The sequence below is a fragment of the Vicia villosa genome, linkage group LG1 (genome assembly GCF_029867415.1).
Source record: "Vicia villosa cultivar HV-30 ecotype Madison, WI linkage group LG1, Vvil1.0, whole genome shotgun sequence".
Taxonomy (NCBI): domain Eukaryota; kingdom Viridiplantae; phylum Streptophyta; class Magnoliopsida; order Fabales; family Fabaceae; genus Vicia; species Vicia villosa.
The window spans coordinates 113,234,415-113,306,503 of record NC_081180.1 but is presented as its reverse complement, the minus strand read 5'-3'; the positions used below and the strand labels follow the sequence as shown (position 1 = coordinate 113,306,503).

Sequence of the window (72,089 nt, the reverse complement as noted above, 5' to 3'; positions counted from 1 at the left end):
GCCCATACACCCTCTTCTTTTCCTTTTCTGTTTGCTATAATAACCTCTTGGGCCTTCTGTTAACTACACCCTCATACGGCCCACAACATCACTTGTTAGATTGATTGCTGAAACAACAAAAAAACTTCCATGGGCCTGCGCCCCAATTACTTTTCACACCTTAAATTCAATTGACACCCCCCTGTTAATAGTTTCTTCTCAAATAATAAAAATTGATTTTCTCTAATTCTTTTTGGCACATTAATTCGCATTTTCTTAAATAAATAAAAAATGACAAAAAACATTTTTCTACTCAATTAACTTTTAAGAATTTTATTAGAATTTTAATTGGTAGTTTTTCTTGATTTCTAATTGGTTGATAACTCATAAAAAATGATATTAAAAAAGGGCTCATATAATAAGTAGATTTTGACATTAATCTTTTGAACTCATTTCTTTCATAAAAACTATAAAAATAATAGTACTTTTAATTCACTTTTGTTCTATATTTTGAATTGTTCTTTTTCATGCTATTTTCAATATTCTACTTAGCGCTTAATTTTTCATTTATCTTTTAAATCCTAACCATAGGTAGAAACCATGATAACATTAGGTAGAAATTCCCTTCATGCTTAGGCTAGTTTCTTTTCTTTTTCAACTTTAATCCATCTAAAAATACTTGAATAAGCTCCCATAAAAAATACCAAGAAAACTCATAAAAAATGACTAATAAATACTTTGACCAACAAAAAGGGAATGGAAGCTTGTAACTTCTCTTGCTTAAGGGATGTTCGAGTGCTTGTGGCTCCCTTGCTTAAGGGTTCCATTCAGGCGTAAGTTCCCAACCTTTAAAAAACACAAACCAAAGAGTAACTCGAGTTTCCCTTGCTTAAGGGATTTCCTCGAAACACTCAAACTCTCTCTTTCTTCTCTCGCTTTCTTAAGGGCACCGTTATTTCCGCTCCATTGCATCCTAGGCTGTCCCCTTGTGCAAGAGCGCGAACGTTAACGCCGCCCAACTAAAAAACACAAAAACAAACAGAAAATATGGAGCCGAACTACGGCGCTCTGATTCCTGAAAAGGATACGTAGGCATCAAGTCGCGGGGCTTGAACGAGCACACTTGTAAATATTCCTTCTTTTCCTCGTATTTCTTTTGCATTCATTCGCATGTAGACATAGACATAGTACACACCCTTTAGATAGAAACAAACATAGGTGGATACCATCGAGTACGATGGGCGCGAGGGGTGCTAATACCTTCCCCTCGCGTAACCGACTTCCGTACCATGATTCTCTGGTCGCAAGACCCTGTTCCTTCCTTTGTTAGGTTTTCTGATATTCCTTTCCCTTATGGGATAAATATATTGGTGGCGACTCTGTTCATTTTTCGCGAGCGTGCGACAGCTGGCGACTCTGCTGGGGATGTTGCTAGACCTGTTGCTGGTCCATCCTTAGTGAGTCGATCCTAGCCTGCGTTTGTTTGTTTATTTACTGGGTGTTTACTTGTTTTTATGTCTATACCTTGTATATATGTTTGCATGCTTATTCTTTGCTTGCATATCATGTTTATTTCTGTTTGCACATCATGCATATGGATTATATTCTGTGTTCCTTGGGGTCTTCTGTTCTGTTTTGCAGGTGGGGGGTTGTGTGAGGTAAAAGGCCCACTACCCAGGCCAAGTGACACATAGGATTAGCGTGGATGCTCATGTTGACTACCGTAGCGCTTGCTATGGATGAGTTCAATATGGGGTACCACAACTGGGCGAGGTTCTTTCATGGAACACTGTGTCTGGCACGCTTGTTGCCTTAAACACTTTGTACCCCATGGGAACTGTAGACCCTGGTGACCATTAGGGACCACCTGTCCGTGTCTAGACTACATACCCGTGAGATTGGGATGGGACAGGAAACCTTGACTCCTACATACCATCGCTTCTTCATATTTGAGGTCAGACCTTTATTTGGTCTATTCTCATGGTGCTTGATATTCTGGTATCCCAAAAAGGCGTCGCACCTTTGATCCTGTGACATTTGGCCTATACAGAAGCTTCACATCAGTTATTCAGAGGATTGTGTGGTGGTTACTTAGATTATATGGACCTTGATCCCATGCTTTTGCATTGCATAACATCATTGCTTTATCCACTTCGTTCGTGGGGGGTCCTAAAGTCTATGTCAAAAAAAAAGGAAAAAGAGAAATAGAAAAGCAGAAAAAAAAGAAAAAAGAAAAGATATTCTATACAAAAAAAAAACGGGGGGGCTTTGATTCCAAAAGAGAACTAAAAAGCGTGCGAAAAGACTTTAGGATCTCTCATAAACGAAACATGCATTCACACTATCATGCATTTCATGGTTCTCTCAGATACTTATGGGACCCTTTCTCTTCAGATTTCAAGATCAATAACGGATTTGACTTCTCACCGCCACAAAGATCAACTATGGAACAACTCCGTGAGGAAATGGATGAGATGAGGGAACAAATGGGTCATCTTATGTTGGAGATGCAAGACTTGATCCATAATCAGGGTGCACTAAAAGAGGAAAACAATCAGTTGAAGACTCAATTGAGCTTGGTCATGGAAGTTCTGAAGACAGTATTAAGGAAGGAAGGAGATGTTGTTCCTGTTGCTGCAACAGAAGTTGTTGATTCCTTCTCCCCAATAGGATCTCTTTTCACTCATGGGATGCCTCAGGGAGATCTCCCTCAATTTCAAGTGCCATTGCCTCCACGTCAAAATGTTCATGCCCCTAGAATGAATCAAGGAGGCCAAATGTGTGGGAAAAAGCCTAAAAAACCTCAGAGAATTCTCAATCCTATCCCGATGCCTTACGCTCAGTTACTTCCCCGTTTGCTGGAGCTTCAGTTGGTTGAGCTACGAGAATTGGATATGCCTGAAAAGCTTCCCCCCACCTTTGATGCCAATGCTCGATGTGAGTTCCATTCTGGGGCACCTGGTCATGATATTGAGAATTGTAGGGCGCTGAAGCAGCAAATTCAAGATCTCATTGATTCAAAAGTGATTTTGTTCACCCCCGAGGGTATGTTTGTTCAAGGAAATGGGGTTCCAACTGCGGCGGAAGAAAAGGTTGATTCATACTTCTATGTCAGATCCACTTCAAATCAGAAGCATAATGCACCATCTTGGGTTCCAGGTTTCCCACCTCATCAATCTCCATTTTTTTCACAGCCAGATCAAAAGAGGAAGACACCTGAACAGAATGGGTATTGGAATCATTGCCATCAGCAGGGTCCACAAATGCCAAGGAGACCACCAAGAAGGATTGACCTAATTCCTATGACCTATAATCAGCTGCTTTCTCATTTGCTCAAGGATTCTTTGGTCCAACTAAAGGAGTTTAAGCCCCCTCCAACATCGATTCCTCAAGGATATGACTTAAATGCAAGGTGTGAGTACCATTCTGGGACATCTGGACATTCAACTGAGAATTGTAATATTTTGAAACACAAAGTCCAAGATCTCATTGACTCCAAAATAATATCATTCACTCCAAACGGCCTGCGCATAAAACGAAGAGTTCATGCATAAGTGAATGCCCGTATTCCAGAAAGTAACAAAAAAAAAAGAATAAGCCCAAATGGAGTCAAGGCTCCTCAACGTTGGCAATCATCATTTCATTTCCGTATTTTGTTGAAGGCTACTTCCTTGGCTGAGTTGGTTGGTAAGATAATAATGAAAGCACCACAAATTCTCGAGCAACTTTGTCAGAATCTTCTTTCCAAGGGGTAATCAAGAGTGTTTTGTAGAAGCACCTCTCATTCTCAAGGTTCTTGTACTCAGTTGTATCTGTGGAGGTTGGTGTTTCAGTTGGTGTTTTGGTCTTTCCTTACAACATATAGCATCTCTAAGTTTGATGACCACGCAAGGTTCCTCCATGTTTGATGGCAAATACTTCTTCAATGAATATGCTTGGGGCTCCCGCACGAGGGATAAGCAAGACGTACTCTTATCTTGAGCATTGCGCCATTCGCATTGCTCGAATCCCTAAAAGCATTACAAATTCCTATGTGACTTCGTCAGAATCTTCTTCCGTGTGGTAATCAAGGGTGTTCTTCATAATGCTTCTCATTCTCAAGGTTCTACTTCATATATCAGTTGCCTTTTCTCAGGATCTCCTCCTCAGTGGCCTTGCTAGTTAACAGAGACAAGAAGAACATGAGAAACAAATTGATGTGATTCTATTGCCTTGTACTCATTCGTTTCCTCGTTTGTCAGAATTTCAATTGGTTAAGATTCGTGTTTTGGGTCTTCTTCACCACAAGTAGCTCTCTTGAGTTTGATGACCATACCAGATTCTTTCCATTTATGAAGGCGAATACTTCTTCAACATCTATGCTTGGGGCTCCCGCACGAGGGATAAGCAAGACGTACTCTTATCTTGAGCATTGCGTCATTCGCATTACTCGAATCCCTAAAGCAAGGCAAAAGTTTACAACTCTTGGGTGACTTTGTTGGAGTTCTCTTTTGAAGTAATCTGAAGTGTTTGGAAGGAACTGCAGAAAGTATTCAAGCTCAACAAGTCCAGACGGAGTCAAGTCTCCTCAACAACGACACCCATTTAGTTTCTTACTGCATTCTCATTATAATTTTTCATTTGTGTGTTTAAGCATCAATACATGTAAAAACTTGTTAATTTCTGAATGAAAATCATAATACATTGTTTATGTTTGTCTTGAAGCAATCCATTCGTTATCACTCATAAAATGTTTTTGGCATTACGATACCAGCTTTGCCAATTGCTTGCTTATGCAAAAAGCTGAGGGAGAATGATGAAAAATAAAAATGCAAAATCTCTAATCATGTGTTTTGAATAAAAAACCCTACTGAGGATGTACAGGCATTGTTTCAAATCCCCAAACACCGGAGATATAAGGGAGATAGACCCTCGTCAACCCCTTTGAGCCTTGAAGTAGAAGTTTCTTTTCTAATCATTAAAAAACCCTTATTTTAACCTTGGGGAGGGTAGTATTCATTTAACTTGAGTGAGTGTTCAAAACTCACCAAAAGGGTATGAATCTAAGGATACAACAATGGTTATCCTTCAAAAGGTTGAGGAATTTCAAAACCGCAATGATTATCCTTATTCCATCAAGAGGTCAAAAGAGGACGATGCCACAATGGTTATCCCGCATCAATCAGAGAATGAGGCAGTCACAATATTTCAAACAAATCGAGAGCAACGCGATATCACACGACTTGTTCAAAAATAATAAGAGCAAAAAAAAAATGGCAAAAAATAATGAAAATAAAAAAAAGATGAAAAGAAAATGGCAAAAGGAAAAGATGACGAAATTGCCAAGCAGGAACAAAGTCGTATGATCATGAATCAGAAGAATAAAAGGTGAGCGACCGCCATGTCCAAAGAACCTCATTGATTCCTCAACCATTCCAAAATTCCTTGTGAGGGATGAACACTCATGTCGAGTTAATTGAACCTAGGAATGGAGAACATCACGAAGGGGGTGGGTACCAAATAATTTTGAGCCTAAAATCCTTTGTTTTTTGAAAACCGTGAACCCGGCCAAGTTACAACCCTTAAAAGTCCTAATTGAAGTAGGGTTTATTTCGAAATCACACCCCGATGAGATAGTGTTTAACTGACTCCCAATGAAGCGAGACTCATATCCATGTTGGTATCGTACGTTTGCTTTATCTTCCATATGCAAAAATCGAGGTTGTGTCAACTAGTGATTCGGTCACAAGAGGTCGCAACCTCATTTCACAAAAAGTTTTTACAACTTCAAGACTAACATAGGCTTTGCATTAGAATTATCATTCTTAGAATTAACATTCTTTTGCATACAAAATACGTGCTTAACATCAAGGAAATTTTCAAGGATGAGAATCAATGAGCAACTGGATCATGTCAAATACAAGAGACTTGAGAACTCCGAGGAGTAAAAGCTAATCACTTCAAATGTTGACCATCAATGGGCAGGTTCTCTAAAGAAATCCGTCGGGCATGAACAGTTGATGCGTTCTTTGATTACCTCAAGGGGAAGAGTTTGAAGACTCCGTTGAGCGTGGTAAAGTTGATTTCATGTTTGTTTGATTTCAAAACAAAGAAAGCTCGAGGATTCTAAGTAAGATGTACCTAATCAGGGGCAATTGAATCGAGGTTGGACCTCTCAAATTCAGTACATCTGGGGCAATCATGTCGATAAATCTCTTCAAGCTTTGATCAATCCGGGCCAATCAAGTCGAGGAATTTCCCTCAAGTTCAACCAATCTGGGGCAGTTACATCGAGATTCGACAAATCTCTCCAAGGATCCTTTGGGGCAAATTCCTCCATAAGTCACGGAGCTTGGGGCACAATTCTGAGTTTTTTGTCGCTCCATGACCATAGGAGTTTATTTCTCCTAGAATCTTGGTCTCTCCCCAAGCATGGAGGTTATTTCTCCCGAGAGTTTGTTCCATTCCTCAAGCATAGGAGTTTATTTCTCCTAGGAGTTGTCCTACCTCCCTAGCCAAGGCTCCTTATTTGGATCTCTCATCCCCAACATGGTGAATCGAGGGAATCTCATCAAGTTGAAAATCCTCCAAGCAGTGGCACATGGTGAGAAGTCAGAAATTATTCTTCAAGTCAAAAAAAAAGTGCATCTTACAAATCAGAGTCCAATATCTATTGGCACCTCCACATGGTCCTTAACACTAAGGGGATTCTCCCTGGTGTTTACCTCACCAATGCCTTTATTTGGCATCATGCATATAGTTTCCATTGCATATAACATTGCATCCTCAAAAGCGTAGCATACCCGTCAAAATGGAGCATTACGCCATAGAAAAATTCAAACATGCATACAAAGCATAAGCCAGATAATACAAATCCGCACCCAATCAAGACGACGACACATCCTCACACAAAAGGTTGTCCTTACAAATTCTGATTGATATCTGCTATTACATTTCAAATCTCTTCCAACCATGGTGCCGATACGAGGTATCCTCAGTTTCTGACGAACGTCTGATACAATGCCTTCTTTTGTCCCTTGATGTTGAGTCGATGTTGAGTCATAGATCGCCACGAGATCTTATTCCTCCTAAAGTGTAGAAGATCGCACGAGATCTTCCTTCGATGTTGAGTCACAGATCGTAAGAGATCTTATTCTTTCAAGTCCTAAAGATCGTACGAGATCCTCTCCTGATGTCGAGTCGATGTTGAGTCATAGATCGTAAGAGATCTTATTCTTTCAGTCCTGAAGATCATGCTTAGGTCTTCTCCTGGTGTCGAGTCGATGTTGAGTCATAGATCGTAAGAGATCTTATTCTTTCAGTCCTGAAGATCATGCTTAGGTCTTCTCCTGATGTTGAGTCGATGTTGAGTCATAGATCGTAAAAGATCTTATTCTTTCAGTCCTGAAGATCATGTTTAGGTCTTCTCCTGGTGTCGAGTCGATGTTGAGTCATAGATCATAATAGATCTTATTCTTTCAGTCCTGAAGATCGTGCTTAGGTCTTCTCCTGGTGTCGAGTCGATGTTGAGTCATAGATCGTAAGAGATCTTATTCTTTCAGTCCTAAAGATCGTACGAGATCCTCTCCTGGTGTCGAGTCGCTGTTGAGTCATAGATCGTAAGAGATCTTATTCTTTCAGTCCTGAAGACCATGCTTATGTCTTCTCCTGGTGTCGAGTCGGTGTTGAGTTATAGATCGTAAGAGATCTTATTCTATCAGTCCTGAAGATCATGCTTAGGTCTTCTCCTGGTGTCGAGTCGATGTTGAGTCATAGATCGTACGAGATCTTTTTCCTTTCGGTCATTGTTTCATACAACCATTCTCTTTGAAAACCCCGTGTCGGCACCGCTACCACGTTATAAGCTATCTCCATCCAAATCCATTGTTCACTGTAAATATTGCCACCAAAAAAATAAATAAATTTCTCTTTCCCCAGCAGATATCAAGACAAAAACCAAAAATAAGGATAGTATCCATACCATCTTTTCAGGACAAATTTCTGGTACTCGGATATTTAATCTTCTTCTACCTTGAATGTTCGAAAGACTAGCGTCAATCTCACCTTCAGGTTTAAGACGATTAAATAGGGGCAGCTGTCATACCCCAAATTTGTCCTACCCTTGATTTTTAACTGGCTTATGCTTCGCATTTCATCTGCATATTTCCATTAGGACATTAACATGACTTTGCATTCATTCATCGAATAAAGCACCCCAAAGCATGAGATCAGGGATCATGAAGCAGATTAGGATTCCACATTGGGTTGAGGTGTGCATATCAAATAAGCCTGATCCATCAGTTTCTTTTGAGTATTGATCTATGAACTAAGGATTTTTGAAGCATAGGCGATGTGGGTTTTTCTTTATCATGCTCCAAGGCTATTCTAATTAAAGTTCATAAAAGGCAAGGAATTAGGGTTTATTTCCCTACTTGTGGTGATCAGACGAGTCCTTTTGGTTTAAAGCTTCGGACTTCATGTCATTGTGCGCGCGCTCATTTTAAGATGGAGGGCATGTTGACGGAGCTTTTACTTTTGGTCAAAGTCAACCATGAAGGGTTGACTTTTTGACCAAAGTACATGATAATTTTCATGGTTTTCATGTTACTTTGAGGAATACTCATTCAAGCATGTCAAGAGTGCATAAAGATGGAAGAAATAGTTGAAAACTCAAAAAGTGACAAATACAATTTGGAGAGAAGCTTTGACTCATTTCATCCCTTCACAAAATTCCTAAAGCTACTCATTACAAGGGAAGCATGAATATATGTCGAAGAAAAACAGTAGCTTGCACTTGAGATGCACTTGAAATATACCACAAATCCCATACAAATATACAAATATCCACCACAAAAATCCAAATTCAAATCACATTACAACCTCTCAAAAATTCACATTTCCATTCAAAATCCCATGTCTCTATTCAATACAAGAGAATATTCATTACAAATATTACAAAAAAGTCCATTCAAAGAAAAAGCCCAAGTTTCCACACTTCTAACTCTTGCGCTCCATCTTGATCTCATTGTTCTTCTTCATGACCAAACAATGCAACATTGCTGCTACACATCCATACCTGTATCATTGAACATATACATCAGTTGAAACTAAACTTACTGACTATAACAAAAACTCAGACGTGTATCCACAAGCATTCGGCCGCAAAATCCTACACATCCAACATGGACATAACAAGAAAAACCAGAATATACAGTCAGCATACATAAACATCATATCCAAAACCACTTCCCTAAACCTCCTAACTGAACCTATAACAAACTCCGCCTGCAACAAACAAAAACGGAAACCGCAACATGTTCAAGCAGTTTCGCAACAGGTTCACAGGCTATCAATTTCAAATCCAGAAAGGAAAAAGACTATCATTCACCTCGCAACAATTTCGGTCTCGGCCTTTAATCTACAGTCCCACTTCTAACTCCGAGCACCCGTCATCACCAAGGAAGCTACAGCCCCGCACATGTGTTAATGGATTAGATTCGGTTCACATTGAAACCATCAGTCATACATTTAGTTCAAACCGACATCCACAAACCGTGTCAAAAGCTTGAAGTACTTGCAGCAATTCTGCCCTATGCTCCTTGTCCACCAAAGTCATAACCTGCAAGCATACAAGAGCCCAAAAACTAGTCAAAACCAAATACACACATTCAGCCCTGCATCACAAACCCTATACCAGCTCTGCATAACCGATTTTGCAAACAAGAAAATTATCACCAAAGGAAAACAGCCCTGCACATATACACTTCAACAAATTCAATGCCATAACCTTCATATTCCAAACAGATACTCTAAATCCACATCATTCAGTTCAGCATTCAAAAATCACTTACAAGCTATCGTATTCACACTGTACAACCCTCCATCAATACCAAAAAGCCCATACATTCCAGCCGGCTGAATGTAACACCCTCCAAAATCCTTAACAGAACCTCAATCAAATGGCTAACAATCCCTTAACTACCCTCAACTAATTTCCTAACCTGTAACCACCATTTTGTAACAGAATAACCAACTTTCTAACAGAAAAATCAGTTACAAAATTCCTAACAGAAGCCTATCACCATTCGCCAACTGAAACAACCACCCCTGCAGAATTTAAATCAACATAATTAACTCTCAACACCTAACTAACTTCCTAACTGCCACACAACCACCGAAACAGAAATAACTAACTTCCCCTAACACTTCAACTAACAGTTTTCACTACAACAGTTCTGAGTTAACCAACCTAACTTCTCCTGATAGAATTAACCCAATCCAACTCAATAGCAAACTTGCTGCATCATTTAATAGGCTCAGTTCCCTAACAGAATTCGACTCACCATAACTAACTGAGTCTGTCAGTTAACTCAGTGAGTCTATCCTAACTGAATCCGAACCTAAGTAACCACCTCCCAAACCTCACTCCAAACCTAACTCACCCGAGCCTAATCCCTATATAATCTCCCTTCCCTCCATAATTCAAAGGCCTGAACCATTTTTTCACTCCTCACCAACACACACGCTTCATTCTTCACCTTCATCCACCATCATCTTCATCATTCTCTCACACACGCCATTGCTACCATCCTCCTTCATCTTGCACCTCCTTCAATCTCCACAATCTTCATCATCTTCAACTCTGCTTCACTCTCATTCTGACTCTCTACAACTTCTTCTCTTCCGAGTCACTCACCCTCACTCAAAAGCTCGTGAATCCATCATTGATAGAGCTTCAACATTTGAAGCTTTTATCAATGGAGCTCAAACTCTGAACCTTTCTCTACGCATCATCTTTAACCTTCTCTCGGCAATTCAGAATTTCGCAAATCAAGCAAGAAAATAAAAAGGAGAAGAAGAGTTGAACAAGAAAGAAAGAGAGAATTTAAGAAGTTACCTGAAGAACTTCGCCGAACTCCGCGTTTATCTCCTTACATTGCTTATCGGGACCTCCTCTCTGGTGTTATTGATTGTCAATCTCCGTTCGCAAACTCCGGTGAGTCCTATTGCCGCCATGTTCTGATTATGCGTTTGCTATGATTGATTATTGAAACCGGGAAGATGAGATCGAGTGAGGAGAGTCGAATCTAATCAGAAAAAGACTAAAGGTTGAGGCGATAGGGGTGGTCATTATGGTGGTCCGATAGGGTTCACGGTGGTGCTTGATTTTGGTTGATCGGAGAAGAAGGGAGAGAGCAGAAGGAGAGACGAGGTCGCGAGTGAGAGGAAGACGGTGCGGAACTCGAAAGGTCACAATTCTAACCCTAAACGCCTCTTTTGTTCTATTATTATTATGTAGATTAATTAGGATATAATGATGTAGTTAATTGGATTAACTTTGTTAGTGAGGGCTAATTGCTGATTAATTGAATTGATAATAAAGTCTGTTGGATCCTTGGGCCCGAATCACTGCTAGGCGCACACCCTCACTAGACCCATCACACCACGTTTTTGCTTTGGCTGGCTGAACAAACAAACAATACTCCATTGGGCTTCATCCACGAAATTGCTATTTCACACCCCCGCGAGGCCCATACACCCTCTTCTTTTCCTTTTCTGTTTGCTATAATAACCTCTTGGGCCTTCTGTTAACTACACCCTCATACGGCCCACAACATCACTTGTTAGATTGATTGCTGAAACAACAAAAAAACTTCCATGGGCCTGCGCCCCAATTACTTTTCACACCTTAAATTCAATTGACACCCCCCTGTTAATAGTTTCTTCTCAAATAATAAAAATTGATTTTCTCTAATTCTTTTTGGCACATTAATTCGCATTTTCTTAAATAAATAAAAAATGACAAAAAACATTTTTCTACTCAATTAACTTTTAAGAATTTTATTAGAATTTTAATTGGTAGTTTTTCTTGATTTCTAATTGGTTGATAACTCATAAAAAATGATATTAAAAAAGGGCTCATATAATAAGTAGATTTTGACATTAATCTTTTGAACTCATTTCTTTCATAAAAACTATAAAAATAATAGTACTTTTAATTCACTTTTGTTCTATATTTTGAATTGTTCTTTTTCATGCTATTTTCAATATTCTACTTAGCGCTTAACTTTTCATTTATCTTTTAAATCCTAACCATAGGTAGAAACCATGATAACATTAGGTAGAAATTCCCTTCATGCTTAGGCTAGTTTCTTTTCTTTTTCAACTTTAATCCATCTAAAAATACTTGAATAAGCTCCCATAAAAAATACCAAGAAAACTCATAAAAAATGACTAATAAATACTTTGACCAACAAAAAGGGAATGGAAGCTTGTAACTTCTCTTGCTTAAGGGATGTTCGAGTGCTTGTGGCTCCCTTGCTTAAGGGTTCCATTCAGGCGTAAGTTCCCAACCTTTAAAAAACACAAACCAAAGAGTAACTCGAGTTTCCCTTGCTTAAGGGATTTCCTCGAAACACTCAAACTCTCTCTTTCTTCTCTCGCTTTCTTAAGGGCACCGTTATTTCCGCTCCATTGCATCCTAGGCTGTCCCCTTGTGCAAGAGCGCGAACGTTAACGCCGCCCAACTAAAAAACACAAAAACAAACAGAAAATATGGAGCCGAACTACGGCGCTCTGATTCCTGAAAAGGATACGTAGGCATCAAGTCGCGGGGCTTGAACGAGCACACTTGTAAATATTCCTTCTTTTCCCCGTATTTCTTTTGCATTCATTCGCATGTAGACATAGACATAGTACACACCCTTTAGATAGAAACAAACATAGGTGGATACCATCGAGTACGATGGGCGCGAGGGGTGCTAATACCTTCCCCTCGCGTAACCGACTTCCGTACCTTGATTCTCTGGTCGCAAGACCCTGTTCCTTCCTTTGTTAGGTTTTCTGATATTCCTTTCCCTTATGGGATAAATATATTGGTGGCGACTCTGTTCATTTTTCGCGAGCGTGCGACATATACAACATATAGACTACCCTTAACCACTCAAGGCCTTAATACACACACTCTCCAAAGAAAATATTTAAATACCCGTCACAACACGCTAACTCAAGAGTATAAGAGAAAATATAAAAAGTGAAATACAAGCTTAAAGTGCTTTTGACTAGTGTATTTTATAATGAAGAACTTGAACCTTTATATAACATTGGAATCCTCTTCTTTTACAAAACTAAGAAGAGTGAAACTTCTTCAACATGTATATTTTCAATCAATCCTAAGAATCTCCACCTTGATTGAAAATAATACATCAACTTTCATTATATTAACCAATAATCATATTACACGATAAAAAGGATAGTCACTTGAAGCTACACCACTCAAAGAATTTTCACACAGTCTTCACCGAAAATTATAGTTTAAAAACTATCATACTCCACCTAAATAAGAGTATACTTCACTTGAGACTAAACCATTTTAATAATTCTCATGTGTCAAAAACCAGATTGAAAACTAATGGTGCAACTTCCATGTTGGTAGGAAGCTTTTCAACCATCGACATTATCTCACAACAAACTTTGAATCAATGTCCATGTGTTAATCCACTAGTATTAACTCGTCCTTTTCCATAACAACAAAAAACTCATGAGGACATACTTCTCAATTTTCACAGAAGATCACCATCTCCCACAGCGAGGGAACACATTTCTAGTATTTAACTCATAGCCCTTCTCTGACGCTGCCCCATTAAAACATTTAAACTTTACAAATCCAATTTTTCCATATTTCCAACATCCCACACTTGTTTCATTATTTTTCTTTGCATAAGGACTTCCTTTAGCAACCAACACTGAGTTTGATGAAGTATTATCCTCACCCTTCAATATTCTTTCTTAAAAAATAATTTTACAATCAACTTCTTCAAAACTCAAAATTTCCTTCCCATATATCAAAACAAGTTCAATATGCTCATAGGAAGATGAAAGAGACCATATGAGTCTCAAAGCTTTATCTTCATCATCAATATTGACTCCAATAGTTTCTAATTTAGAAACAATACGATTAAAAACACTTAGATGATTAGATACTTTTGTATGTTCATCTATACGTAAGCTATGAAATTGTTTCTTCAACAACAACCAATTTGATATACCATTTCCTTGATATAGCCTTTCAAGTTTCTCCCAAATATTTTTGGATGATGATGTACCAAGAACATTCGCAAGAATATTCTATTCCAAAGACATGCAGATTGTACTCGAAGCTCTCAAATCTAGTTTCTCCCACTTCTCGTTGTCCATGTTGAAAATGTTTTCTTTAAACGCCTTGTATAATCCTAATTGTAACAAAACATCTTTGAATTTAATTTTTCACAAGGCAAAATTGATTCTTCCATCAAATTTCTCTAATTCAATCTTCACTGCACTTGAAAAACTTGACATTGCGGGCAAAACCTCTGCTGCAGCAAAATAAAATTTTCCAACTAACACAGTGTATTAAAATTTCTTTTCTGATGTGGAAGATCAGACAAAACTACAACCACATAGCATACTTAAAATTTTATACCCCACCAAACCAAGACTCTTAATACCTATTGTTAGAAAAAACAAATGCACAAAGAAAAAGAAGAACAAAATAAAAACACAAGAATTTAATGTGGAAACTCCAAAATCTGAGAAAATATCACTGTTGTTGTCAAATGACAACCACAAAATAATATCATGTGAAGATTATTGCAACACATAGACTATCCCCAACCACCACAAGATTACAATAAACCCACACTCTCAAAAAAAATTTTAAAAACCCTTCACAACATTGTAATACAAGAGTATGAGAGGAAATATAAAAAGTCAAGTACAAACTTAAGGTGGTTTTGATTGGTGCATTTTATAATAAAGAACATGAATCTATCACATAGTCTTGGACTCCCTCTTCATACAAAACTAAGAAATGTGAGACTTTTTAAACATGTATATTTTCAACCAACCCCAACAAACAAATCATCTTCCTTTAGACATATGACCCATTCCCCGTTAAAAATTGACCTTAGCTCTAGAACTTACGAAATAAACTTGTACATCGATTTCTTCTGTTCAATATCTATGATACAGACCTTTACATGAGCCTCTTCATATAAAGGAATAATTAAAATGTTACACATCATATGAATACACATCGAAGTAACGGATAATCTACGTCAATGTAATTAACCTCTGACCTTGGACTCGATTTACTACATTGCATTGTCCCTTGAAAAGGTGGAAGAAGAATTACATTTATGTACCATACTAAATAAATATGTTGTCTCGTAAATATTCATAATATGTAAGAGATCTAGTACCATATAAAACACAAAAAATGTGTAATATAAATACTATATATAAATTTATACTAGAGACGGTCTTTAAAGTAAAAACTTAGAAATGGATTGAGTGATATTTATGAGAAAAATTCGGTACAATTTTATAATATTTTAAGGTGTTTCATGAAATAAATAAATAAAATTGAATAATTTAATGTATTTAAGAGGTGTTTTATAAAATAAATTGAAAAATAGTTTTGTGATAGTCAAGATGAGAAATAATAGTGTGCGTTGTAACACCCCATAATTATTTCTTATTATTTAATTTAAATGAGGATAAATTATTTAATTTGAATAAGTGATATTGTGAGGATTATTGAGAAATATTGGAAAATATAGTATTGGGCTTGCGTTATGGTTAGTAAATAGGAGGTGTTAACTTACTAAGCCCACTAAACCACAATTATTCTATTTTTTATAAAATAGAAGGAATATTGTGAAAAGAGGGATTGCAGCATTTGGGAGAAGAGAAGGAACGTGAAAACCTGAAGAGCTTTGGAAAGAGGAAGATCGAAGATTAAACCTAAGGTAAGGGGGGATTCGTTTTCGGTTAATGATTATTATGTAATCGATAGTGATAGAATTGTTTAGGATTATTAGTTGGGTCAATTAGATGTATGATGAATGAGTAGGAATGTTAGGTTTTGATGAATTGATGAATGGTTTTGATGTTAGATGACCTCTAAAATGTGTTATAATTGTAGTATATTATGTCACTTGATGATGTTTTGATGTGGGTATGATTATGGTGTGATTGGACTGAAATTGAGAGGGGAAGGATGTCAGAATCGCAGCAAAATTCTGCATAAAACGCAGCATGCGTCGACCTGAGTGTCAGTTGCGTCGACTCATTCAGGAATTTGAGTCGACCTATAATGTCGGCGTGCGCTTACCCGAGAGTGGTAGAAGTTCTATGCGTCGACCTGAAGGAGGCTATGCGTCGACGCACAGCATGCAATTTTTGAAAAATATTATGAAGGTCATAACTTTTGATCCGTTTGTCCGATTTATGTGCCGTTTTGGGAGTTGCGAAGCTAATTAGATGTTTTACATGATAAAGTGATAGAATGGGCAGTGGACGACTTTATTTAAAAAACTCTATTAAATTTCTTTGGTGGATTGAAACATTGTATATGTATAAATGTGTTTATATATATATATATATGATCATGTGTTTGTGTGATGGTTCGATGATTTGTGATTGTATTAATACGTGATTAATATTAATATGACGATTGTAGTGAATATGTGTGAATGATTGAATGATGCTTAGACATGTACATGTGTAACACGGTGGACTTACTTTAAATGTCGCAGTTAAGCATGAGTCGCCACCGACTTTTATTTTGTCCAAATTTAGGAAAGGTAAAAAGTACAGAAAAAGACCCTTTAAAAAGAAAACGGGCTCGAGGGGTAGGTTATGAAAAGGGAAGGTGTAAGCACCCTTTTCATCCGTTGTTATCTACGGGCTCTTAGTTTGCTTATCTCATGTTTGTTTTTGTTTGTTTGAAAAGAGTTTTTTGAATAAAAGGACTTTAGCTTAAAAGCGTAGCCTTTGTTTTTGAAAGGAGTGTGAAAATAGTTTTTGTATTTGAGCAAGCAATCTAAGAGTACTACCCTAATAGTTGGTCTTTTCTATGCTTTTTAAAGTTCCTAGGACTATCCATACTATATAGAAGTAGGTAATCCTTGTTTATATTGGACGTATTCGGGACAATCGAAGGGTCATCGGAGGTCGTTGAAGGCAACAGGGTCACTTTTTCGTAGGCAACAATCGAGGGTCATCGAGGGACTTAGTGACGATTTTGTATTGAGGGACCTTTGCTAATGGGTACCTCTACATTTCGAGGGACACGACCTTATAATCGAAGGCAACCAAGAGAGGCGTACCCTAGGGGTGAGTGAGTGCAAGTGTGTTGTATTCAGTTATTTATTTATCTTGAGTTAGGTTAGCTAGCGTTTGATTATTAATCTTGCCATACAATCCTAAGCATACATCTAAATAGATATAGGAGTGCGGAAAGTAAATGTGCGAGAAAGTAAAAACCTAATTAACTATTACATCAAAAAAACCTTGCAACCTATACATAGCTTCTAATATTTAAATAAATAATTTAAATAATTAATTAAATAAAAGCGAAAACAAACATGCGACATTCATTGGAATCGAGATGAGAAGAGAAGAATCGGGAGGAAATTAGTAAACGTTTGAGTTTGAAATTGACGAAGAAAATACGACTTTGAAATTAAAAAATCTAATTCTAATGATCGTTAATTAAATCTAATTACCTAATTAAAATATATTATGAATAAATCCTAATTAGTTAATTTAGCCTAATTAAGTTAATTAATCAAATAAATAAAAAACTAGTCTTAAAATTAAAATTAATATCCTAAATCTATTTTTGTTGTTTTTTTAAGTAAAGTTAGACAAAGGTTAGTTAGTTAAAAAATAAAAGGTTGGTTAAAAAAAGAAGAAGAAAAAAAAAGCACTCATAAAAAAGCAAGCAAAAGAAAATTAGAAAGAAAACCGGATCTAATCCAGTGTGATGCGGCCTGAGGGCGTATGGTGAGGGGCAACTTCAGTCTCATTGGATTTAGCCTTATGAAGATCCAGCGGCAGGGAAAGGACGACGCATCGTAGGCCTTCGTTGCTCGTGCGCACTAGATCTGCAATCTCATAAGATGAAGAAAAATAAAACAAAGCTTTTGCAAGAGGCGGGGATCGAACCCCTGCCCTTGCATATGAATCACCTTCAGTCACTATGTGCTGCCAGTCATGCCATGATTGTTTGCTGACATTGAAGTAATCAAAAAGAAATAAATACATGAACAAGTAATAATGTGGAAAAAACAAAAACTCAGTCACCCATGGGGCCAAGCTGTCCGCGCGCTAACCAATAAAAATGGGAGAGAGGAGCAAAATTGTTTGACCGACCAATGGTTAAGTGCCACACACGGTCAACCAGTCGCTGCAACTATTCATCATCTCCTTCATGCATTTGCTACGAATTCTACTTCAGAATTGCTACCATTTTACTACCATGAATTTGTAGCAAACTCCTGAAAATAAAAGTCTAAAAAAAACACGTTAATCAAGAACAAATGACGCCCTGATCCACGAAAGGGGACGCCGAAGGATAGAAAAACACTTAGAAAGGGGGGGGGTTGAATAAGTGTAGTCTAAAAACTTGAACGATAAAAACAATTTGCACAGTTATTTTTATCCTGGTTCGTTGTTAACTAAACTACTCCAGTCCACCCCCACGGAGTGATTTACCTCACCTGAGGATTTAATCCACTAATCGCAACAGATTACAATGGTTTTCCACTTAGCCCACGACTAAGTCTTCTAGAGTATCCTGATCACAACCTGATCACTCTAGGAACAAATGCTTAGACCCAAGCTAAGACATTCTTAGAGTATCCTGACCACCACGTGATCACTCTAATTACAACTGCTTAGACACAAGCTAAGACTTCCTAGAGTATCCTGATCAACACTTGATCACTCTAGTTACTTACAAATTAATGTAATCAATTCTAAGAGTATTACAAATGCTTCTGAAAAGCTATAATCACAACAGTGATATTTCTCTTAACGTTTAAGCTTAATCTCACTAATATATTACAACAGCAATGTAGTGAGCTTTGATGAAGATGAAGTTTCTGAGCTTTGAGTTGAACAGCGTTTCAGCAAGTTTATTGTTAGCAAATCGTCAACCTTGCTTCTCATCAGAACTTCATATTTATAGGCACTTGAGAAGATGACCGTTGGGAGCATTTAATGCTTTGCGTGTTCCGCACAATATTGCATTTAATGTTTCACGCTTTTGTCAACTACCTCGAGCCTTGTTCACGCTGTGTCTACTGACGTTGCCTTTAATAGCTTCCAACGTTCCTTTTGTCGGTCAGCGTAGCCTGCCACCTGTACTTTCTTCTGATCTGATGTTTGTGTATACAACGTTTGAATATCATCAGAGTCAAACAGCTTGGTGCATAGCATCTTCTTGTCTTCTGACCTTGAAGTGCTTCTGAGCGTGATACCATGAGAACTTCAGTGCTTCTGCTTCTGATCTCAAGTTCTTCTGATGCTTCCATAGACCCATGTTCTGATTCTGCCTTGACCATCTTCTGATGTCTTGCCAGACCATGTTCTGATGTTGCATGCTGAACCTTCTGAGACAAAGCTTTTGAGCGCTGATTTGTGCATACTCTTTAAATATTTCCTGAAAGGGAAATTGCAATGTATTAGAGTACCACATTATCTCACACAAAATTCATATCCTTGTTATCATCAAAACTAAGAATATTGATCAGAACAAATCTTGTTTTAACAGACGCTACGAGTTCAGTGGCGTGGTCGTTTTGGTCAAAAAAACAACGGCAAGCATGAAAACGAAGGGGTGCTTTCGTTTTGCCCTAAGCATGGTGGAATTTGATTCGTGCTTCTAAGCTCCAGTTCAACGGTTCTAAGCTTCTCTAAACATCATCATAAACTCATAGAAAGCATTAGATTTAATTGATACGCATGAAAACATGATGAACTAAAATAAAAGGTGCATGATATAACATGAATATGAGACCACTGTTCCACACGTTATGGGACTGTGTTAATGGTCCATTAACAACCTATATTACCTGATGAAGAGATTTTGATGATTATTTGCTCTTGAAGAAGGCTGTAACTGTGAGTACGAAATTTTCAAGTTTCTTGAGATTTTTTGCAAGCTTGGAACACTTGTCGCTGCTAGGGTTTTTTTTGTCTCTTGAGAGGCTGGATACTTGTGATTATATATGGAACGAAATTAGGGTTGAAAGGTTTGGAGAGAAAGTTTAGAGATTGATTGAAAAAGATTTGATTTTCAAACTTGCACCAAATCTTTCAATTTTGAATCCTCCCTCTATTTTGTGCATCTTTCTTCTTTAATATGGACCAATGGATCGATTTTGCTCTGAATATTTGAAATGAGAAATAATCCATAGAATATTCTTTCATTAAATTATAATTTTATTTGATTTAATTTCCTTGAGAATGAGCTTTGGTTGGGAAATTTCTGATGAACCATGTGGGAGATATGATCAGTCAAAGTTCAGTTGACTTTCTCCTTAAAACCCTAACTTAGTAACTTGGACTTTTGTTGATTTTTGAGCTTTCCTTGATGAATCATGATCAACCCTTGATCAAATGATGAATATGACTTCAAGATACTAATGTTAACCAAAAATCAGGAGTTTTGACAGTGATTTGACCATAGTTGACTTTTGACCTAGCATAGTCGACTGTTGACTTTTTGAGCTATTGAATGAGCAATCTTGTGATTCAAAGCTTGAATTTTGGTATGAGGATACCCTAGGTCCTATAGGATGCCATGAAGTCCATTAGAGGCCTTAGAAGTTCATTTTCCTTGAAAATAATCACAACCCTAATTTTAGGCCATGTCACTTAGGAGACGCTTTTATCGGATGAAAACCTTGAATACTCTTGGGCAATTGAGGATACTTGAGTATGAGGAGACAAATTGTCTTGAACTATAGTGGGCAAATTTTGGGGTATGACAGTTGCCCCTGTTCAATTTTCTTAAACCTGAGGATGTAGATTGGCTCGGGTGCCAGTCGGAATCTAAAGGTTGAAGGAGATTGAACACTAGAATACCGAGAAATTTGCCCTTATAGGGACTTTTCAGAGATGGGATTAAAGATTCCATCCAGCTATTAATAATATGAAATTCAGAATGAGTCGTACATTAGACTATATCCGATCTTGAAGCATTGATAAGTGTTTGTTGGAATTTGAAGGAGGTGTCGGAAAGTGTCGTACATTAGACTACATTCGAAAGAGTGGGTCGTACATTCGACTTCATTTGAAGAGTGAGCCATATAATATACTTCATTTGAGAGAGTGATTCATACATTAGACTCCATCTAAAGAAGAATATCAGAATAAGCCATTCATTAGACTATATCCGGTAGAGAGCGCTAGAACGAGTCATTCATTAGACCATATCTGAAGAGGAACACCAGAACGAGTCGTACATTAAACCATATCTGGAAGTAGGACATCAGAACGAGTTATTCATTAAACCATATCTGAAGAGGAATACCAGAACGAGTCATACATTAGACTATATCCGGTAGAGAGTGCCAGAACGAGTCATTCATTAGACCATATCTGAAGAGGAACACCAGAACGAGTCGTACATTAAACCATATCTGGAAGTAGGACATCAGAACGAGTTATTCATTAAACCATATCTGAAAAGGAATACCAGAACGAGTCATACATTAGACTATATCCGGTAGAGAGTGCTAGAACGAGTCATTCATTAGACCATATCTGAAGAGGAACACCAGAACGAGTCGTACATTAAACCATATCTGGAAGTAGGACATCAGAACGAGTTATTCATTAAACCATATCTGAAAAGGAATACCAGAACGAGTCATACATTAGACTATATCCGGTAGAGAGTGCCAGAACGAGTCATTCATTAGACCATATCTGAAGAGGAACACCAGAACGAGTCGTACATTAAACCATATCTCGAAGTAGGACATCAGAACGAGTTATTCATTAAACCATATTTGAAAAGGAATACCAGAACGATTCATACATTAGACTATATCCGGTAGAGAGTGCCAGAAAGAGTCATTCATTAGACCATATCTGAAGAGGAATACCAGAACGAGTCGTACATTAGACCATATCTGGAAGAGGACATCAGAACGAGTTATTCATTAAACCATATCTGAAGGAAAATACCAGAACGAGTCGTACGTTAGACCATATCTGATGAAGGATGTCAGAACGAGTCATTCATTAGACCATATCTGAAGGAGTCATACTTTAGGCTGCATTTAATTTTGTCGACGATAGTTGCCTGACCGATTGGTCGACCTGAAAGGTGAGATTAGTTTTTATGCAATGTCATGATGCATGTGTGATGAGGTTATCGAAATAAACGAGGATGATGCACGGTATGTATGTATTATGAATTATGCAGAGATGGACTATATAGTCGAAGCATATTGGTATCTCCGTGTAGTAACTGCGAGTTTGAGAAAGTAAATCTCTGTATACTACTATTGATAAGGTGATTATGAATTCCTGTCTTCCGTTTGAGGATATCCAGCTGGGGATTTTAATCTTCGCTTGGGGATGCGAGTAGCTTGAATGATCTGATCCTGATATATCCTAGGGACAAGAGAGAAGAATAATCTTCTGATGTAGAATCTGATCGAGCTTGACTGTGAGTGTCAACTTCTAATAGGAATGGTGAGTTTGAACCCACCCTATTGGAGAAGAACATTGTGTCGGAGAATCGGAGGTATTGGAGGCATAAGCTCTATCGGGGAACCGAGCCTCTGTTGGGAAGAAATTATTTGATGATGACTTTTCGAGGATTACTTTGTGGGGATATATTGTGAAAATAACTTTGTGGGGAAGATTCCCAGAGATGTTTTTGTTTCCCCTTGTCTTTAGGTAGTTGTTGTTGGAAAACATTTTTTAACGTGGGAGTCTACCCGCCCCTGGATTCAGTAACCTGGTATGCTTGATGCTTGAGATTGGAATTAGAACTTCGAAGGTGAGATAGATGCTGACACCGTCTGATGCTGGTAGCTGAATAGCTTTTGCTGAGTTTTGTGACTAAAGTAACATGCCTCCAGTGATGGCATAGCCTTTCCGATAGTTTGGCGTCTTTGAAACATTCTATGAATTGTGACCAGATTGCCCTTGGTATATGGGGTAATAATATGTCATGCCTCTTGTATATACAAGTTGTTTAGATGACTGAATCAGGCGTATGAGACATCTCTGCAATTTAATCTTATTGGGAGAACTTCTAGTCATTAGTCATACCCCATGCAAATTCTTTATGATGTTAAAGATTTGAAATTATGTAGCAGAATTATTTTATAATGACACTCATAAAAAATGCAATGTATACATCTGTCTTGAAGTTTTAAAACATTTTTAGTAAAACAAAAGATATAAGAAAGCGATATTTGTAAAAACATGATATCAACTCTGGATCTTATGGTAAACCTTAAGAAGTCAGGATACCTTTTGGTAACAGTATGCTTTCGAGCTAACCATGCTTCAGTTAGGACTTTCAAAGGTTGTAACGTGGCTTGGTTCACGGTTTTAAGAAACAAGGGGAAATGGCTCAAATTTATTTGTACCCATCCCAATCTTCGTGATGTTCTTCAATCCTATACTCAGCTGACTATGCATTGAAGCTCCAAAAGAGTTTGAAATTGTAACACTGACAGTGGTGATGGTTCAAAAACCCGGAAGTTTATTTGCAAAGGCAGTCATCATTATTTTCTTGTAATATTTCTTGTTGAGGATTTATGGTGACCTTTTTTTACTTTGGCTATCCCTAACTTTTGCCTGACTATTTATTTTGGAGTTTCGGTCAACGGGATGTTTCTCTTTTCGCTAAGCCTCCTTCATAGGTTTTGACTTAGCGGTATTTCTTTTTTTTTTATGGACATTGACTGCCTGACTTAATGATTTCGGGGAACCATCACTGATTATGTTAAATAACGACTGGCATAATTGAGTCAACTGAGAATCTACCCTGCCCCAGGTTATGATTAAGGGTTTTAATCTGTACGAGAGAGAAAACTCCTACGCCTTAGGCTCAAAGGGGTTGACGAGGGATTAACATCCTTATATCTCCACTGTTTAGGAATTGAAACAATGCCTGTACATCGTCAGCATAGTCTGTTCAAAAGCATACTGTGTGAGGTTGCGGTATCGTTTTCGTCATCCTCCCTCAAAAGGCTCACAGTTTTAACGAGAGTTGAATATCATAAAGGACAACAAGGTAAAACGAAGTTTTATTGTAGTAATAAGAGAAGAAATAATTCAAGACAAACATAAGCAATGCGTTGATGATGACTTAAAATAAATAATGTCTAGCATAATTCAAATGTTTAAACAAACAGAATAGAAATTGCGAATGCGAGTAAAAACTGATGATCTAAAAGTCCTCCTTATAGAGGTTAAGCAGTCTTGTCATGATTGGGCACATGAGTCTTAAGAGGATCAAACTCAATTTCACCAGCATCGATCATGTCTTGGATTTTGTTCTTCAATGGCCAACAATCATTTGTGTCATGTCCAATACTGTCGGAGTGATAAGCACATCTTGCATTAGGATTATATTGATGAGATGAAGTATTAGGCTTCAGAGGAGGATCCTTCAATGCAATCAGCCCTTCCTTCAGCAACCGTGGTAACACTTCGGCCAAAGTCATGTTGATCTTAGTGAATTGTCTTTTAGGTGCGCTCTACTTGCGCTGATTATTACGTTGTTGTTGCGTTGACGCTTGACCCAAGACCAGGGCTGCTCCAACGGTGTTGGATTCATTCTTCCCATTATATGGCTTCTTGGAAGTTGTAGCTACTTGAATCTTTCCGCTTCGGATACCACTTTCAACACGTTCCCCAGTCAGTATGAGATCGGTGAAACCAGATGAGGAGCTTCCAAGTAAATGGCTGTAGAAAGGACCAGTCAGTGTACTCATAAACATGTCAACCAACTCTCTGTCAGCTAAAGGAGGTTGAACTCTTCCTGCCATATCTCTCCATTTTTGAGCATATCCTTTGAAGCTTTCATTAGGCCCCATGGACATGCTTTGCAACTGTGTACGAGTGGGCGTGAGATCAGCGTTGTATTGGTACTGCTTGTAGAAAGCAGTGCCCAAGTCTTCCCATGTATGAATGTTGGTACCCTCTAGTTGATAGTACCATTCGAGTTGAGTTCCAGACAAACTCTCTTGGAAGAAGTGGATCCACAACTTCTTATCAGCAGTATGAGGCTGAATCTTCCTCACATAGGATCTTAAGTGCAGCTTGGGACAGGAGACTCCATCGTACTTAGCAAAGGTCGGGGTCTTGAATTTCGGAGGAATGACAACCCTTGAGATGAGGCCTAGTTCTTCAAAATCCAGTCCAGGTACCTTCTGAATTTTCATGGCTTTCATACGTTCTTCCAACAGCTTGTATTTTTCATCAGGATGTCCGTCCTCATATTAATAGTCCTCTTCTTCCTCAGAGGGCTTGGCAGAATCGTGGTTGCTTTTCGTATTAGTTTTGACACTAGCACCATCGTCTTGTTCATTGTCGTCCTCTTTAGAAACCTTGACTTCTTCAGCCCTCTTAAGTGGACCTCGGAATCTTCTTCCCATGTTAAGGACACCCACAGATCTTCTAGACCTTTTCTCTTTCTTGGTCAGGAGCGCTTTCAGTTCATCTTGCCCCTTGGACAAGTTCAGGATCAGATCTTGGAACTGGGCATTCTGAGCTTGAAGGTCTTTGAATGATTGCTCGAGATTCATGATGCTGAAATAAACGGCGAGGAAGTGAGAAACCCGTCGTAAGAAACCTGCTATGTGATGTACTGATATGCAAATGCAATGCTTTCAAGGATCTTTATGAAATTTAGTTTGCGACATTAAATTGTAGCTTTGCTGAAGAACTTTCGTTTTCGGTCTTTGAACATCATTTTTTGAGACTTAAGCTCACCATATCCGGTGGGTCATAGCCTCTGATTTGGGATACCTCTGAATCTGAAGGTACATGGCTAGAGGAACATAAATACTCTTTCCCCTTGATAGGTATCGTGTCTCCGAACTGGAAGGCATACGGCAAGAGGAAAATAAATCCTCTTGCCCCTTGCAGGGAACCTAGTCTTTGATAATGGCACCTGGAATTGTGCGTCCTAAATTCCTTAGATCCTTGAAAGGGTTAGTTAATCATGCTATGTTATGATGTCATGATGTTATGCGAATGCAATGCATCAGGTAAAGCGTGAGATAGCAAGGACGAATGAGTCCTACAAACAATTCCTGCAAGGAAATAGAAGGGTTAGTAGCACACACAAGCAAGTCACACAAGTGTCCTTAAGTTTAAAGGCTTGCGTGAAGTTCATAGGTAAGTACCCTCCCCACTGAAGTTTAGTTGGTTCAACCTGTCCTAAAATAGTAACCGGGTTCTATGGTGCTCATATCCTTGATCTTTCTCAACATGGCACTCGAACGGCCAGCCAAAAACATCCCTAGAGTCCAATCTCAATGTGTGTAGCATCGAGTATCAACCGGCTTCAGTCAGGAATCCAAAGCCAGCCATCTCGCTACTTCCTATAGGCCAAAGTCAAGTTCACTAAGGTTCTAAGGGCGAATTAGTGCTTAATGACACCACGTGGTAGCCAAATGTCTCCTCGATCACTTTCAAGGGCCATCAGGACAAACCAAAGCGTCACACTAATGGTGGCCACCAGATCAACCATAACGATACATGTCGTACAGTCTCATTGGTCTATTGCCACATACCTAGGGTATCTCAAGATTCGGGTTAAAATCTTTCACTCAGAAACAATCCCAAACAAACCCCTTAAAAATAAAGCACCCAAACAAACAATTAAAAACATTAATAATGAGCTAAGCCCTAAGGTAAACCCCTCTTAAAGACTCCCCAGTAAAGTCTCCAGTTCTGTAACACGGTGAACTGACTTTAAATGTCGCGGTTAAGCATGAGTCGCCACCGACTTTTATTTTGTCCAATTTTAGGAAAGGTAAAAATTACAGAAAAAGACTCTTTAAAAAGAAAACGGGCTCGGGGGGTAGGTTATGAAAAGGGAAGGTGTAAGCACCCTTTTCATCCGTAGTTATCTACGGGCTCTTAGTTTGCTTAGCTCATGTTTGTTTTTGTTTGTTTGAAAAGAGTTTTTTGAATAAAAGGACTTTAGCTTAAAAGCGTAGCCTTTGTTTTTGAAAGGAGTGTGAAAATAGTTTTTGTATTTGAGCAAGCAATCTAAGAGTACTACCCTAATAGTTGGTCTTTTTCTATGCTTTTTAAAGTTCCTAGGACTATCCATACTATATAGAAGTAGGTAATCCTTGTTTATATTGGACGTATTCGGGACAATCGAAGGGTCATCGGAGGTCGTTGAAGGCAACAGGTAGAGGTACCTTTAGCAAGTTCGAAGGGACGGTCGTCACTTTTTCGTAGGCAACAATCGAGGGTCATCGAGCGACTTAGTGACGATTTTGTATCGAGGGACCTTTGCTAATGGGTACCTCTACATTTCGAGGCACACGACCTTATAATCGAAGGCAACCAAGAGTGGCGTACCCTAGGGGTGAGTGAGTGCAAGTGTGTTGTATTCAGTTATTTATTTATCTTGAGTTAGGTTAGCTAGCGTTTGATTATTAGTCTTGCCATAAAATCCTAAGCATACATCTAAATAGATATAGGAGTGCGGAAAGTAAATGTGCGAGAAAGTAAAAACCTAATTAACTATTACATCAAAAAAACCTTGCAACCTATACATAGCTTCTAATATTTAAATAAACAATTTAAATAAATAATTAAATAAAAGCGAAAACAAACATGCGACATTCATTGGAATCGAGATGAGAAGAGAAGAATCGGGAGGAAATTAGTAAACGTTTGAGTTTGAAATTGACGAAGAAAATACGACTTTGAAATTAAAAAATCTAACTCTAATGATCGTTAATTAAATCTAATTACCTAATTAAAATATATTATGAATAAATCCTAATTAGTTAATTAATCAAATAAATAAATAACTAGTCTTAAAATTAAAATTAATATCCTAAATCTATTTTTGTTGTTTTTTTAAATAAAGTTAGACAAAGGTTAGTTAGTTAAAAAATAAAAGGTTGATTAAAAAAAGAAGAAGAAAAAAAAAGCACTCATAAAAAAGCAAGCAAAAGATAATTAGAAAGAAAACCGGATCTAATCCAGTGTGATGCGGCCTGAGGGCGTATGGTGAGGGGCAACTTCAGTCTCATTGGATTTAGCCTTATGAAGATCCAGCGGCAGGGAAAGGACGACGCATCGTAGGCCTTCGTTGCTCGTGCGCATTAGATCTGCAATCTCATAAGATGAAGAAAAATAAAACAAAGCTTTTGCAAGAGGCAGGGATCGAACCCCTGCCCTTGCATATGAATCACCTTCAGTCACTATGTGCTGCCAGTCATGCCATGATTGTTTGCCGACATTGAAGTAATAAAAAAGAAATAAATACATGAACAAGTAATAATGTGGAAAAAACAAAAACTCAGTCACCCATGGGGCCTAGCTGTCCGCGCGCTAACCAATAGAAATGGGAGAGAGGAGCAAAATTGTTTGACCGACCAATGGTTAAGTGCCACACACGGTCAACCAGTCGCTGCAACTATTCATCATCTCCTTCATGCATTTGCTACGAATTCTACTTCATAATTGCTACCATTTTACGACCATGAATTTGTAGCAAATTCCTAAAAATAATAGTCTAAAAAAACACGTTAATCAAGAACAAAGGACGCCCAGATCCACAAAACGGGACGCTACGAGTTCAATGGCATGGTCGTTTTGGTCAAAAAACAACGGCAAGCATGAAAACGAAGGGGTGCTTTCGTTTTGCCCTAAGCATGGTGGAATTTGATTCGTGCGTCTAAGCTCCAGTTCAACGGTTCTAAGCTTCTCTAAACATCATCATAAACTCATAGAAAGCATTAGATTTAATTGATACGCATGCAAACATGATGAACTAAAATAAAAGGTACATGGTATAACATGAATATGAGACCACCGTTCCACACGTTATGGGACTGTGTTAATGGTCCATTAACAACCTATATTACCCGATGAAGAGATTTTGATGATTATTTGCTCTTGAAGAAGGCTGTAATTGTGAGTACGAAATTTTCAAGTTTCTTGAGATTTTTTGCAAGCTTGGAACACTTGTGGCTGCTAGGTTTTTTTTGTCTCTTGAGAGGCTGGATACTTGTGATTATATATGGAACGAAATTAGGGTTGAAAGGTTTGGAGAGAAAGTTTGGAGATTGATTGAAAAAGATTTGATTTTCAAACTTGCACCAAATCTTTCTATTTTGAATCCTCCCTCTATTTTGTGCATCTTTCTTCTTTAATATGGACCAATGGATCGATTTTGCTCTGAATATTTGAAATGAGAAATAATCCATAGAATATTCTTTCATTAAATTATAATTTTATTTGATTTAAATTGACTTTAAGGGAATAAAATCAAGAATAATTGAAATAAAATCATAAAATAATTTAAGATTGGATTATGGGCCACTTTTAAGCTTAGTATTTCGTGGGTAATAAAAAAGTTATGGCCCATTACTCAAAAATATGAAATTAGTCAATTAAGGCCTTATGCATTTCTCAAATTTCACCCAACTTGGACTTTTGTTGATTTTTGAGCTTTCCTTGATGAATCATGATCAACCCTTGATCAAATGATGAATATGACTTCAAGATATTAATGTTGACGAAAAATCAGGAGTTTTGACAGTGATTTGACCATAGTTGACTTTTGACCTAGCATAGTCGACTGTTGACTTTTTGAGCTATTGAATGAGCAATCTTGTGATTCAAAGCTTGAATTTTGGTATGAGGATACCCTAGGTCCTATAGGATACCATGAAGTCCATTTGAGGCCTTAGAAGTTCATTTTCCTTGAAAATAATCACAACCCTAATTTTAGGCCATGTCACTTAGGAGACGCTTTTATCTGATGAAAACCTTGAATACTCTTGGGCAATTGAGGATACTTGAGTATGAGGAGACAAATTGTCTTGAACTATAGTGGGCAAATTTTGGGATATGACAACATGCTTACGATGTTGATGAGATGAGATGAAAATAGACGATGTTAAACATCATATTGATGATGATATAAGTATGTGATATGTGTGCATTCATTCATGAATCATTTGCATTTGATGATATATCCCGATGATGAGTGGATTCTTTGTAGGACATAATTCCCATTGTGCGGAATTTGTGCCGGTGGACTGTATCTCGATGATGAGTAGATCAGTTGGATGGGTTCAGCCCATGATTTGGTACCACATGCATTAGTGTTAGTTCATTCATATGCATTATAAGATGTTCTGACTTGAATGAATTGTGTTGTGATTGATGATGTATCTTGGTATGCTTGACAAATGTGAAGTATTGGAATGACTGTATACATGTAGGTTGAGTGATTAATAATTTCTTGACGTTTTATTGCTTACAACTATATAATACTCGTTAATTGTGAATGAGACTCACCCTTACATGTTGTTTTTCAGATTGAGGAGTAGCGGCTTAGCTGATTTGGTGAGGATAGCTCTTAGAGTTCATCCATGAGTCGTGTTGGTCATGCTCTGATTGTAACACTGGGGAACGCTGGTTTAGAGACGAATTAATCTATTTTGATTTTGTTGTTTTAGACTTGGTTTGGATTAATTGCATGGATGATGAATATGCAACGCTATGAATTATGATCCGCTGTGTTGAACATGAATGGTGTTTCATGTTGAATTGTTCCTCGTGTGGCATGACAATTGACATTGGTGTTTATTTTGGATTAATTGTGATACCCTTGTATTTCATGTTTACTCTGAATTATTCTAATTATTCCCGCGTGGTTTAGAAGGGTGTTACATGCGTGTATGAGGCCTAATGGCGAAGGCTGGGATCTTGACAGTATACTCCTCTCAGAATCTCAGATTTAAATTCTACTAAATGTAAATTATTTATTAAAAAAAGAGAAATAATAATATAAAAGAGATAAAGAGCACTGGAGAAAGCTATTACCTTAAACATTGATTAAACAAGAATAAATTAAATCAAATATAAAATATAATACTGAAAAAAATGTACTAATACATTATTCCTCTCATTAACATAGGAGAATATGTACCGCAAGAAATAAATTAAATCATTAAATTATTTTTTCAGTTTAATAATTATGAAAAATTATTCAGTTTTCATATAAAAAAAATCTCCCTCTTCCAAAAAAGTGGCTGTCATTCAGATCCAAATTCAACAAGCTAGATAAGATTTGCTGGAGGCCTAGGAGAACCTTAATAAAAGTTTGTTTCATAGCCAGACTATTTACCAAGTTAAGCTTTGCAATGACCACCTTATCCAACTGAATCAAGTTCAGGAATATGTCCTTATGCAAAAGGCTAAAATCACTTGGCTGAAGCTTGGAGATAACAACAATTTGATTTTTCATGCCTCAGTGAAAGAAAAGAATAAGCATATACGACTATATACTCTTACTTCACTGGAAGGAAATCTCCTCAAAAATCAGGAGGACATTGAAGAGGAAAATGTGAATTTCTACACCAACCTAGTGGGGATAAAAGCTATTGAGTTAAAAGGCATAGATATACTTGTTATTAGAAGGGGTACCAAACTCTCTTGAAAAAGTGCTCATAAATTGATCAGACCAGTTGATGACCAAGAAATTTGGAAAGCTCTTGTTACCATTGGAAATACCAAGGCCCCATGTATTGATGGTTTTAACTCTTTCTTTTTCAAATCTGCTTGAACTATTGTGAAACAGGATGTGAAAGAGGCTATTTTGGAATTCTTTCAAACCAATGAAATGTATCTGGTTGTCAATTGTTCACTTGTCACATTAATTCCAAAAACCTCTGAGGCTGCTACCATCAAAGATATGAGACATATTTCCTGTTGTAGCACTATCTACAAAATTATCTCAAAAATAATTACAAACAGGCTAGGTGATGTTATCCATGAAGTAATTGATGAGAGCCAATTAACATTTGTGCATGGGAGAGTAATTCATGATAACATAATTTTGGCTCATGAATTGGTTATAGGATAGAATAGGAAGAATATATATCATATATGTATGATCCAAATGGACATACAAAAGGCTTGTGATACTGTTGAGTGGTTTTCTCTAATTCACATTATGACTAAATTTGGTTTCCCTTAAACATTCATTGATTGAATTACAACATGTGTAACAACTATATCTTAAAGACCGTGAAAGCAAGAGGTTTGAGACAGGGTGATCCTATCTCACCTCTTCTTTTTTCATGATAATGGAATACCTTCATAGAACCATGCAAGGTCTTGATCTTATCCCCAATTTCAACTACCACCCAAAGTGTGACAACTTGAAAATCACAAATCTATGTTTTGTTGATGATTTACTTCTGTTTGTTAGAGGAGATGTGGGATATGTAAAGTTGATGATGAACAAATTCAAGGATTTCTCAGCTGTAACTGGCCTCAAAGCAAGTATTCCTAAGTGTAAAATCTACTATGGTGGTGGTGGATGAGATAACTAAGATGCTTATCCAGGAGGAGACTGGTTTTGATACTGGGAGCATGCCTTTTAAATACCCTGGAGTTCCTTTCGACAGTAGGAAACTCTCTATCACTATATCTAACCTCTTATTGACAAAATGTTGGCAAGGATAAACCATTGGAGCACCAGACTTCTCTCTTATACTGGCAGACTGCAATTGGTGAAAAGTGTCTTATTTGCAATTGTCAATTATTGGATGCAACTTTTTCCTCTTCCCCAAAAAAGTGATCAATCATAATGAGAGTATATATAGAAAGTTCCTTTGGACAGGTAAAGATATCCCTTCAAGGAAAATTCCTATTTCTTAGGAGCACACATGTGACCCGATATTTGTTGGTGGTAGGAATAGCATTGCTCTCTCCAATTAAAACAAAGCTACGATTGGTAAATTGTTGTGGAATGTAAGTGCCAAAGGTGACAAGCTTTGGATCTGATGGAAACACTTGTACTACACCAAAAACAGAGATGTGACAATCTTCCAACCAGCCATGCATAACTCTTGGATCCTCAAAGTCATGTTCAAGCATAAAGAAGTTTTGATGCAATCGGCCACTTGGGGGGAGTTTCAAGCTTCAGGAAAGTATGTGACTCGTGAAATGTATAAGATGTTGCAGGGTGTTAAACCCAAAGTGATTTGGAGAAAAATGTTCTTTGGAAACATTGTTAGACCAAGAGCGGTGTTTACACTATGGATGATATGTCAAATGAGATTACAAACCAAAGATAGATTGAGTAAATTCGGGATTGTAACTAATGGTATATGCAACCACCTGTTTTTTGAAAGTGAAGAAACAAAGAGGGTCTGGAGCCAAGTCCTTGCATGGTTGAATTATAATCATGTTCCTCAAAAATGGGATACAGAGCTACAATTGTGTAGTATCAATACGAAAGGTAAAGGTAACAAAGCTAATATGTTGAAATGTGCCTTAGTTGAAATCATCTACTCGATTTGGATGGTTAGAAACCAAGCTAACTTCCAAAAGAGAGACACTAAAGAGCTCCGAAACACGGAAATAATTCAAAATGTACTTTGGTGTGCGGAAACAAACCGAAAAATTAACTAGATTTTGTATGAAAAATGTAACTTGAGTTGTTTGGATGGTTTAGTTGATCTTGTCAGTTTGTCTATTTGTTTGAGCATGAGTCTTTAGATCGGCTTGTGTATAATCGACTTTTTAGAATTAGATTATTATATTTACTAAAAAACAATCTCCCTCTTCCGAAAAATCAAAGAAAAAAGTAATTATAAAAAAATATAAAAAAGACATTTTATTATTATTATTATTTTTTGACAAAATTTTATTATTATTATTTAAAAATAGAGTATTGTGTTTGCTCCGGCCTTCAATTACCTTCACTGGCTTTATTATCCAATAATTTTAATATTATATTAATAATATTAACATAATAATATTATTATCTTGAATGGTTCATTGTATATCAAATTTCGCGAAATCAGAAAATTCCGTAAAAAATGTTTCACTTTGTGTAGCACCACTTTTTCATAATTTTGCTCAGAATCACAACCACACTACACCAGATAAACCAAAAATTGTGATCTCCGAAAATTCCATCACAAGAGGTACTTTGCATAATTGTTTCTGTTTATCTCATTTCATTTTCAGTTGTGTCCAAATTTTACAGAATCAAATTAAAGTTGACTTCACTTTATTCTGGTGATTCATATCTACTATTGTTTACTCTATTTGATTATTACTATTGTTCATTATTTGGTGTGTTATTGATTCCTGATTTTACTTGCTTTCCTATGATTTTTATGAAAGGGTTTTTGGGTCAAATTTGTTGGGATGATGTTATGGAGACATAGGCAAAATTGGCTGAAATTTGTGATCAAATATTAATAGTTAGCACTAAGCAGAGTTCGAACCTGAGACCTTGAGAGGAGCATAGTCTCTGGACTCAAGCCTTCACTACCAGGCCAATCCGTGGGGTTCTAACATTATCTATATGAAAAGTTAGATTGGAAAAATTACTTATTGGTTCTGTCATACTTTTACTTTTGCAGGATTGACAAGCAAAGGGGTTTTATGAAGATTTTTGAGCAGATAAGATGCTATGGCATTGCAAAAAATTTCCTTGTTGCTTTGAGTAGTAATGTATGATATTTCTGGTGCGCTTTACCTTGACGAAATGGGTTATGCTATGAGTAGATTAGATGTGGAATCTAGTGAATGTGAAGGTGGAAATGCCATCCATGAAAGTTCTAGTATTGGACAAAGTAAAAGGGCGTTTAAAAATTTAGACAATGAAATTGCTCAAATAACTAAGTTGAAATCAACACCTCATCAATTGTTAATACATGATGGATCTGGAAGGAAAGAGTTGCCTGTTTCCCCAGTGAAGATGCTGGCAGGTCGGGAGTTTAATTGTTCGGGGCGGGGAAGATTTTCTTCCGCTGATCGGTGTCATCTGTTGAGTAGATATTTGCCTGTAAATGGTCCTTGGCTTATCGACCAAATGCCTAGTCGAGCATATGTGTCTCAGTTTTCTGCTGATGGTTGTCTTTTTGTTGCTGGGTTCCAGGTAAATATTCTCTCTCCCCTTTAACATTGTATCATAAAAATACTTTTTTTGCTGGAAGTATATGCATGCTATAGTTTTAGTTCTAATTAAATTGATTTTTCAGGGAAATATCATAAAAATATACAATGTGGACAAAGGTTGGAAAGTTCAAAAAAATATTCTAACCAAGAGTTTGAGATGGACAATCACTGATACTTCTCTTTCCCCTGATCAACGCAGTCTTGTAAGTTGCTGTGTTTTATCTTCAAAATAGTAGCAAACAAAAATGTCTACATATTTTTAATCCATTGTTTTTATGGATTATTCTTATGGCATATGCATCTTCAATTTCAGGTTTATGCCAGCATGTCGCCCATTGTACACATTGTAAATGTTGGATCTTCTGAAACTGAGTCGCTAGCAAATGTGACGGTACTCACAACTAATTCTGCACTTTGGTTTTAATTTCTAATTCGACAAATACTACAGTTGCTTTGAATGCTACAAAGTATCTGAGGAATATATTCTTAGAAATTGGATCTTCCTTCCATGATGTGTCTAACTGGTGGATGTCCTTAGGGGTGATCGCGGTGCGGTTTGGGCGGTTTTGACGAAAAAAATCATCCGAACCGCAAGAGAAAAAATCGTGCGGTTTGGTTTGGTTCGGTTGGCTTTTAAAAAAAATCCGAACCAAACCAAACCAACCTAATGCGGTTTGGTTCGGTGCGGTTGGTTTGGTTTTTTAGAAATATTTTATTGAACCATTCATATACATATAGATGATAACGAAACTTTGTATTTAGACATTCGTACACTATTAAATAACAACAAAACCCGTCATATTTTGACAATAACTTTCTATTTAATATGTAAAAATTAAATTAGACAAAAGTACAATAATAAACATAAAATAATAGTATAAACCAATCTAAAAATTACTAGAATGAAACAAAAAATAGAAGATACGAGAGATTAGTGAAGGTGAAAAAGAAAAAACAAAAGAGTTGAGAGATTAGAGAAGAAGATGTGCGATAAAAACGAAACTGAAATAGGGAACATTTTCCTAAAAATGAGAAGGTGAAAAAGAAAGAATATAAGAGAGTAAAGATTATAGAAAAAGAGGGAAAATGTATGTGGCAAAGAAGACACGATAATGCTATTAGAGATTTGAGAAGATCGAGACTAAAATCATGTGTAAGGATGAGAAAATTGTTCGTAATCATAAGGTTAAAGTATTATAGATTTAAGTTTGGGTTGGATGTGAGTTAAGTAAAAGTTAGGTTGTAACATAATGCGGTTTGATTCGGTTTGGTTCGGTTTATAAAATACAAACCGCAAACCAAACCGAACCATGCGGTTTTGTTAAAAGATGACCCAAACTAATCCGAACCAAATGCGGTTTTTTGCGGTTTCGGTTTGGTTTGGTTTGGTTTGCGGTTTTCTATTGGGTTGGTTTGGTTTTGATCACCCCTAGATGTCCTAGGTACTTTTATATGGTGTTCTTTTCATATTCTTAATGTGCTTTTGGTTCTTCTAATATGCAGGAGATCCACGATGGTTTAGATTTTTCATCAAATGATGATGGAGGCTACTCTTTTGGAATTTTCTCTGTGAAATTCTCGACAGATGGGAGGGAATTAGTAGCAGGAACTAGTGGTGATTCTTTAATTGTATACGATCTTGAAGCAAATAAGGTTTCGCTTCGAATTTTAGCACACGCGGTAATTTTACTAGCCATAAAATATTCATCTCTTTAGCTTCAAATGATTTGGACTTTTTTCTAAATTGTTAACTTATGGTGCAGTCTAAATTAAACTAGCCGATTCACACTTTACTTAGCTCTATGAGCTGTATAGAATTGATTGTTTGTCAAGTGAAGGAAGTGGTTTTTATAATCCATGTGATAGAATAGATTGTTTAGTTGCATTATCGAATGCGGTCACTTTATCTATTGGCAGTGTCTTTATATTAGTGCATGGGAAATTCTATTTGAAAGCTTCTGCTTGATCATCAATCTATCATTTTTATGGACAAATTATTTTCATATTTTGGTAATTTTTGTAATGATCAAGAATATTAACACATATCATAGATGTTCTAACTTTTTATTTTCATTTTATGTTGCAGGCTGATGTAAATACTGTATGCTTTGCTGATGAAACCGGCCATCTTATTTACTCTGGAAGTGATGATAGTTTCTGCAAGGTATGTCCTACATTATAAGACGACTTATTCTGTTAACATATTATTCGCTTTTTCCCTTTTTTTGAGTATCCCAAATTTTGATTTTATATAGAAGTAATGACCATCTTTTAAACAGGAAGTCAATCTCATACCGTCAAGGTTAATTAAATATTGAACGTGAGAGCAGTTATTAGTTGAGATATGTGTCAAAGCTCTTAGCTTTGGTCATCATCACTTATTGCAGAAACTTCATGTCATAATTAGAGTTGTTTGTTTGTACTTTCCCTCTTGATTTTAGGTGAGGGACATATTCTAATGTACAAACTTGTTTAGGTCTGGGACCGGCGTTGCTTAAATGCTAATGGCAAGCCAGCAGGGGTTTTGATGGGGCACCTGGAGGGCATTACATTTATTGATACTCGTGGAGATGGACGCTATTTCATTTCTAACGGTAAAGATCAGACCATAAAACTTTGGGACTTACGCAAAATCTCGTCCAATGTTACCTGGTATGTTCTATTTCCCTTTTAGCAATCTATATTTTGAAGTCCATATCTATTGAATCTTAAGAATATGATGTGTTTTGACAAAATGTTCAGTAAATAACGGTAAAGATTAAAGTAGTTTGGAATTTAACAAGAAAAAAGGCTGTAAACTATAAAGTGAAATACCGCATGTCATCCTAAGCATTGAGTCTGTGGGACGTGAGCTAATGATGGAAAATTAAAAGGAAATCTTGTTCATGATAACTTGTTTCTAGAACAAATCAAACAACTTAGTTATATTAGGATAAACTATAAGTTTAGTATGGTTATGCTTGCTAATGCATGAGAAAAGATATGGGCTCATGCGAGTATGAACTAGAAAAGTACACCAGTGTAATTTTACCAGCGTGTGCCAATAAAGTCTCAGTCAGATACTATATGAATTCTCTCTCGTTCTCCTTCGATGGACATCTGCTTATATGGTAGCCGTGGTGTTCTCCATACTTAAGACTCATTAAGGACCAATAAGGCGATTGTCCCTAATTAAATGTGACCTCATAATGGTAATTGGAATCAGTCTTTATTGTCGGATACTGGGCCATAATGTTATCAATTAGCCATAAATGCACTATCCGCGTATTTTAAGTCTCCGTATTTGATTATTCCCTCCATGTTAGTTTTGATTCGGCAAGGTCGGCTCGGTCCCCCAACTAGCTTAACCCGGCCTTACTCTGTCGAGCTAGCTATACTTAGGGGCGGGCTCTTTTGGCTCTATCCTATAGCTAGACCCACTCTTGGGGTGTGTGTTTCTCCGTAGGTCATCAAGTACCCGACCCAAAATAGACCAAACATGTACACGTACCCCCAAGCATGAGCTGCGTGAGGGCGAAATGCTTTCCTGAGACCGACTAAGAGATTGGATATTTACAGAGTCCCTCAAACATGAGCCGCATAGGAGAGAAATACTTTCATGATACCGATTAAGAGATCAGATATTTACACAGTCCCTATAGCATGAGCCGTGTAGGCGAAATGCTTTCCTGAAACCGGTTAAGAGGCCAGACATTTACAATGTCTCTCAAGCATGAGCGGCATAGGGGCGGAATGCTTTCCTGTGACCGACTAATAGATCAGATATTTACACAACGTTATTTTAGAGCGGGCTCTTTCGATATTGTCAAAAGCTTCCGAGAACTCGGCCTACTCCTAGGGTGTGCTCTCCATCATAATATTAAGCCCCTTTGTCAAAGATAGCCTTAAGGTGGACAGTCCCCAAGCATGAGGCGCGATGGGCGGATGTGCTTTGAGCGGAAGACCGGTTGGGCCAAGCTGACTTCTTGAAGGGAGAGCTGACCTTCTAACTCAGGTAGCTCGTTTTTGCTGTTTTAGGGTGGGCTCTCCATCATATTACTAAGTCCCTTGGTCGAAAGTAGGCTTAACGGTAAATAGTCCCCTAAGCATGAGTTGCGTAGGGGCGAAATGCTTTAGTAGAAAATTCATGTAACTACAAAGTTATCATGGACAGTCGATAGGTAGAAGAGGCTGAGCCTGAAGATGGCTTGGTGGAACAACCTGAAGATGCAAATATTGAGTCCTCGGTATACCGGTTTATACAACCCCTCAAGAACGATGCTTGAAAGGGCGAAGTGATTAAGTCTGAAATCCGGGAAGTATGACATGAGATTGACTTGACTTTGTAAGCGATTTGCTCCTTCATAGTTTTGACTGAAAATATTTTGTAAGGACGCCCGTAGTAAGCAAGGATACCTCAGAGAGTTTCAGCACGATGCCCCGTAGAGAGTAACTCGTAGGCGCAAGGATATCTCAGAGGGTTTCAGCATGATGCTATGTAGAGAGTAGCCTATAGGCGCAAGGATACCATGGAAGGTTCCAATACAATGCCTTGTAGGGAGCAGCCCGTAGGCACAAGGATTCCCCAAGAGGGTTCCAACATAATGCCCTGTAGGGAACAACACGTAGGCACAAGGATACCTCAGAGGATTCCACCAAATCTATTCTCTCTTTTTCTCCTTCTTCCACTCTCTCCCCTTCCCGGCTTGTTTCATACTATAGAGCAAGAATATGGGAATATACTTTTGTTCATTCTCGTGGTGGCTTACCGAAGCCTAAGATAAATTTGTTGAAAAACTATCTCATTTATAAGACATTTAAGAAACTGGCTGAATAGCTTGACAAGGAAAGTGCAATGATAGGGACATTGAATTACTAAGCTTAGAAATGTACAAGTAGAATTTGAGCAGGATAAGGTTAAATGTGCTAATATCAAAGAGAAATAAGCTTAAGGCCTAAAGGTCCCTTCTTTGAATTATGCGGATTGAAAGAAGCTCTGTCTCTATTGGACCTACCTGAACCTGTTTCATCATCTGATTTGAAACTACAAATGAGCTGGTTTATAAGGCCCAATGTGATGTTTGTGTTCTATACGAAGAAATATGATGAAGCTCTAAAGGAGGGTGGTGGAAGCAGAAGATAGGGGAGTAAATTTTGGGTGGAGGGTGTACCATTACATTTGATGGAACTTTATAATCTAATGGTAAAAAGTGTTTTTATACAGTACACAACTTAAGTGACTTGTATATCTTAAAAATTACCCTATAAGTTAATTATACTTACAAAAATATGTTACAAGATTATGAGGCTCTGTATACTTATGAATTATCTGAGGCTTTCTCAATCTATCATTACATTTCATAGAAAAAAAAAACAATACTAAGAATTTATAGAATTATTTTTACAGGATGATGTATTGTGAGTCTATTTGTGTCAGCATTTCAGTCTGGAAATTGATCAAATTTCTAGCCTAGCTAATAACGTCTGTTCCTTTTTGTGACTACTATTTCTAGATGAAATTGTTGCCAATGCAAAGGAATACTCTTAACAGATTTTTCTCTAAATTCCAGTAATCGTGGACAGAGAAGTTTTGAATGGGATTACAGGTGGATGGATTACCCGCCGCAAGCAAAAAACTTGAATCATCCTTGTGATCAGTCAGTTGCTACATATAGAGGACATTCAGTCTTACGCACTCTCGTCCGCTGCTTTTTCTCCCCAGCTTTTAGGTGAACACTGAACTGGCCTTACCTTCTAATTATTTCGATTTAAGGCTTTTAAATATTCAGATGTAGCGTCTGTTTGTAACAGATTATTCAGAAAAGTGATTCCGATATTGCATAATTTAGAAATTAATATTTAACCTGATGTTGTTTTCTTCAAATTTATAGCACTGGCCAAAAGTACATCTATACCGGATCACACAACGCATGTGTTTATGTATATGATTTGGTATGTTTTTTAGATACTATTGCTCTATCTATATCTCTTTTTATTTCCATAGAAAGCCTTGCTCAATAGAAAACTTTGATAATTCATTACAGGTGACTGGAGCACAAGTTGCAACACTGAAGCACCATAAATCACCTGTAAGAGATTGTAGTTGGCACCCCTTCCAGACTATGCTTGTAAGCTCTTCTTGGGACGGGGATGTTGTAAAATGGGAATCTTCTGGGAGCTCTGATGTAGCAGCCTCTTCGGTTAAGAAAAGGGCATACAAAAGACATTTTTTTCAAGATTACCTATGATGACGCCAGCTAAATCGATTATGAATAATCTGAAAGGTCCATAACATGTTGATAATGAAGTTGTATATGGTGTTTGATATAATAAGGTATAATATATTATGAACTATACCAGATAATCTTGTATATAAGTAATAAACAACCACTTGAATTAACTGTGGGATCGATTCATTTGTATGCCATGTTTGTAATAAATTTGTTATATAGTGTACCAATGCATCATTAGTGTCAAAATGAGTCCGCATTTCTCTCTTAATTTAACGGTCTACAACCGATTATCCCATAAAACCAGTTGAAGAGGATCCGAGTCTTGGTATTGCATGAAAGCATCAATACAACCAATTACCTATGATTACCTATGATATTGTCTTTGTTATGATGCCTTATATCCTTGAATAAGATAGACCCAAGTTATGATAATTATAGAAAGGCAGGTTGAAAAATCTGCTGCTCAAAAAGCAAGTGTGACAAAAAGATTTTGAGTTTTTCCTTTTCAAAGAAAGGAGAATATTCTCATATTAATGGCATGAAATGGCTCTTTGTCCAAAAAGGGCCAACACCCTACAGAGGTGCTACCTTAACACTTTGTATAAAATTTTGGGACCTCACTCCATTTTTGTTCTGTTGTGTGGGGAGTGATATTGGAACCCAATGATGCCAAGATTGGTGGTGACACTTAATTGTTGTCACTAGGGAAATGACTTAAGTTTTAAGTAAATTGGGCACTCATAGGAACAAAATAGGACAAGAAGTCGAACCCTCCCTCCATATAGGACAGTAGGGTTCTGGTTCATCTAAAGTACTTGATTCGCTTTAGAGTGTAAAGTGAGCAATAAAATATATTAATTAACAAATCAAAGATAAATACTTTAGGTGCATTTTGGGTGTAATACTAATAACCGGTCACGACTTTTCCTTTCTTCAATCGAGGCTAAAGGGATAGGGTGTGAAATTTGAGTATCTGAATCTGCTTTTTCACATAATCTATTTCCTTAGTCGAGGCTAAGGGACAGGGTGTGAAATTTGAGCACGTGAGTCTGCCTTCTCACATAATCTACTTCCTTGATCGAGGCTAAGGGGTAGAGTGCAAAATTCGAGCATGTGAGTCAGTCTTCTCACAAAATCTACGACTACAAAGTATTGTCTGTTTTGGGTGTAAGAATCTGTCACCGTTTTGTCCTTTAGAAAAGAGACCTAATTTGGTTGTGGAAGACGAATGTTGAATATAAACTATTATTAGTCTCGATTCTCAGGTAATGTGAGACTATTTTGCCAATTCCTGAATAATATTAAAACACGTGTTTGTTAAAATAACAACCTTCAATTTTTTATTTATTTTACACTTTAATAACTTTATAGGAGTAATATTGTTTCTATTTGTTTTAATGATAGAGGTATGATAACATTTTAATAAATATTTAATTTAATTTTGTGGAACCTTAAAACAGGTTGCTAATTTCCTATATGTAGATTAGATAGGGTTGCAAGAAAATTTGCAGTGGATTGGCTCCATAAGTACCAAAGTAGACTTTTGCAGATATAAAAATGCATTGAGCTAAAATTTACTTATGTGTGAAGCAATGAAAAGCTTCCAATCTGACAAACGAGTTAGAAATAACAGTAGTATTTTGGTAACGCGGTGAGCCACTGTTGCCGCAAGTTTAAAGCTTTTTCTACCATGATTTTAAGAAGCTAGTAAGTGTAGCTTTTTCTCACCCTGATTTCTTTCATTAACAAACATAGGCTTAGTTGGTTTGTTGCAATGAATGCTGTTAGGTTAATTAGCTGCTTCATGTGCCCCACAAACAATAGAAGAATGAGTCCATACTTCAAAGTTAAACCTTATTGAAAGGCTTTACTTTTACAATTACAATACAAAAAGTGATTCCTAAATGAGTGATATTGTCCCTACAACCATTTTTCCACTGCAGCGAGTAGCACCCCGTGCTTATGGAAAGCTATAAAAAAGCTGAAGAAAAACGTTAATTGTAGCCACTGGCCACCACAACTTTTTCCACTAAAGGATACAAGGTGAAATATTGCAATTATTTTTTAAAGAATTCTCATAAAAACTACCAAACTGAACTGATTGGAACTAAAAACACCATGCCGTATTGATTTACGCATGTGCTGAAGAGTGGATGGGGCGTCATGTCACTTTCTCCCATGATTTGGAACTTTTACTAGGAGACAACTCACTAGCAGCATTTAAATGAGTTACAAAAAGGAAAATGATTGCGATTTGTTCTAAGCTAATTTTAGTCTTTGGATATTAGTACAATAGTTGAGAGACAAAAAGATTTTAAAAAAAAATCGGTATAAGACGAGAAAGGAGACTGGACCGTTATGGTCAATTTCTTACAGTCTTCACCAAACCTTCTCACCACATTCCCCACCACCACATCTCTGCCATCTCATTCCAATTCAAATACGCCATCAAAGAAGACATTGATTATTGTAAATATCTCATTCGACTCCAACGTTGGAAGCGAGAAGCAGAAGGATCATAGTGAGATTAGCAATGGAACAATGTGGTTAAACACGAGGCCGAGTATGTGGCCCTTGACCTTGGTTCAATCTTATGGAAAAGATTATGATGGAGATGAATATCATTCATCATTCTTATATTGTATTCTTTGAGTCTAGTGCATGAAACATTAATAGATTAACAGAAAAGATATATGTACACGGTAAGTGTACACTACACCGTATAATTCTACATTTAATATATTATTTTTATTTTTTTATTAATTTATATTTTCTTGGATTTTGTGCAACCACATTTTTGCCTTGTTGTTCTTTACGGTGTACATGTGGTGTATGAAAAATAGTGTACAAATAGCACACCTGATAGATTAAACATCAAGAATATCAAGAATACAAGAGAACTTGACACTTTGTGCTTTACCAAAATCTTAAGACTACGTACGTGTATGACTTTTTTCTCTTATATATCTAAGATAGCAACATAACTTATATCAAGACTTGTAAAAATTTGATAGTTTCGTAGGTCTGATTCTTGTGCAACTCAAACTCAATGTCCGATTTTGAACCTGAATTTCAAGAGGTCTATAACTCAATCATATACATTATGGCTCATTTTTTACTTTGCTGGTCTGAGCCACTAGTTTGATCTATGTAACATCAACTCAATTTACCACACAAGAAAATTTCACAAGTGATGGCATTATAATAGTTTCAATTCAGGCAGATTTACAAAGTAACAACACAACAGTGTGATGAAATACAATGATCCGTAATTTCAGTTTAGTTTTGCATAACGTAATGAATCATATTACATAGGTAATATAATATAACAATAACACATATAGAGCATAAAACAAAAAATAGCTACAGTTTCATTAGTATTTACATTCTTCTTATTTCACCTATTCATTCCTCCACAAGCAGCTATCACAAATAATAAATAATAATAATAATAATAATTATTATTATTATTATTATTATTATTATTATTATTATTATTAAATGAAATAAAAAACTAAGAGCTGAAACTAAAAAAAATAAATATTAGAAGTAAAAAGAAAAAATATATTTATTTAATGAATTGTATAAATAATATGGAATCATACATGAAACTGTTGCATCATATTCTCCTAAAATGAATGGTAAATCATAAATAAAAAATAGAACCCGTAATAAATTAGTTGTTGTTATATTGAATTTTAGTGATGCATCTCACTGGTGGAGGAAATTTTATTGATTATTTGTTATGTCCTAAATAGAATTCTCAAATTTAAAAATAAGATCTCTTTAAGGTATATGGAAGAAAAGACAATCAAACTTGTCTTATTTTAGAACTTGAAATTGTTTGGCTTATGTAAGGATTTTAGATCCGAAGCGAGTTAAACTCATTAATAGAGCTTATGAATGTTTATTCATTGAGTATGCAATAAACACACTAAGACATATAGGTTTTATGACCTAAATGCTAAAGTGATCATAGAATCAAATGATGTTGAGTTCTATGAAAATAAATTTCCTTTCAAATCAAGAAATAATGAGGGCACTGAATCAAACCATAATTTTGTGATAAGAAATGCCGAAAGCAACGATAAGTATAAATAGAACTTCAAAGAAGTAAGATAGTAAGAGTTGCTAAAAGATCCGACAAATTTTCAAGATGCCTTGTCATCTCTGGGTGTAAATTTGTTGCAAGAAGCTATTAATGGGTTTTGAAAAAGAAAGTAAATGGGTAGACTTTCCTCTTGGTTGTAAATGGGTTTTGAAAAAGAAAGTAAAACATGATGAAATAGTTGATAAATACAACACTCGCCTAATAGCCAAAGGTTTTAGTCAAAGAGAAAATTTAGATTTTTTCTATACTTTTTCTCCAGTCACAAGAATTATATCCACTACATTAGTGAATCGATTTCGATTGTTGTTACTTTTAACTAAATAGTACAACAAATGAATGTTAAATCAGCTTTTTTAAATGGTGACTTAGAAGAAAAAATCTATATGAACTAATCAGAAGGGTTTGTGATTCATGGGCGAGAAAATAAGGTCAGTAAGTTAGATAAGTCTTTTATGGTTTAAAACAAGTAACTTAAGAAATGACATAAATATTTTCATTACTTAATAATATTAAATGGGTACAACGTGAATGAAAGTGACAAATGCATTTATTATACTTATGAAAATATCATTTGCACAATCATATGTCTCTGTGTTGACGACTAACTCATATTCGGATCAAACATAAGTTAGGAATGTTATGAAATCACTGTTGTGTAACAACTTTGATATGAAAGATCTAGAAGAAGTCGTGTGATTCTTGGAGCCAACATCACTAGATTTGAGAAGGGAATATCTTTGGATCAATCTTACTATGTGGAGAAGATCTTAAAGAAATATAATTACTTTGATTGTAAACCTACTTCTACACCATACGATCTTAGTGTAAAACTATTTAAGATCACTTGTGATAGTGTTAGACAAAATAAATATGCAAGCATCACTGACTGTCTTATGTATGTCATTGGCTATACTAGACCCGACAATACATATGTCATTGGATTGTTGTGCGTGTGTACTAGTGGAACAACTAATGAGCATTGGAAAGCTAATGAAATAGTCATGTGATACCTTATCAAATATTTTCTAATGGACTTGAAGGATACAATGATGCAAATTGCAACACCTTATCAAATGATTTCAAAGATACTGATGGTTCAATATAGCTAGAGGAGTTGTATATTGGAAATCAAAGAAATATACAATCTTGCTCAGTCCATGATAGAGTATAAAATGATAACATTAGCAACTTGTAGTGAAGAAGCAAGTTGGTTAAGATGCTTGCTAGTTGAGATCCATTAGTGAGAAAAACTTATACCAATTATATTGATCCATTGCGATAGTACTTCGACTACTGCCAAATTTTGAACCATTATTATAATGGTAAGAGACGTCAAATAGGAAGTGTAATGGTATAATTAGAAGAGACTTTTGGGCGGGGCGAGAGGCACACACTTGACTTATCTTCTTATTAAGCATGAAGAATTGGACAGACGACTAATTCCCAAAATATGGAACTCAGTCAATCTGAGATACTATAGTTAATCGAAATGAGGGTGAATTGCTTATTTACAACAACTCTTATAAAAGACTCTGACATATGCAACAAGTTATTATTGTTTACTGGAAGTATTGCACTGTTAGACTCCCACATAATGATCCTTTTCGCCCTACGGGGTAATTTAACTGCTAGGCTTTTATAGAAAGATCCTTGCCACCCTACAAGGTAATTTAACTGTTGGACTTCTACAAAAGGATCCTCGTCTCCCTATGAAGTAATTTAATTTTTGGATTTTCACATGAAGATCATTTCCACCCTACGAGATAATTTAACCACTTGACTTCCACAGGAAGATCCTTGCCACTCTATGAAGGTAATTAAACTTCTGGACTTCCACATGAAGATACTTGTCGCCCTCAGGGTAATCGAATTGTTGGATTCCCATAAAAAATCATATCCATTCACGGGGAACTAAGTCTCATCAGGAGGACTTAACTAAGGTCTCGCATGAAGGACTCAACTAAAGTCTCACCTGAGGGACTCAACTAAAGTCTCACTTAAGGGACTCAACTAAGGTCTCGCTTCATGGACTCAATTAAAGTCTTGCCTGAGGGACATCACTAAAGTCTTGCCTGAGGGACTCAACTAAAGTCTCGCCTAAGGGACATAACTAAAAGTCTTGTCTGAGGGACTAAACTAAAATCTTGCCTAAGGGACTCAAATGAAGTCTCTCCCAAGAGTTCCAAATGACACTCGTCTAGAAGGATCATCAGAAACTTCAAAAACTGAGGGCGGGAATAAAGCTTCAATAAGGATACTAAGGAAATCCAAAAATGAGTTAGGTATTAAAACACTTGAGCCTCTATGAGCCCTCGTGCTTGAGGGACAATGTACTGGTATAATTAGAAGAGACTTTTGGGACGCGACGAGAGATACACGTTTTCCTTATCTTCTTATTACGTCTCCTTTATTTTGAGTGGAGTTCCCCCTTTTGGGGATACGTCGCCCAAACCTCTTATAGCTCTGTCCATACCACACGATCGTGCATAAAACATATACTAGGTCATCAAATGTTATATGGGAAGTAGTAGGATTTAACTACACTTTCTAGGTCACTCATTCCTAGAATGATTGCTACATTATAGGGAAACTCAGTTTCAGACTATAGGACTATAAGTACATTAGTATCATGATACTCAAGTGACTGAACTAGAACACATAAATACACACATAGAGGAGCTTCTCACCCCGCATGAGCTAGCTCTCAATACCATAACAATCCTAAAGCCTCTGATAACCCTTAATCACTAGGGCTTGTCACATATTTGTATTTTTAGTGAGTACAAGAAGAAAGTACAACATTGTTAGAGATTGTAGTATATCATGTACGCACTGATACAAATTTAGCATATCCTTTGACGAAATGATTGGCTAGAGAGAAATTCTATAATATAACCAATAAGATATAGTTAATGCATATAGATATGTGAGTTGTTTATGATGGAAACCCGAGCTAGAAGACTAGAGATCCTAAAAATCAAGTTCAATGGGTAATATCAAGTTGTAAGCAATATCAGATGATTGTGCTAGTATAGATAAGAGAAGCATAAATTATAAAGTGATAAGATGAGATAATAGAAAATCCTAATGAGATCTATATTTTGTATGAATGGAGTATCAATCTGCATGATTACTCTTGATAGACTCAGTTGTGTGATTGTGGAACGTAGATCGGTTCCTATGAAATTTCGAGGCTGAATTTCTAGAGCCTTCACTAAACTGTGGTAGACGTGTAGGATCACTAAAGCACGAACTTATGAAAAACACCTTAAGAAAAGATTGTGTGTGAGTTTGATGTCTGAGATAAAGTTCAAGAAAATGAGTCACCGTTGTTGAATCATAATCCTACTTGATATGTAAAGGTTCAAATCACAAACACCTCTCTTTACGCACAATCGTAGAAATGTTTGACGTTACTTATGAAACATTATTTTAAATTCAAGTGGAGACTGTTGGAACGTGTCAAAATTCCTATATGGAGAATAATTTGGAAATAAAATCCTTAACTCTCACATTGTTTGAATGTGCGTTTTTGTGTTAATTGAGAAAACCTCATATCTCACATTGTTAGAAAATTATGTGTATTTGTGTGTTAATTGAGAAAAATTCTAAGTTTCACTTTGCCTACATTATCTATTGTGACTAACTTACTTCATTATATAAGAAATGCACATGTTTCATTCTAAAACACACCAAAAATTACTCTTGAATTTTTCCTTCTGTCAGTCTCTTTTACTTTGCATTCTCGAATTTTGAAAGCGTCAACTTCTTCCCTTTTATTTCTACTGTGTACATTTTTTTAATATTTCTTGGATTCTCTTTGGAGAATTATTTGAATTTCTTTTTGTTCGAGAAATTATTTAGGGTGGTCAAACGATCATTATTAAATTCTCTTTGGATATTTATTTGAATTTTTCCTCGTTTGAGAAATTAGTAAGAGTTATTTTTTTATCATAGAGAGTGTATTTCTAGACTGATTTGTTACTATACAGTAGTAATTGTATTAGTATTTAACTAGATTGTTTAATCCTAGAGACATCGTGATTGATAGTATGTCTTCCACAATTTTTGATAATGCTATAAAATGTCTTAAAGAGACCGATTTAGTCTACGACTCGATCCAATAATTTTTTCAATGACATTTTTAAAATCGATTTTTAAATTAAAAACAACAACTAAGCTATGATAATTATAGAAAGGCAGGTTGAAAAATCTGATGCTCAAAAAGCAAGTGTGACAACAAAAATTATGAGTTTTTCATTTTTAAAAAAAGAAGAATATTATCATATTAATAGCATGAGATGGCTCTTTGTCCAAAAAGGGCCAACACCTTACCAAGGTGCTACCTTAACATTTTGTATAAAGACTTGGGACCTCATTCTATATCCTGTTCTGCTGTCTGGTGAGACTTAATTGTTGTCACACGGGAAATGACTGAAATTTTAAGTAAATTGAATACTCATAGCAACAAAACAGGACTTGAAGTCGAGCCCTCCATATATCACAGTAGTGGTCTGGTTCCTCTAAAGTAAGTAATTTGGAGTGTAAAGAGAGGAATATAATCCACTAATTAACAAACCAATGATAAACATTGTAAGTACAGCTTCACAAATTATGAGTTTGTTAAAATAATTTTAGATTTTTTTTTTTTCATTTCACACTTTAGTTATTTTAAGAAAATCTAAATTCATGACAGTAATATTGTTTATATTTTGTTTTAGTGATAGATGTAGGCTAAAACTTTAATATGTATTTAAATTAATTTGGTTGAACTTGAAGACAGAATGCTAATTTGCTATGTTACAATTAGGCAGGGTTACAAGAAAATTTCCAGAGGGTTGGTTTAAAAAATTGCAAATTAGACTTTAAAGTTTAACAAGATGAATTTAACCATAAATGTGCAGATATAGAAATGCATCGAATAAATGTGCAGATATAAAAATGCATCGAGTTTAGAACCCACCTCAAACTGGATTAGTCAGTCCAATGGGGCGGATACTAATGGTAAAAACCAAAAAAAAAAAATTTCATCGAGCTAAAACATACGTGTGAAGTAATGAAAAGCCTATAATATGACAAATGAGTTAGAAACAGTAGTAGCATTTGGTTGGTTTGCCATGATGAGTGTTATTGTCCCTACAAACAATATTTTGTGAGTAGAAACTTCAAGCCAAAGCTTACATGTACAATTACAATACAAAAAAGTGATTCTCAAATGAGTGATGTTGTCCCTACAACCATTTTCCACTGCAGGGAGCAGCAACCCGTGCTTATGGAAAGCTATAAAAAAGCTGAAGAAAAACGTTAATTTTAGCCACTAGCCACCACAACACTTCCTACTAAAGCATAAGCTGTGATATTGCAATTATTTGTTAGACAATTCTTACAAAAATAACTATAAGAAATGGATGGAACAATATACACCATGCAGTATTGATTTCTACATGTGCTGAAGTTTAGAGTGGAAGGGTGTCATGTCACTTTCTCTCTAATGATTTGAAAATTTTACTAGGAGACAACTCAGAAGCAGCATTTCAATGAGTATAACAAAAGGGATAAAATAGTGTAAGTGGGATCTTGATCCATTCCTGTGAGTTCACTTCTGCGAGTTGTTCTAAGCTAATTTTAGGCTTTGATTAATTCAATACTAGATAGGAGACAAAAATGTTTTAAAAAGTGGCAATAGACGAGAGAGGAAACTGAACCGTTATGGCTAGTTATGGCCGATTTCTAACCGTCTTCACCAAACCTTCTCACTGCATCTCCAGCAGCACTTTTTCACTGTCTCAGTCCAATTCAACTTACCACATCATCGAGAAAACTCGATTATTATAGATACCCTGTTCGACTAGAAAATTGGAGGCGAGAAGCAGAAGGATTTTGATGAGATAAGCAATGGAACAACGCCTTAACGGTTAAACAAGAGATCGATGATTGTCTGTGGCCCTTGACCTTGGTTCAATCTTATGGAAAAGATTATGATAAAGATGAATATCATTCATCATTAATTTGTCAATTCGCTAAACGTCCAGCATACAAGTGAATTTGACCTCATATATCCCACCCAAAATCTTAAGGCAATGAGTGTAAGGATTATTTCTCTTATATCCAACCATTTCTTTCAATTCATCGATGAAGTACTTAACCACTCACACTCGAATTCCATCAGATTTAATATGGTTGAGTTTCGCACTTGAAATTGCTCTAAAAGGGTTGGTCGAGGTAACAAACATGTGTTAATTTTGAGAAATGAAGTGGGAAATTGTTTTTGATTGAATAATTAGAGAAAGAGGGGTTTGTTGAAATGGTGAATAAGTGAAGTAATATGAAAGAGGGATTTGTGATTGGTAATGCTGCTCTCAATTTTCTCCTCCTTTAACTATAATAGCTTGGACTGATTTTAGCTACTATTTAGAAGTGAAGATGAGAGATAGCAACATCGCTACATAACTTTCATAAAGACTTGCAAAAATCTGATAGAAGGGTATGTCTAATTCTTGTGCAACTCAATCATAGACATTATGGCTAATTCTCTACTTTCCTGTTCTGAGCCACTAGTTTGATCTGTGTAACATCAATTCAAATTTACCATACAAAAAATCTCACAAGTAATAGCATTATAAAGTTTTAATTCAGACAGATTCACAAATAAATGTAACAACACAACAGTGTGATGATGAAATACATTGATCGGTAATTTCAGTTTAGTTTTGCATAACATAATGAATCATATTACATTAGTAATATAATATAACAGTAATACATATAAAGCATAAAACAAGGAACACCTACAGTTTCATTAATATTCACATTCTTCTTATTTCACCTCCACAGGCAACTATCACAAAATTTAACAATAATAATAATAATGAATTAAAAACTAATAGCAAAAAAATAAATAATTAAATATTAGAAGCAAGAAGAAGAGAGAACCTATATGATTTATATAATGTGAAGTTTATCTACTCAGATTCAGCCTTTAAACTGGTTGCACTGTGTAGTAGGTCTTGTTTTCTGTTTTCCAGCCCTCAAAGGGCAGGGAGTCTCTACGGGCGGGACCATGCAATTATACTGCATACACAGTGAGCTTCTCTCTGGAATCACAGCCGTTGGACTAATCTCAATTCCCGTTAGATAGTTATGCTGCAAATACAATATCTGAATACTCGCATCCAATAACCGGTCCACAAAACTAGCCGGTACCCGACCGGAGAACCGGTTATTATTCAGGTATAGATTCTGCACGCTAGCTAGCATTGGTGATATCTGACCGGTTAACCGGTTGAAACTGAGATCAACGGTCGGAATTGCAACTTGATCCACCGGTTCAACTGAACCGGAGAACTGGTTTCTTTGTAATTGGAGATTGCTTAGTGGAAATGAAAATATCCGACCGGGAAGGGTTCCTGTGAACTGGTTTAGACTCAGGTCTAAATAATTTAGCTGCTCGAGCCGGGTTAAAACCCGGTCCATTGAGCCGGTGAGTTGATTCCATGACAAGGAGAGATACTGAAGCGACGGAGGGAGAGAGTTTGGACCAAGTGAACCGGTGAGAGAGTTGTGCTTTAGGTCCAACCGGGTTAAGGTCTGAGAACCGAACCGAGGGAGAGAACCGGAGAGACGGTTATGGCAGAGGATGAGATTCGTTAGTCCCGGTAATGATCCGACCGTCGGAGGAATTTTTCCGGTGAGCTGGTTGTAACTGAGATCAATAGTTTTAAGACTGCGTAACTCACCCAACTCCGCCGGAATCTCGCCGGAGATGAAGTTTCTGTTAATAGCAAGAAACTTGAGGCTCTTCAAATTGGAAATGGTTTGAGGCAGAGTACCATATATCCTTCCCGGAACAACTGTAAACTCAGCCAGAGAAGAGAGTTTACCAATGGCGGCATCGAGACGTCCGGTTAAACCGGCCGCACCGGCTCTAGGGTCACCGAGGTTGAGAGCGATAACCTTATCGGAATCACATAAAACGCCGGAGAAGTTACAAGGATCAGCGGTGAAATCCCATGAAGAAAAGAAATCAGAACCAGGCATGTCTTCAAGAGATTTCCGAATCGATTGCAAAGCTAGAAAATCAGTTGGATCCAAAATAGCAACTACAAGAATGTGTGTTTGCATCAAACAAAACAAAAACAGAAGAAAACATGAAGGAATCATTTGGTTCGCCATTGAAACCAGAAACCCTCAATGCAGGAGGAAGAAGAAGAGAGTGTTGTTCGGTTTTATAGGTAAGAGAAAGAGAACATGCGATAAAGCTTGAAGAGAAAGCAATGGGTGAATCTGAAGTTTGGCTTGTGAGAGAAGGAGCAGAGTAATGGAATGCAGCGAACACAACAACCAAATGTTGATGATACTTTTTACTTTGTTGTAGTACTTGGTACACTGGCTCGCTTCCAACGAACCTAATATTTTTAATGTTTTCTGTATTTTTTTTATTGTTTTTTGTTTCTTGGGAAAAGTTCCTATCAAACGGTTGTCCGAGCCTATGTGGCTTCCTTACCTTAGCTTCGGATGACACGTCAACAAGTTTGGTTTGGATAAACACTGTGCTTCACGTGACTCTCGCATGCCTTTTTATCTTCCGAACCTGAACCAAAACATATTGGATAGCTATGGAAGCTGTCAAAATGATTGGGCTTTACTATTTTATTTTTACTGCCAACACCTGTATAATATTATATTTTTGACAAAATTGTAAAATATTATTAGGGACAACACAAGAGACAGAATTTGTTTTTATCAATTTTTTTTCTCGTTATATATAGTACTATTAAATTTTAACTCCTACCATTTTTTAAAAATGATAATATTGAAAAAAAATATTATATTATAGGAGAATATCTAGATTTTTGAGATTTCATATTTTATAGGAGAGTTTTTAAAATTCTACATTTAATATTAAGTTTATGAAAATAATGTTAGTTTATATGGATTTATAATTAATATTTAAAGTCACAAAATTAACATGTATTTTCTTTAAATTGTTAACAACTTATTTATATTTGTCAAATATGAAAAAACATATAAAGAAAAAATTGTTGTCAATACGTTAATTGAAATCACATTCATCTAGCAAGTATCAATTGAAATCACTATGTATTCTATATTAAGAGTGTTCAAAAATAAAGTAATCTGAAAATAAAAATGTAAAGAAATTGAAAAATATTTTAAACATATATATTTATTTAGTAATGTAAATAAGATTGTTCATTTTTATAAAATAATATTTTTTATTAAAAGTAAAAAATTAAATTATAGAAAATTAAATATGATTTGATACTTTTAAATGTCTCTTTTATAAAAAATGTTTGGGTTAAATTAATTTCTTTTATGAGTCATCAAAATGTATATACTTTTATTTTTAAGTCAAATATTTTTTATTTTTTATTTTTTTAAAATTATTGATTTATAAATATTAATAATTTATTTATAATAATACATAAATATAAATAAATATTATTGTAAAAAATTAAATCATAAAAAAATATTTTACACTCATTTAACTCCATCCATCCAAATAAATTTTTTATTTCAAAGCCAATGTAACACTACAAAATGCACTCTTGTCTTCTTATCTTGAGTACAATGTATATTGTTAAATTAGTGTTAAAATTGGTATTGATATCAACTTGTATATACACAATACATTTCTCTTTATTTTACCATCAAAGAATATGACTTTTTATGATATCAATAATTATAAAAATAATTCATTAAAAAAAACAGTACTACAACTACTTTTGTTGATATCCTCAATTTTGTAAAGGGGTTATTAAGAAGCAATTTTTTTACAAGTTGGAACAGGTGAGTCAAAAAGCTTGGCATCAAAGGAAGAAACACTAGGAAGAGACAGAGGGTAAGTGTAGATTTTAATTTTATGTAGGGATAGTAGATATTAAGTGAGTGACAGCTACGTAATGCAGCTGATACTTCATAATCGAATACGACATAAAGTAAAACATAGAATATGATTCTTTTTCTTTAATTTCATCTATATGATATTTTTATAGAAAAACAAATCATAATAACTAATAAATGTGTATTCCTCATTTTGTTTTCATTTCAGTTTTAAGTTTGTAACATCACATTCAAAACATACCAAATAAATCATGAGTTTGATACTTGAATAATGAGTTCCATTAATAGGAAGATTGATTGTGATCCTTACTTGCTTGGGATTCAAGCTTTTGATACATAGCATAGATGTCATTTATGAGACACAAACCTCATTTCCAATCTTTTCCTTAATAATCAAACTACCATATCTTGAAATGTTTCTTTAATTAATTGACCTTTTTCTTTTGTCACACTTGTCTTAAAAGGAAGAAACAGTAATATGAAAATATATGTCTTTGTTGGAGGTAGTTTGGAGATGAAGTAAGCATAGTCAAAGTTCATATTTGGTCAAAGTCATGTAGTACTATGTGTCAAAGCTTGTTACGCAATTCACACATTCTTGCTTTGGGTTTTTCACCAATTACCGTGTAGAAGAATGGTTTCATACTTTTTATTCTCTTGGATAGAGAGTGTATAAGTCAACATATAACAGAACCAAATCAACTATCATGTGCTTTGCTACGTACTAAGGGAAAGTTTGTTTCGTTTTCCTAAATTGTTCATTCACCTTTTTTGTTCTCTACTCTTTTTTTTTTTACCATAACTATTTTAGCTCTACTTTTGCTTTTGCCTGGACCTGGACCATAAATCACATTAAAATCAAGCGATTTTAGAAAGAAATGAGTTAATTCAAATTTGTTTAAATTAGATGAAATAATTCAAATTTGTTTAATCATTTTTTCAAATGAGTTAAACATCAAAACACCGTAGGAAAGTAGATTAAAAATATAAATAAAAGAAAATCTAAAATATTTGGGGGGCAAATACTTCATCCAATTAAACCACATAGCAACCATCTTATATAAACATTCCTAATATGACAAAAGGATCTAAAAGAAAGTGAATGCTTTTGAAAAAGAATTTTAAGTGTGAGTAGTGTGAAAAAGTCTCACATTACATAAAAATATAGAAATCTGAACATTTATAAGTGAGAAAATTTATTCACCTATCATTTTAAGATTTTGGATAAATATGTAGTGTGTCTCTTATAAAGTGTGTTGTTCCTAAAAGAAATATCGCAAGTTAAAATGCTCTCTCATGTTGTCCCCCTGAATTGCGCTAATAAATGGTATCATGAGTCTTTGGTCGAGCGAAGGGACCGGCTTATTTGTATAGAAATTCTCGTTGGAGGTGTCCCATTAAAAAATGTCAACGCTGGTACAAGTGTATATGGAGAAAAAAATTCCACTTGAGGGGGAGCATTGTGGATTGATTCACACTTGAGGGGGAATGTTGAAAAAGAATTACAAATATGAGTAGTGTGGAAATTGTCAATACGAAACAATGACACCGTATGTGGAAATTGACTCTAATTCCTTCCAAATTCAACGGATAAAGCATCCTCAATCCAGAGTCAAATCTCTATCTAGCCACCAAGATAAGAGGACTGCCATCTCATACATCACAATGGAGAGCTCTGTTAGACCTTCTGATTCTGTTCTACCTCAATCGACTGCCACCAGTGTGATCAGCAATGCAACGACATCTATCGTATATCGTCATCGGAGTGCCTCTCCCAAATAGCAATTGATACCAAACTGCAAAATGAGGATCGGGTGCGCCAGAATGTATATGTCTTGACAAAATAAGAGGAACCTCAGTCACCGTCACTGGTGAAATGGTCAGAAGATCCCTCGTAAATGATGGAATTTACGTAACGACTTTCGTCCTGACGCGGCTGAGCGATTAAATAAACATCAATCAGATCTGAATGCATACAATGTCAAAGGTCGTTTGGCCTTCAAAGATTGGGCAATTCTCTCTTGCGGAGCGAAAAATCTATCACTATCGATGGAAGATGAGCAAAAGAGAGAAAGGTAGCCTCAACTTTCTTATAATTTCATGTAGAAGTACTGTCACAAACACCCTCGATAGGTCCTTGGAAAATTTAAAACGTTATAGCTTTGCCAATTCACTTGGAGATATCATAATAGGAAATAAAAATCAGGCTCAACCTATACTGATGGGAAAAGGGAAGTGCATATTAAAGAAGCCACCTTCAAAAACCTTAAATACTTCTTCAATAACGATTTCCAAGTAAGTCAAATCAGGACTAGTCCATCTTGATCCGTGAAGGGATATTTTGGCATACTCTAAATGGATAAAAAAACTCAATTGACCGTCCATAAGATCCAGTTGAGAGCATTCACTCAGAGGCGATATAGCCTTTACAACCATGAATTGGTAAATTAACCACAAAGACATTGGTCGCCTAGGAAAACCCCTTGAGCAAAGGCACACACAAGATACTTATGGAAACATACATAGTTATCGGGCATCAGAAGAGGAGGACCATGTTGCATCGTCCAAGACACATATCCTTGCAAAGGGAATCTAACCGATAGAAGCTTCCACATCAATAATCCTCAATTATGTAGTCATTCGAGGAGAGGATTGAAGAGGAGCAGAATATGATTCCTTTTCAGTTCTCTCGACAAGATAACTCTTCTTGATTGAAGCTAGTCACAATGAAGCTTAGTTGCTCGTTTATGTTGCCCCAGTCTGGAGAATAGTGTTTGGGAGACACGTTAGAGCCAATAACGAACACGTGACAAAAGAACTTAAAGGTCCAGAGATGATAATCAATTTTAAAGTCAACAAGGATAGAAACCATCGATTGGTTCAAATCCTTGGAGCCAGCGACTCATACGATGAATCAGATGACCACAAAGAAGTTAAATAAAACATATCGTGCACAAGAATATAAATAAAGGCACCAACATAAGGTAAATATATAAATATTATTATATTTGAAAATGAATAATGCCATGTTAACATTACAAATAAGAAGAAAGAAAAATAGAAAAAGAAGAAAGTTAAGCCACATCGCTCTGAAACTTGCACCAAGGTTGTCTACCAAAACCCCATTCCGAGCAGTGTTGAACAAATCCAGTCTGTGTAGGGAATAGAGATGTCTGGGCAAAACTTTTCACCTACTCAACAACCAGATTGAAAACTCCAAACACTTTCGTCAAAGTTTGTTGAAGGGACTTGTCAACTTTCTTCCTCAGCTCGACCACCTGGTCATCGTAAGCCTTTTGATCTTCAGCATCAGACACCTTCTCCTTTTGAATGGTCTTTAGAGCCTCATCAACACGAGAGTTTTCCTTTGTAGCAACATCAATTATGACGTTTCTTCTTAACCTCTAGAGAAGACTTAAGTTCAATAATTTTGGAAACTAAAGTAAAAGGGGAGCCATGAATCTCCGCCTCCTCTTGAAAAACCCTGCATAATAGACCTTTTCCTAGAGAGCAGACATCTCCTCCGTAAACTTGGAGCATTTTTGCTCCATAACTTTACACTTTATTTTCTAGGTATTCCTCTCCTTGGAAGGATTATCCATCGCCAGGATATGACTATGATCAGTAACAACAAGAGAGAATAAAAAGGTTGCCCGATAGGAGTAGAATGTAGCATCGGAAAAAGTTCCATTTTATATGACACTGAAAGATTCTGAAGATGGATCAGATGCTCCTTAGACACAGTAGTAGTGGCTTCCTCGGGAGTGCGAGGAATCTAGACAGGTAGTATGGCAGGCAATTTAAAAAGAGTGGTGAGCAATCTTTAAGCACCACTCCTAGACAGACGAGCCCGTTTAGGAAAGTATTCATCTGAAGTGGGACTTTAATCTTGATCCCGAACTCTCTTCATTATGGAAGTTGGATACCGAGGTTCATCCCCCACAGTCTAAGTAGCATTGGCATTTAGAGGATGATTAGCTCTAGTGGCGGCCAAGGAAACCTCAATAGAAGCATAAGCGACAGGAATGGAGTAACGACCCGATCCGGGGGACCGAGTTTCACACCATGAGCAATGGAAATAACATAGACATTTTGAAAAAGTCCATCAAAATCAGAAAGTACAAACACCCATGTCCAAAAAAATAATAGGACTTAATCCTCACCTAATATCTCTTTCCTCTCCTGACGACCGACCCACACTCACAATGGCACAGATATTAATAAATTTCTACCTTTGATAGGAAGACGACACTTCGGAAGGGGAAAACCCCTCCTCATATCCGGGTCTCCAATATAGAGCCTTCAGATCATTCTTCATCATAGTTTCTTCAACAATAAGATAGTCCAGTTTGACACCATACGAATGAGGTTCGGGATGGAACTGGGGTCAAGCCTGATATTTTAAAAACCTACCCTTACAAGGGCGAGAAGAATCGTTAGAGCTATAGTAGAATACAAAGTGAACCTCCCGAGTGCAGGGCCTCACTAACACAAAGAGTCCCAGAAAGTCATTCCAATTTTCATAGAAAGGGTCGAACCAGGGAACATTCTAATGTATATAACATTGTTAAAATTCTTTAAAAAAAGAGTTTTGTGGACAATGTGGTATTATTAATTTAAATCTTGTCCCTACAATTGAATGTAGATTGATTTGGTCAGTTATGAGGATCTGAACTCTAATGAATGCTTGATGACAATAACTTATCTGCAACATTTGAATATCGGATGCACATACATACAATCTGTAATCAAGCTAATACAGAGTGTAAGTGTGAGATTTAAGGTTTAAATAAATCTTAAAATTTAAAGACCCTAAAACTTTTCGGTTTGCTAGGACAAATGTCAAAGATCCTTTGATCTCTTTCATCTTAAGAGAAATTGAATCTCTTGCAGTCGGCAAAAAACCGCATTCACGCAGTCAGGGCATTATTAGCCATTGAATTTTGATCACACGGTTTAAAAAAAAACAGACTTATTCTTATATTATAATTTTAAAACTACCACAATTAAATCAGAATCGTATGATTTTAATCGGACGATTATCAATACTTAAATGAGTGAATGCAGAAAATTGTAACTGCTGGAAATTAGAGTCCATCTTTGTGTGTTAACTTTAATCAAGTAAGCCTATAAAATACCTAACTTAAAAGTATATTGAGCCTTAATATAATCCAAAACATAAATAATACAGCAACAAAAACTAAAACTTTTTTTTTGATAGACAAGATTGATTGATTAAGAATGAGGTGAGTGTTGGAATTAGACTCTCAAACCTTTGAGTAATTCCTTATCGTTAAAGATGACAATGAAGAAAATAGGAACAAAACTAGGATTAGGGTTTGCGGAAATTAAAAGAGAAGAAGGAAGTATTTTCTGCAGAGTTTCTCTCTGCCCACAAACTGTGGAAATTCTGTTATTCACTTGCAACTGCAACTTCTGTGAATACAAGATTAATGACTTGATTACAAATAATGAGGGTTACTCCCTATTTATAGATTTAGGTTTGCCTTCTCCCTAAGCCAAAGCCCAAAACTATAAAAGCCCAAAATACCTATTTTGGAGCTAAATCAAATCTAATCTATTTTAAATCTAAATCAAATCTATCTAGATTTAAAACAAACTTATGTGTAACAAACTGTTACACACTTCGACACATCTTGTGTTCGAGTAACAAACTACCTCGACACAAGGAATTACAAATTAACACACCACCTAATTCATTGTGTCTAAGCTATCCACATTCATCATAGCTCTTAGTCTTCTGAATATTTCGACCAGCACTCCCTTCGTCATGATATCTGCAATCTGATTCTCAGTTCTGCAGTGTTCCAAATTCATCTTCCCTTTAGCTACCTGCTCTCGAAGATAATGGAACCTCATTTCGATGTGCTTGCTTCGACCATGTGCTATCGGGTTCTTCGCCAGATTGATAGCTGACATGCTGTCGATCTTCATGGTAATTGCTCCATGATCTTTACCTGTTATCTCTTCGACCAAGTTCACCATCCATGTTGCTTGACATGCACAAAGAGAAGCAGCTATGTACTCTGCTTCGCACGATGATAGTGCCACTACTGGTTCCTTTCTCGAACTCCAAGCAACTGGTGCACCACCTAGCATAAACACATATCCTGCTGTGGATTTTCGATCCTCAGCATCACTACACCAACTCGAGTCGGTGTAACCCACTAATTTGCATTCTTTTCCCTTATCAGCTGCAGGAAACAGAATGCCATAGTCGAGAGTTCCTTTCAGATACCTCAGTATCCTCTTCGCCGCTGCTAGGTGTGATACCTTTGGCTTCTGCATGAATCTACTTATCATACCTACACTGTATGCTAAGTCAGGCCTTGTGTGACAAAGGTATCTCAATGACCCAATAAGTCTTCTGTATTGGGTTGGGTCGACATCTTCTTCATCCGGGTTCTTCGACAGTTGCAATCTTGTTTCAGCAGGTGTCGAAGTCGAATTGCATTCTTCCATCTCAAATCTCTTGAGAATTTCACTTGCATATCTTCTTTGATGCATCATCAATCCTCTACTACTCTTGTGGAATTCAATGCCAAGGAAGTATGAAATTTCGCCCAAATCTGACATTTCAAATTCCTTGCTGAGATCACCTTTAAAGCCTTCGATTTCTTTCTTGCAGCTACCTGTTATCAACAAGTCATCGACATAGAGACATAGTATAAGCAATTCACTCTTGCTTCTTCTTACATATACCCCATGTTCAGTTGTGCACTTCACAAATTCTTTCTCCCTTAGGAAACTGTCGATCTTCTTATTCCAAGCTCTTGGAGCTTGCTTCAGTCCATACAGGGCTTTATGCAGTCTGTACACTTTTCTCTCTTCGCCGTGTTTCACAAACCCAACTGGTTGTGTAACATAGACTTCTTCGTCCAAGGGTCCATTCAGGAATGCACATTTAACGTCCATCTGACACATGTGCCAATTGTTCATGTTCGCTAGACCAACAACCAACCTGATCGTTTCGATCCTGGCAACAGGTGCAAAGACCTCATCGAAGTCAATTCCTTCCTTCTGAAGAAATCCTTTTGCCACAAGCCTCGCCTTGTATCGAGTCACTTCACCTTTTGGATTACACTTCACCTTGTATACCCACTTCACATCAATTGCCTTCTTGCCTTGAGGCAATTCGACAAGTGACCAAGTATTGTTGTCTTCGATGGACTTCAATTCTTCATTCATAGCTTTCACCCACTTCGAATCCTTCAATGCCTCAGTTGCATTGACAGGTTCGACATCTGCGTAGAAAGCGTAATGTACCAGCTCACCTTCATCATTGACTACATCATCTGATGTAATCACACATTCTTGCAACCTTGCAGGCATGTGTCTTGTTCTCTGAGGTCTGCCTGAGCCTGCATCACCTCTGACTTCTTCTTGTCGAACTTCTTCTCTTTCGACTTCAGTAGCTGGTTCGTCATAAAGAATTCTCACTGAATCCTTCTTGACATTTTCAGTCCAATCCCATTCTTTAAGCTCATCTATGATCACGTCCCTGCTGATCACTACTTGCTTGTTCACTGGGTCGAACAACTTGTATCCTCCAGTCGAATGATATCCTATAAGTATCATTTGACTCGACTTGTCATCAAGTTTTCTTCTCAACTGATCTGGCACATGTCTATGTGCTATAGATCCAAATACCTTCAGATGGCTCAAGCTAGGCTTCACACCAGACCAACATTCTTCTGGAGTAATTCCTTCTAGCTTCTTTGTCGGACATCTGTTTAGAATGTATGTTGCAGTCGACACTGCTTCTCCCCAAAATTCCTTAGGTAAATGCTTTCCTTTCAACATACTTCTCACCATATTCATGATGGTTCTATTCTTCCTTTCTGCAGTTCCATTTTGCTGTGGAGTGTAGGGTGGCACCACCTCATGCATAATCCCTTCTTTCTCACATAACATGTCGAAGTCTTTCGACACATATTCTCCACCACCATCAGTTCTCAAAACCTTGAGCTTTCGACCACTTTGTCTTTCGACCATAGATTTGAACTTGACAAATACCTCGATCACTTCACTTTTCTTCTTGATCAGGTAAGTCCATAGTTTTCGACTGAAATCATCTATGAATGTAACAAAGTATTTGTTACCTCCATTCGAATCCACCTGGATTGGTCCACATACATCAGAGTATATGATTTCGAGAATAGCCTTCGACTTACTTCCTGCATCCTTGCTGAAGCTATTCTTGTGCTGCTTCGCCTGCACACATTCCTCACATACCTCGTTTGGAATGTCGATTTCTGGCAGTCCTGAAACCATATTCTTTCTTTTCAAGTCTCTGATGTCATTGAAGTTGAGATGCCCTAGTCGATAGTGCCATATCCATTCATCTCTGCTAGCTGCAGTTGCAAGGCACTCGTGCTCCATCACATTGAGTTCGATCTTGAAGGTTCTATTCTGTGACATAGGAGCCTTCAAGATTAACCTCCCACTTGCATCGACAACTCTCATCATCTTGTCTTCGATCGAAACTTTGTAATTCTTTTCGACCAACTGCCCAATGCTGAGTAAGTTGCTCTTCATGCCTGGTATGTACAACACATTGGAAATTACTGACCTCTTTCCATCTTTCCTCGTAATCATTACATCACCAATACCTTCAGCTGCTAGAGTATTGTCATTTGCAAATTTCACCATATTTTTCATCGAGGGTCTTATGTTGACAAACCAATCTTTTCTTCCAGACATGTGTGATGAGCATCCTGAATCCAAGTACCATTGGTCCTTGAATTTATGTTCATCTTTTGTTGTGACCATCAACAACATCTCTTCTTCTTCTTGTTTTGCAAACTTTGCATCACTTTCTTGACTTTTATTCTTTTCTGGACAAACTGTCGAATAGTGACCATACTTCTGACAGTTGAAACATTGAATGTGACTCTTGTCAGGCTTTCGACCACCACCTCTTCCTCTACCTGCAGCACCACCTCTTTGGTATCCTTGGTAAGAAGGTTTTCTCTGATTCGACCAATTTCCTTCTTGCTGATTTCGACCAGTCGAATTGTTGTAGCCACCTCTACCTTTATTTCCAGTCCAGCTTCCTTTGCCTTTCTTTTCGTTTGCTGACTGAGCCTGCAGAGCCACTTCGCTCTTCGACTTGCCTGCAGCTCTTTCAGCCATTCTTTGTTCATGAGATTCAAGTGTCCCTTGAAGCTCTTCTTTTGTCAATTTCGACAAGTCCTTCGACTCTTCTATGGCTACCACGATGTGGTCGAACTTAGGAGCCAAAGATCTCAAAATCTTTGAGACAACAGCTCTTGTTGTTAATACTTCTCCACATATCTTGATTTGATTCACTAGTTTCGTAATCCTAGTGAAGAAATCAGTTATGCTTTCGCTATCTTCCATCTGAAGCAATTCATATGTTCTCTTGTGAGTTTGTAACCTCACCTCTTTCACCTTTTCTGCACCTCCAAAAGATTTTTCAAGAATCTCCCAAGCTTCTTTTGAAGATTCTATATCACTAACCTTTTCAAAATTATCTGGACTCAGACATTGATGGATTATAAAGAGAGCTTTATAATCTTTCTTCTTCAATTCTTTATAAGCAGCCTTTTCTTCCTCCTTCGCACCTTCTGCAAGCGGTTCTACCCCTTCTTTTACAAGATCCCAAAGATCTTGACAACAGAATACAACCTTCATCTGCTTGCACCAATTCTCATAGTTATCTCCTTTCAGAATTGGTAGTGTTGCTGGAAAATGCCCATTCGGATGATTCATTGCCATCGCCATTCTTCTTGCCTTGAATCGATTAACCGGAGCTCTAGATACCAGATGTTGGAATTAGACTCTCAAACCTTTGAGTAATTCCTTATCGTTAAAGATGACAATGAAGAAAATAGGAACAAAACTAGGATTAGGGTTTGCGGAAATTAAAAGAGAAGAAGGAAGTATTTTCTGCAGAGTTTCTCTCTGCCCACAAACTGTGGAAATTCTGTTATTCACTTGCAACTGCAACTTCTGTGAATACAAGATTAATGACTTGATTACAAATAATGAGGGTTACTCCCTATTTATAGATTTAGGTTTGCCTTCTCCCTAAGCCAAAGCCCAAAACTATAAAAGCCCAAAATACCTATTTTGGAGCTAAATCAAATCTAATCTATTTTAAATCTAAATCAAATCTATCTAGATTTAAAACAAACTTATGTGTAACAAACTGTTACACACTTCGACACATCTTGTGTTCGAGTAACAAACTACCTCGACACAAGGAATTACAAATTAACAGTGAGTACTAGGAGTACACACAATCCATTACAAACACAAGAAAAAAACAATAAGTTAATACATTTTAAGAACTTCTAAAGGTGCTTGAAACCAATAGAACAAAGGAATGAATCTACTTAATTTTGCACCAATTGCCAACCAAATCCAAAAAAACTAAAACTTCTACTTGGTTGTAATTATTAGCCTAGTGCCAGTATATATTATTTTCCACCTAAAAAGGTTTCGTTGAAGGCAAGTTTACTTACAAATCCGTTTGACAATTTCAGGTCTATAAATATTTTGTTCAATTATCAACCTCATTCCTACTTAATTATAATTATTTATAAATCAATTAATATTGTTTCTTATAGTAGAAATCCTTGATAACATGGCAGTAAATAACATTGCCACATACTGAAAGTGAGTATGACAGACAAACATAAAGGTGGCATTCGAAAGAGACTAAAGTGAAGTGAACACAGAGACAACCTGGCTAAAAATTTAATGCGGTGGTAGAAATGTGTCTTCCTCTAACTCAAATACAGCCAAGCCATAAAGACAAAGATCAAAAGCAATTTTATGAATGTAGTAAAACATTGCTGTGTCATGAGTTAATTTATTTGGTCCCAAGACTTACAAAAGTGAACAACCACATTGCTACTTTTCTTAGAATTTGGTTTCTGTTTAACTCATCTCTTGAAACATTAGGTTTTTTAGGTAATATTTAATATGGATTATCAACTTCCAACCTACTAGCAGGGGTGGCCCTGAGCACGGGCTCGCGGGGCGGGAGCCCAGGGCCCCATAATTTTCGGGGCACCAAAAAAAGTTTTTTTTAACCCCTATATGTATTAAAAGAGAATTTTCTATTATAAAAATACTTGCTTGAATTTTTTTTTGAAAAATACTGGCTAACAAAATTATAGGAACACCACAAAGTCAAAATTAATAAAAGAATGTAATTTCCAAAGAATAAAATATAGAGTAGAATAAAATCAATTAATTCCCCTAAAATAAAATCAATTAATATATCCATAATTTTAACAACTAAAAAGTTTAATTGAGGAACTAAAATTAAAATAATGATATAGAGAATATTTTATATTATTAATAATCTTACTTAGCATTTCGTGAAAAAAAAAGAGAGGATTAATGTGGATAAAAATGAAAACTTTATTTTTCTGGTTGAAATGATTGCAAAATGGGATCCTGTCATACAATTTTTTTTGGACGTATTAAGAATAATGAAATTCATTATCATTATCTTAGTTATAAGATTCAAAATGAATTGATTAACATGTTAGGTAATGAAGTCAAAAGTGCAATAGTCGAAAAAATTAAAGAAGCAAAACATTTTTATGTGATTTTTGATTGTACTCTTGATGTAAGTCATCAAGAACAAATGACTCTCATTATACGCTGTGTGAATGTTTCTACAAGTCCAATAAAAATTGAAGAGTTTTTTAAAGAATTTTTTAAAGTCTATGACACAACAGGTCAATGATTGTTTGAAGAATTACAAAATGTATTAGAAACTCTTGGTCTAGATACTAATAATGTGAGAGGACAAGGATATGATAATGGATCAAACATGAAAGGTAAATATCAAGGTTTGATCTAAGTATTTGAAAAAATATAGAGAAGAAGAAGAAGAATAAGTCTCTTTATAGTGGTTTATGTTTTGATGTAGTATAAATATTGATTCAAAGATCCATACTTGTATTCTTTTTGCATAATGTTAAATGAAAATGTGTTTTTTGTCCAATTATTTTTTTTATCCTTGTGCATTTATTGTTAAAAAAATTATAGGGGCATCACTCTTTTGATTCGCCCAAGGCACCCAAATTCGTAGGACCGGCCCTGCCTACTAGACATCTTGAATGTGATCATGGTCGAATAATTCTGATATAATCTTAAAAAACATGAATAGCCTTCGGTTTGTTAGAAGGTTTGAAGGTTACACCAACCACAACCATAAAAGACACATGATTTTGTGATACATTATCTTAAATTTATGGAGTTTGAGGTGGTGGTTTTTGAGGCTGGTGTGGTGAGTGTACTATTGATCTCAAGAGTGTAATTCTTTCCGTATGCGCATTAATGTAACATCCTTGTGCTGTCTTTTTCATCCTGCTATGATCATATATGGTATTTTTTTTACATTTACATTGTCGAGCAAGTCTTGTATCGTCACAAGAATTAATTCTTAAAAAATTAGACTTTTTAATTTTATTTAAATAGTAATTACTTCCTCCGGTCCTTTTTATAAGGAATACTTTGAAAAAATCATACATATCAAGGAAACTAATTATTTTTACTAATAATTTTAAGATTGAACATTTCATTCCAAAACTAACTTTGAAATATTAATCATACTCATTATAATTATTCTTGTTTCTTGTAAAAATCAATAAATCACTATGCTGCTTATAAAAAAAAATAAAATAAATCACTATGCTTAATTTCAATAGCATCTTTTCCTCTTCGTAGGAATAATTATGTTAATTACCACAAAGAAATTTCTTTATCCACCTCCCTACTTTCTTGACCACCTCTGATGAAAAACCCAAAATATCCCTAATTTCGAAAATGCATTTTCAAAATGTTTTTTTTTTTCAAAATTTGTCTTCTTTCGAAAATGCACTTCCGAAAACACGAAAAAAAAGTGTTTTCGGAGATGCATTTCCAAAAACACCATTTTTTTGGGTTTTCGGAGATGCATTTCCGAAAACACCCCTTTTTGGGAGAGGGGTGTCTTCGGAGATGCATATCCGAAATATTCCAAGACCAAATTGGTCTTGGAATGTTTCGGATATACAGAATTCAATAATTATAAAAAAAATTAAAATCAAGGTGAATCAATATAATTAATAGGTATAAAATCAAGGTAAATCAATAAAATGAAGGTGAATCAATAAAATCAAGGTGAATCAAAATTTCCCAAACAATTTTAAAATTAAAAATTATTTTACTAACTTATATAAATCAAAAACATTTTAATTTCATAAGTAAATTTTGAATTATATATAATTAAATATAAAATTTATTCATTAAATAAAATTAAGACAAAATCTTTTTTTAATTTTTTTAAACTAAATAAAAAATTATAACTAATTTTTAATTATGAATCAGAATAGAAATATATAAATATATAATAATAATTATTAATTTTGTAAGTGAAATATATAAATATATAATATATAAATATATAATAATTATTATATAAATGTATAAATATATAAATATATAAATATATAATAATTATTATAAATTAAAACACTAATTTTTTTAATTTTTATAATTCTTATATAAATATATAAATATATTTATAATTAATATATAATAATTATTATATAAATATATAAATATATAAATATATAAATATATTTATAATTAATATATAATAATTATTATATAAATATATAAATATATAATAATTTTTATAAATATATAATCATTATTATAATTATTATATAAATATATAAATTAAAACACTCATTTTTTTAAATTTTTTTGTAAATATATAAATATATAATAATTATTATAAATATATAAATAAAAAATTATAACTCATTTTGTAGGTGATATGATTTTATTTTTTTAATTAAAATTAAATATATAATAATTATTATTCATAACTCATAAATTATATCAAAATATATAATTATTATTATTCATTACTCATAAATTATATCAAATTTATGATATGTGAATTAATTAATATCCTTAAATTTTTTAATTTTTGGGATTTTTAAATTTTTTTTTAGTTTTTTCGGAGATGCATCTCCGAATTAATCAAAAAAATCCCAATTTTTGGGATTTTTTCGGAAGTGCATTTCCAAAAATCCCAATTTTTGGGATTTTTTCGGAAGTGCATTTCCGAAATCAGGAAAAATTAAAAAAAAAAAATTCGGAAATGCATTTTCGAAACAGGAGTAAAGTGGGTTTTCGCTTGGGGAGGTGGGTAAAGAAAAAACCTTACCACAAATATAACTCCAGTGCTACTCAAACTTCACGTTAGATTCAGATTTCAGAAAAACAAAATTTTTGTAAATTTGGCTTTCTCATCATTTCATATTAGCAATTTACCATCAAATTTTTAGCAAGTAAACTTTTGAAATTTCAAATGTTAAAATTTGAATCATTATCACAAAAACTCTACACATTCATTCATTCACTATGCTTAATTCCAATAATACAGTGAAGAGAAAGAAAACGTGAATATATAGATTTTAGGTAGTGTCTATTTGTGTGCTTGCAACTTTTCCTCCAAATTTTTACGTGGAGAATATGTATATGTAACTAATGCACTTACATTGAGATGAGTTATTTGATTTGATTTAATAAGGCTACAAATGGAATTATGTATTTAATAAAATTAAAACAGGAGTGTTTCTTATAAAAAGGGTACAAACACCAATCGTTAGTTGGTTCAGTGGTGATTGGCGCTGGATTTGGTAGGGAGAACCACCCCAGAAGGTCACCCATCCAAATAACTTAACTATGGAGTTCTTATTTATTAGGCTATCGAAAAAGAAGATGCATCTTGTATGTATAAGTAGTACCAATCAATCCTTATAAGTCTTCCTTCAACCATGCAGTCCCATACCTGCACAGCCTCAGGATCCCTCTCATTCCGATGTGAATTCTACGACCACTCATCTCCCTCTTCGGCCTCGGGAGTGTCTAATTGTCATGCCTCATGCATCGACAACCACTCTCTTCCCTCGTTGGCCTCGGATGTTACAAGTACGGTTTCCCGATAACTCCCTTACTCGTTGGACCCTTGATCGGTGGGAGTACTTACCCATCTCAGGATTAAGAAAGGCATATGTTCCTTCCCGCACTTAAATTAAATATCATAGGTCTCCATTAAATCGTCCTAGAGCACGAAAACATCCCCTTCTAGCTTCTGAGGCCGGCAATCTTTGCTCCGAGGAGGAAAAATCCCGAGCCTTGGTCTCCTCTTCACTGATATTTTTCACCAGTCCCTCTTTCTTTTTCTATATGGCCGCTATTATTTGCTTAACTTTGATAAGATCCTCCTAATAGCCTACAAGCTTCGATTTCAGCTCATTCTCAGTCTGAATATGCTTCTCTCTGTCAGTAACACTACATCAACAAAAGCCCCAACAAGTGGTTCTCCTTGAAGTTATACAACTTAAGGGATGACCTGTTACAAATAATCTTGTAGTCAACTGGGTAGTCCTCAAGAAAAGAAAGGTGAGTGTCAGTGAACTCGATGACGTCAAAGTTTAAATCATTCCACATAGATGACTGAGGGCGCGAGTCCTTCCTCCTAGATGATGTATGGATGCCCACCCCCTCTTTATCATTGATTTGTACCACTTTACCTTTTGGAGAAAGAGAGGAGTTGACTTCCCGTTTTTGACTCAAACTACTTACCATCACCGTACCTTTTATTATAAAATATTTTGACGATTACATGTTTTGAAAGTGAACATAACTTAAAACATTACAACAAACACAAATTAAAAATAATGAAACATGAATACCTAGACACTACTAGATGATTATGGATATTTCAACATCTTGATTATTTCGTCGACAAATCTTGAAATCTATGCATCAAACTCGATAGGCCCCTTAGTTAGCCTGCGGCGGAATGATCTCATGAGTGTCAAATACTCATCGCTCTTCAACTCAATAAGGTTGTATTTCACCCTTCATTTAGTATCAATCCAATCTTCACAAAACTCGATATTTCCGACCTTTCTGTTATCAGTATCAGACAACAATTTATTTAACTTGGAAGTCAAGTTGGTGAGAGAAGTGGTGTCATTCGGAAGATGGAACTCAACTGCAAGTTTTTCTCCGTTGAAATACACTTCTGCCTTAATCAAAAATTAAGGAAGAAGAATTTTGAGATGTTTTTCTCAATAACAGATAACCCTTATACAACTTTGAATTTATTTTAGATCACAGAAAAATGTCGGTGCAGACACAGCCGTACAAAACTGTCGGCAAAATCCTGATCATTGAAAATTTTGAGTTACAAAACTACCAGAGATTTTACACTTGCACTAAATTTTCGGTATAAAATGAAAATTTTTGAAAATTCCTGAATAAATTGTCACTTATCGAAAACTTCAAATGAACTACTGAAAATTTAGTGGTTACCGAAAATTTTATACTGCCTACTGAAAATTTCGTTCGGACAATTGATTCCATTTTTGACATTATTAAAATATAGGAGGTGTCAGGTTCAACTTAGGAGGTGGTAAGTTAAAACCTCATCCAAGTGCATGTTTGAATGGGCTTCTACAAGCCCCAAAAACACTTCTATTCCATCTCAATTAAAAAAAAATTGTTTGAATATTTTTGCAAAATTAATTCTCCTCCTCCAAAAGCAATTCTCTTACAAACTATAATTCCTAACTTTTGAGTTTAGTATAATCAATTCTATATTTACTATATTTTATTTGTTACAACTCCTTTTAATCTTCCTTCTTTACCGTCTTTAATTTTAACCTATTACTTTTTTTTTCTTTTTTATTTATATTAAAATTTATCATCATTTTAGTAATTATACATTCAAAATCATTTTTTATAAAAACTATCCAAACAACAACATTAATTGATAACAATCACTTCTATATTATTGTATCCAAACATGAATTAATTATATTAAATTCAATTCTATTAAAATCAATTCTACCCAACTTAATTTTCTCCAAATCAATTATATC

General features: G+C 35.9%; 2 protein-coding genes across 2 annotated transcripts; one reads left to right on the top strand and one right to left on the bottom strand.

The window, feature by feature from the left end:
- Positions 1 to 33,810: 33,810 nt before the first annotated feature.
- Positions 33,811 to 41,408, top strand: LOC131643902 (LEC14B protein-like). The gene is made up of 10 exons (XM_058914258.1): positions 33,811 to 33,968; positions 34,413 to 34,930; positions 35,034 to 35,153; positions 35,264 to 35,341; positions 36,454 to 36,630; positions 37,037 to 37,114; positions 37,427 to 37,602; positions 40,500 to 40,658; positions 40,821 to 40,881; positions 40,974 to 41,408. The coding sequence occupies exons 2-10, from the start codon at positions 34,502 to 34,504 to the stop codon at positions 41,175 to 41,177; spliced, it is 1,482 nt and encodes a 493-aa protein (XP_058770241.1). The 5' UTR covers positions 33,811 to 33,968; positions 34,413 to 34,501; the 3' UTR covers positions 41,178 to 41,408.
- Positions 41,409 to 52,046: 10,638 nt separating this feature from the next.
- On the bottom strand, positions 52,047 to 53,658 carry LOC131614736 (LRR receptor-like serine/threonine-protein kinase ERL2). The gene has a single exon (XM_058886296.1). The coding sequence runs from the start codon at positions 53,443 to 53,445 to the stop codon at positions 52,246 to 52,248; it is 1,200 nt and encodes a 399-aa protein (XP_058742279.1). The 5' UTR covers positions 53,446 to 53,658; the 3' UTR covers positions 52,047 to 52,245.
- Between the last annotated feature and the right edge of the window lie 18,431 nt (positions 53,659 to 72,089).

What these genes read in the sequence shown, in the direction of transcription:
- LOC131643902 (XM_058914258.1), top strand. Translation starts at nt 34,502, where the DNA reads ATGTATGATATTTCTGGTGCGCTTTACCTTGACGAAATGGGTTATGCT. An exon ending in CCCCTGATCAACGCAGTCTT is followed by an intron (nt 35,154 to 35,263) that starts GTAAGTTGCTGT and finishes CTTCAATTTCAG; the next exon opens with GTTTATGCCAGCATGTCGCC. An exon ending in GTGTTTATGTATATGATTTG is followed by an intron (nt 40,882 to 40,973) that starts GTATGTTTTTTA and finishes AATTCATTACAG; the next exon opens with GTGACTGGAGCACAAGTTGC.
- LOC131614736 (XM_058886296.1), bottom strand. Translation starts at nt 53,445, where the DNA reads ATGGCGAACCAAATGATTCCTTCATGTTTTCTTCTGTTTTTGTTTTGT.